The sequence below is a fragment of the Chelonia mydas genome, chromosome 4 (genome assembly GCF_015237465.2).
Source record: "Chelonia mydas isolate rCheMyd1 chromosome 4, rCheMyd1.pri.v2, whole genome shotgun sequence".
NCBI lineage: Eukaryota > Metazoa > Chordata > Testudines > Cheloniidae > Chelonia > Chelonia mydas.
In genome coordinates this window covers 120,567,002-120,639,090 of record NC_057852.1, presented here as the reverse complement: position 1 = coordinate 120,639,090, position 72,089 = coordinate 120,567,002, and positions in this window count along the sequence as shown.

Below are 72,089 nucleotides of genomic sequence, written 5' to 3'. Positions count from 1 at the left end.
GACATCACATGTATAGTGTTTAGCACTAACAGGTTATGTGTGAATGCATCTATGGGCAGAATGTGGAGTTAGTTTTCAAGCTAACAAATGAAGTAGTAGTAGAAAACCACAATTCACTAGATTTGGATAATGGATAAATATGTAATCTTAAGCCACACACAAAGGTACATGAAGTAGAGTTGTTATTATTTAGTATTTGTATTACAGCATCACCTAGTAACTCAATCAAAGATCAGGACCCCATCATGCCAGACACTATTCAGACAATAACAAGAAGCTGCGCTGGTTGGAAAATGGTAAGTATTTTCTGTGAAAGATTCCACAATTTTCTGAAAATTTTGTGGACTTTTGATGGAAAAACTGAAAACTTAAAAAAAAATAAATCAGGTTTTGGGTTTTTTGTTCTTGAACAACTGGAAAATTTTGGAAGAAATGACCATTTTTCACAGCAAGTTTTCATTTTGAAAAAAAGAAGCCATTTTTCAATCAGCAAATGAATATATTTGTTAGCAAGGAGAGAAAACTATCTGCTTTTCTTTACATTTGGTATGATTTTTAACTCCGTTGAGAGACTCTGTTTCATGATAGCACTTAAGCAGGACGTACACTCATTCCTAAAGTTAAACACATGCTTAAGTGCTGCCCTGAACAGAGATGGACTTTAGTACGTGCCTGACCATTTTGCTGGATCAGGGCCCAAATGCACACAGCACAGAAGAACAACATTTGTATGAGCTCCTGCTCACTTACAAGCCTCCTTCTGTTGATTTCAGTGGGAGCTGGATTAGGCCCTTTAACAGCTCACTGCAATATATAGTCAAGAGCATTTTGAACAACAAGAGAGATTTTCAATTCCACCTTAAAAATGCCATCCTGCAAGTAACATAGATGGTGCAGTGGAAATCTTTTAAAGAAAGATGATTTATATTTTTAGTCATCACAAAATTTCCTCATGTAGCCGACCAAGTCACTGAGGATGTAAGCAATATCACACCAGCTTCATAGGTGCTGGAGTGCAGGGTGAGGGGAGTACAGCACCCCCTGACTTAAAGTGGGTTCCATTATATACAGGGTTTATGGTTTGGTTCAATGGCTCTCAGCGCCCTCACTGTAGGATCCCATGACCTCCATGATGGTCAGCGTGGCGCAACTTTCTCCCGCATATGTTTTATCTGCAACGCTAAAATGAACAGCCGCTGCATCCTGCATGCACCTCAGGCTTCTCATCTCATTTTACAGATATTTCTGTACACTGTATTTGACATCAACTTAATAAAGCCCTTGGGAGGATTTTGTCATATGTTGGACTCAATTACAGAAGTGTTTGGCAGCCAGTGCACTGTTCCACAAGAGCCCTGTGATGGGATCATCAACTTGAGTTAGACTGGCTTCTAGTTCTAACTGTGATTCTGACTGCTGAGTTCCTGGCTATAAATCTAACAAGCTCATGTACCATAATTCACTCATATTCCCTTTTAAAAAAATATACTGCATCACACTACCTTATGGTGAGAGAATCAAGAAGCTCAATCTATTTAGTTTATCCAAGAAAAGGTTAAGAGGTGACTTGATTGAACTCTCTAAGTACCTACACAGGAAGATTTCTGACAGTAAGGGCTCTTAAATCTAGCAGAGAAGGGGGACAAACAAAATCTATGGCTGGAAGCTGAAGTTGGACAAGTTCAGACTAGAAATAAGGCTCAATTTTTTAAGAGTTAGGGCAATGAACCATTGGAACAACTTACCTAGGAATAGTGGTTTCTTCTGGACTTAAAATCTATTCATCTTTCGGGATAATGCTATTTTTTTATTCCAATAAAGATCCTGTCCAAAATTAGAAAAAAGCCACATTTTCTGATATTTTTTACCATCAACGTGTGACAAGAGCTGTTAGTTTTGTCATAAACCCCAATGCCAGGGTCATGCAACTACACCAGAATAATTCAGTCTAGGATCACACTAGACTTAGGCTATGTCTACACTATACGGACTATGCCAGTATAGTTAGAGGGTGCAGCTATACCAGTAGAACCCCACAATGTAGACACACATGGAAGGGGTTTTGCTGTTGGTGTAGGAACATCACGTCCCTGAGTGATGGCTGCTAGGTTAAAGGGGACATTCTTCCATCAACCTAGCTGTGTCTACACTCGCCGCAATAGCTACGTTGCTCAGGGGTGTGGATTTTTCACATCCCTGACCTCCCTAGCTTTCAAACTAAGTTTTAAGTGTAGACAAGGCCTAAGAGTTATAAAATGTCCTTCATATGATATTGAGAAACGTACTGTATGGTAGCAAACTTCCTAAATCTGGACCAATGCCCCTTCCAGTCTAGCTCCATTTATTCTTGCCAGGACACTCTAACTCTGTTATTTATTTTTAATATTAGTTTTACAAAAGTACACACAGCTGCAAGTCAAGTCAGACTATTGGTAGAATATGTACTGGAGTATGGATAAATAAGCTAGTTGCATCAGAACAGAAGCTCTTTGAACAAATCTACACTTCACAACATGAAGCAGCTTTAATTTGAAAATTCTGATCTGAGGATATAAGAGGTGAAGAGCTGAGGCTACTGTTATTTATGTAAAGATGAAGAGACAAGGAGGGTTGCTGTTACACGGGGGGATGGGGGGGCTGAACAAGAGTGTACTGGAGATGTTAATACACAAATATGTTGCAGCTGATCATAATACCTCTGTCTCTATGTTTTATTTTCCTCTTTTGCTTTTCTTAAGAAAAATTTGATCATGGCCCCAAAGTTTTAATGGAACATGACTGGTCCATCGAGAATTAAAAAATAGGGCTTAAGCTAACTGTTAACATTAGAGGTTTGGAAAGAAACTTTCCTTGAGTGCAGGTTATCTTAACTACCTGCTTGTACCTTCTCCTGAAACATCTGGTCCTGGCCACTGTCATACAGGGGCACTGGACTAGATGGACCACTGGTATGATCCATATGGCAATTCCTACATTCACTCTCTTTATTCAAATTCTTTCTTAAAATACACATCCTGCAAGACCTATATACATTAACTTATCGAGCATGGAAGTATTGTTATGGTATCAAAACACTCACAAAACTGTCTTGCTGTGTAATAAGTTCATGTTCTGACCTCCTGGATATGCCATGTTTGAATTATATGTACAAGCTTTTTCTGTGTAGGATCTGATCCTGTGAGGTGCAGACCACTCTCAAGTGTCGGGCTCGTATCAAAAGGCTTGCAAATCCTGCACCCCCCAAAATTATCGAAGAGGTTCCCAGCCCTCAAAACTTCTTTAGGTTCACCCATCCCTATGAGTAATTATTACTATTTTAAAATAGTGTTGTAGATCTTGGAATTAACATTTTATGCATTTTATTTATCTTATGTTATACAGAGGCAGCGTGGACCGGTGGACTGCTACTCAGGAGACCTCTTCTCAACTCTACCAATGACCTATTGGATAACCTGGGGCAATTCATTTCTCTCTGTGCCTGCCTCTCTCACTCTTTGTTTGTCTTGTCTATTTAGATTACAAGATCTCTGGGACAGAGACAGACTCTTACTATGTATTACTGTTCATACAGTGCTCAGCAAAATGGGGCTCTGATGTTCGCTGGGGTCTCTAAGCCTTACTGTAATACCAAAAATAAACAAAAATAATATAGTATACAAGGTTTCATTATGTCTAAGTTAATTGTATCTATATAGCATCTATATAAACTGGTGTAAATCCAGAATAACTCATTTGAAGTTCACACTATTTTTTCACTGTTGTAACGGAGATCAAAATTTGGCTCCATAAGTGTATGACATATATACAAACATATGTGTAATCTTCTGTCAGGTGTTGACAGCAGCAAAAAGGGCCATGCTTGGTTTTCTAGGGGTTTCCTTAAAGATTTAACTAATACCAGCTCAAGCTCGAAACTATATCTACCACCCTGGGTGCCTCTGAAGGGCAATACTTCTCCACTTCCAAGCACTGAGTCCGGGTTTAAAAGAAAGAGAAGTGGGGAGGACAATATAATAAACTTGGGGAAATCAGCAATTATTACATCAACAAATTCTATGAGGTAATATTCCCCCACCCCATGGGGCCTTAAGATTAGCTGCAACCTCAGTGCTCCTGAGTGGCTGGTATGGTTCTTCTTCCCCAGTTCTCCACTCACAGTTAACTGTCCCGGGTTAAAGAACTCTAAGGATTCTAGCAGGCCACAGCTACCTAGGTTGTTCTGGGGGCTCTACAACCTGACCCAGCTGGAGTGATTTCAGGTTCCCGTGCCCAGCTGTGCCTGACAGCAATAATGCTCAGTGTGATCCCAGGCATGTCATCATTTTATCTTTGTATTTCACAGCAAGATCAAATGTGTTTTATTGTCCCCGAACTGAAAATTTAACTGTATTTTAACCAAAATGCCCCACATTGTCACATAACTAAAATGTAAATATGCTGTGGCCCATTCACTCTATTCCTGTAGCTCTCCAACACAGGTCACCAGAGAACTCCCTTCCCAGTGGAGCCCCAACTCTTCTGCAGTTCTTAAGCAACTCTGGGCTGCTTTTTCCCATTTCACCAACAGATGACAATAGAGAGCTCTTTACTCTCTAAGGATTCAGACCACAGGGCTTACGGATGTACAGCGCTATATTATTCAGTGTTTGTTAGGGTAGAGTTCAGCTTTATATACTTATTTACTTTACTGACTGGTTTAGTAAATAGCTATGTAAAATGAACAGAGCATCAGTTAATGCTGCCTCTGGACAACAATGACTTATTCTGTGACATTTGCAGAAAACAATCTAACCTTTTCTTTTCAGAAGAGATGTATTTCATCTGCTTGAGAAGAACACATCATCTATCCTCCTTGTCTCCCATTTGGGTTGTGCAGCACTTGAGGGCAAAGCGGCAACATATACGATGATGGGAAGTCATTGAACAGGGAAAACCGTGCAAGCAATTTTGGATGTAATTTCTACCTGTTTCAAATTATTATTTTGGCTACACTGCTTACATAAATACTTAGAGCTGTCACAGAAGGGCCTTTAGCCTTATTTATGACATCCAGTCTAGCTCAAATGGAAATAAATTGTACACCAGTATAAGGTCAATGATAAACTGTGTAATAATATACGCTTCTTCAATGCCAGTTTCACTATAGACAAGAACAGTAAAACACTTCTCTCTTTAGGGACTCCTCCATTTGTGATTTTTTTTTCAAATGACAACTTTCAGCTGCTAACAGCCTCAGCATTGGGATGTCCATGAGATATATGGTAGGCTCATTTCACCTTGGGCCTGTCATGGGATAGTTGTGTCCCAGGGAGAGCATTCACACCTGGGAAAGATAGGCAGTGTTAACTAGCCCCCCCACCAAAGACTGGCAGGGGGATGTGCTGAATTCCCTGGCCATGTGTTCTCATTGATTGATGTTGATAAAATTAACTGCTGGCTGGCTGGCTGCAGTCTGATCTGCTGGTGTTAGGGCAATTCTCCTCCTAACAGCCTTGCCAGTAGGTGGCTTATCCCAACGTTTGAATCAATATCAGACTATGATATTTGCACTTCCACACCATGGATATTCTTTCTTCCTCTCTGACTCACTTTTTAGACCTGTTCTCGCAAGCTTACGTTGCCATCTATATCATTTATAGCAGCGTTAGTTGTGGTGCAATTATTAACATTCCTAGTTAGTTATTGAAGTAGCCATCCCTTTTCCAAAAGTTGCACTGATGACAAAATCTGATTACATACACTAGAAATGTCTGCAGTGGAAATGCTCTCATTTTCTTAACCTCCTTTGTTCCATATATTTAAATTTCTCTATTTATATCTTCTATTTCATTACATTTATGTGAGCAAACACAAAGTCCTGATAATTCCTTGGGCTGATGGAACGCAGATGGGTGCCAGATTGGCAGAGTCTTTGATTGAGGATGGGCCCGGAAGGGGGCTGTTACAACTCCTAGCATTCTACCTACTTCCCCATAGCCAGTGGGAAACCTCTCTAGGAACACAGTGGGCTCAGTGACATGAGTTGGTTTCCACAGCATTACACCCCTAAATGCCATGAGGAATGTGAAGCATAAATCAATGGCCCACTACTCAATGAACTTTCCTCTTTGGGGCAACATGGTTCCTGAAGGAGGGTTTTTCCCCATTTACGAGAGAATACAATCCAAATACATTTTACTTACCACAGTTATCATGCAATATATGAGAAGACACAGTCCACTGTTAAATTCTGGCCGAATGAGGAGTCATAAGCAAAACCTTGGGACTTAAAGCAATGCCTTGTAGGATCTTCTATCTGTTAGAATGTTACAAACAGAACTTTGTAATAAAAATGTTAACAAGCCTTTGATCATTGTTCTGTTTAACTGTAGAACTCAGCAGACAAGCAACTTCACTGACACCAGCTGTGCAATGACTGTACATTTTGAGGGCCAGATTCTCTGCTGGTGTAAACTGGCACAGCTCCATTGATTTCAAAGATGAGAGATGGACAAAGACTAGTCAAACTCATTGAAGTCAATGGAGTTGTACTAATTTACACCAGTTGAAATTTGGCCCTCAGAATTCCCAAGGATTGTCTGAAATGTGACATGTACTGTGTGTGCAATAATATTTTTTTCCAAATAAAAAGAACCACAAGCAAAGCATTCAGCTGTCAATTTATGATGTCCAGTAATTCTGATTCATTGTCCGGTTGATGCAGCATCTGTGGCATTGTGTTTTCTAGCCATTAAGAGCCTGAATTTACAAGCTTGGGAAAGAGGAGGGTCTAGTTCAAATCTATGGTGAACAAATTGTAACAGTGCTAGATGTAACTGCATCTTAAAATGAGCCATCAGGCACTCTGCAAGGGAACTGTCTATGACTCTCTCTGACCATAAACAATGGCCAAAGCAATAAAACCAAACATGAAATACTGCAAAAAATCCACTGCAGTACATAGACAATAATATGGATGAGCATGATATATCCTGAAAATCAAAACTGACTGATGCAGAATTAAAAAAACTGTTTTTGCAGAGACCAATTCTAACGCGAATAAAAAGCATATGCTACAAAGCAATATCAAGCAACAGTGGGTAATAAAATACACAAGACCAGTATATTCCAAACAAGAGAACTATGCAAAGCAAATCAAGGTACAATCAAGAAAGAAATCAGAAGAACTGACGAGAGTAGTGAGATGCTGATATAGACAATAAATGGATGTGACAGCTATAAATGTTATATGTCCGGACCTCATAGTCAAACTTTATTTTATTTTAGCTATAAATATTGAGCATGATTCTGCTATCATTTATTCCCAATTTGGTGTAAAATCAGTGACTATAAATTAAGTTACTCTGAATTTACTCTGATGTAAATGGGAGTAGAATCGGTCATTACATTGTTTAACGCAATCTTTTAAATTAAATTACATGGACTTTTCTGTGTTTCCTTTTCTCATTGCTGATTAAGAATTCCTGAGATCCAAGTCCAAAGAAAGTCATTTTCCTTTCTAATTAGTTAGCTGTTCCTGCCCAGTTCACTCATGGCAGAATCATTTTCAGGGCAGTGGATGATGTGTGTTGTTTCCAGTGTAGAGTCATGGCAAAATCATTTCCAGTGAAGTGACTTGTGATGTTGCAAATAATGCATTAGGATTTCACTAAAATCATGAGGTAGATAGGCATCATTCTCAAAGCAAAGCAAAAATAACTATAAAAATATATAATTTTCTATTTGCACAACGAGTGAGCGTCTTAGGCCCTTACACTTATTTTATGATATGTAGCTCAAGATCATACCGATTAATTAAGACAGCAAACCCAACGTGGATCAACACTCACCCACACAATAAGTCAACTAGAATATTCAGAAACATAGAAATCCCCTACAAATTCAGGCTACTAATCCATCAAGTTTGATATCATGCCCTCCGCAGTTGCCTGTATCTATTGTTTCTGATGATGGTGGAAAGTTTTCATAATGCATCTAAGCAATTATGCATAGACACAGGTGCTTATGGAGCCTTCCTGATCTCACAAGTGATCAACCAATGGCCTCAAGTATGATGGTTGAATTCTCTTAAGTTACCAATATTGGCCATTATGCGATTAGTATTATTAATTATTATAAAACATAAAAATGACCATACTGGATCAAACCTGTAATCCATCTAGCCCAGTATCCTGTCTTCCAACAATGCCCAGTGCCCGGTACTTCAGAGGGAATGAACAGAACAGGGCAATTATTGAGTGATCCAATCCCTGTTGTACAGTCCCAGCTTCTGGCAGTCAGAGGCTTAGGGGACACTCAGAGCATGGGGTTGCATCCCTGGCCATCTTGCCTAATAGCCACTGATGGACCTATCCTCCATAAACTTGTCTAATTATTTTTTGAACCCAGTTATACTTTTGTCCTTCACAACATTCCCTGGAAACATTCCCTGGCAAGTTGACTGTGTTGTGTGAATAAGTAGTTCCTTATGTTTGTTTTAAACCTGCAGCCTAATAATTTCATTGGGTGACCCCTGGTTTGTGTATTGTGTGAAGGGGTGAATACAGTGCTTAATTTGTGCTGGGCCCCGGCAACTCTAGGCTTGGCAGTTCATAGTCCCATCACCTCTGGGCTCCCAGCCAGCTGCCACCCACCTCGGAAGGCCGTGTTGCTGCCAGCAGCAAGGCAGAAGTAAGGGTAGCAATATCATACTATGCCGCCCTTACCTATCCATTCTGCAAGTTCTTTTGTGAGCCTAGGAGATTCAACCAGCAGCAGCCCAACACTCCATCTCCACTCACATGTCATTCAGCTACCAGAGGAATGAGCCTGGAGCATTGCGCTGCTGCTTGCGTGATGCACTAGTGTCAATGCTTCACACAACGACCATCAGTTTTTGGTAGTGACAACAATACCCCCCGCATATTCAAAGCCATAACAAGTTTAAAATTAAATCATTGCTTGAGCCCTGGCACCACTTTCATTGCAAATTTAGCACTGGGTGAATAACACTTCCTTATTCACCTTCTCCACACCATTCATAATTTTATAGACCTCTATCATATCCCCCCCTTAGTGGTCTCTCTTCTAAGATTAACAGTCCCTGGTGATTTATTGTTTAATTTATCAATTTGTTCCAAAATCTCCTCTCTTGACACCCCAATCTGGGACAGTTCCCCAGATTTGTCACCAAAAAGAATAGCTTATATGTGGGAATTTCCCTTACATCCTCCGCAGTGAAGACTGATGCAAAAAAAAAATCATTTCGTTTTTGTGCTATTGCCTTGTCTTCCTTCAGTGCTCCTTTAGCATCTGGATCGCACAGTGGTCCTACTGATTGTTTGGCAGGCTTCCTGCTTCTGATGTACTTCAAAAATTTTGATGTTAGTTTCTGTGTCTTTGCTAGTTACTCTTCATATTCTTTTTGGCTTGTTTAATTATACTTCTACACTTGACTTGACAGAGTTTATGCTCCTTTCTGTTTTCCTTGGTAGGATTTGATTTCCAGTTTTTAAAGGACGTTTTTTGTGTGTGTCTAACTGTCTCTTTCATACTGCTCTTTAGCCATGGTGACATTTTTCTGGTCCTCTTATTGTTTTTTTTATTTGGGGTATACATTTAGTTTGCACCTCTATTATCAATCTCTAGGATAGGTGCTGGAACTAGGGGTGCTGCTGCACCCCCTGACTTGAAGAGGTTTCCATCATATACAGGGTTTATGGTTTGGTTCAATGGATCTCAGCACCTCCACTATACAAATTGCTCCAGCACCCCTGATCTCTAGTATCTCCCACAATGTGTAGGTGCTTTCTAGATTTAAGGGCTCTACCACCCTCTCCCCCAAGGGGGATTCATCACCTTACAGAGGGGAGGCAGTGTGAGCTGGATAGAGCACTCTCACATCATAGAATCATAGAATATCAGGGTTGGAAGGGACCTCAGGAGGTCATCTAGTCCAACCCCCTGCTCAAAGCAGGACCAATCCCCAATTAAATCATCCCAGCCAGGGCTTTGTCAAGCCTGACCTTAAAAACTTCTAAGGAAGGAGATTCTACCACCTCCCTAGGTAACACATTCCAGGGTAACGCACTCCCTAGGTAACGCATCAACACCTAGGGAGAAAGATGGTAAAAAACTGGGCTTATCTGGACTTAAAGTTCTACTCGTCTGCCAGTCTCTAAACTGTGGCCAGTGGGAGCTGTGGGGGAGGTGCTTGCAGGCAGGGGCAGCATGCGGAGACCCCTGCCCTCCTCCCCTGCAGGGACATGCTGGCTGCTTCCATGAGCAGCACGGGGCCAGGGCAGGCAGGGAGCCTGCCTGAGCCCGGCTGCCTACCACCCAGGAGCAGCCCTAGGTAAGTGCTGCCTAGCTGGAGGCTATACCACTCACCCCCTCTTTCACCCCAACCCCATCTCAGAGCCCCCTCCTGCACCCAAACTCCCTCCCAGGGTATGTACCCCGCACCCTCTGCCTCAGCCCTGAGCCCCTTCCTGGAGCCAGCATCCCAAACCCCCTCCCACACTCCAACCCCCTGCCCCAGCCCTGAGCCCCCTCCCACACCCAATCTCCCTCCCAGAGCCTGCACCACCTCCCGCACCCCAAACCCCTGCCCCATCCCTGAGCCCCCTCCTGCAACCCAACCTCCTGCCCCAGCCCAGTGAAAGTGAATGAGGGTGGGGGAGAGTGAGCGATGGAGAGAGGGGGAATGGAGTGAGAAGGGGCGGGTCCTCAGATAAGGGATGGGTCCTCATGGAAGGGGTGTGGCCTCGGGGAAGGGGTGGGGCAAAGGTGTTTGGGTTTGTGTAATTAGACAGTCGGCAACCATACAGTCTACGTTTTGTAAAAGGCCTTGATGTCTGGGCAATTTTTAAGTAGTAATAACTCATAATTTTGGGGTCTTAATTACTACACCAAGGACAGAGGTGATCTCTCAGGTAATCTAGTCCCAGGCCATTTAGGTCTTTATCACTCGCAGACAACATCTTAAACTCCACCTGAGATCAATGGGCAGGCAGTACAGATCCCAGAGCACTACTGTCATGTGATCCCAGTGTGAATGCACTACTCAATAAGCCAGACACTGAATCCTGCATTAGCTTCAATCACTGAATGGTTTTAAAGTGTAGCTCCATGTAGAGTGCAATGCAATAGTCTAATCTTGAGGTGGCAAAGTCTTAGAGTTATTGATAAATCAAAACCACAGGATCTTGCATGCATATGGATCAATGTGCAAACTAACAAAGCTCTGAAGGATGCAGGGATGGGGTTTGTTACAGACCACCAAATCAAGCCAGAGAACAGGATGAATTACTCCTTAAGCACCTAGCTGTAATATGTGGAAAGAAAAATTTTTGTTATGGGGGAACTTCACTTTGGGAGATGTACGATGGAGATCCCATACAGCCAGTAGTAAAACATCACTTGAGTTTCTAAAAATTACAGATGATAATCTAACACAAGAGGTATTGTACCCAACACAAGATAACTATTTTGTATCTCATTGTGATACATAAAGATGGATTAATCACTGGACTGGAAGCTGGTAGTTGCCTAGGGACCAGTGATGGTGACCTGATTGCATTCAATATGGACAGTCAGAAGACAGGCTCAAACAGCAATATATATATTTGCTGCTTCAGAAGAGCTAATTTCCCAAAATTGAGGAGAATTGTGAGCAAAATTGACTGGGAGCAAAAATTGAGACAGAAAAATATGAATGAAAATTGGGAGTTCTTTAAAGAAGTTTTTATTAGATGGCCAAAAAGCCATGATTCCACAATTGAAAAAGAGGACAACTTTGGCTAAAAGGCCACTCTGGTTCAGTGGTGAAGCAATGGCAGCAATTAGAAATAAAAAAACAATATAATTGAAATGGAAGAAAGGGGAAGAGGCAGCAATCTATATAAACTAGAAACTATGAAGTGTAGAAAATGGAAAAGAGAAGTTAAAAGACAGGGAAAAATCCATGACGGGCAGGCTAAGGACGATAGTTTTTACAGTACATTAGGAACAAGTGATCCTAGCAATGGTATGGGCCCATTACAATCTAGAGATGGTAAAACTGTTAATAATGATGCAACAAAGACAGAATTGTTCAATAAATATTTTAGTTCTTCATTTGGAAGAAGCTGGACAATGTGTTGTATCACATGGAATGATAAAATACTTCCCAGTCCGCTAGTAAGCAGGGAGGGTGTTAAACAGTTTGAACAATTTTAAATTATCAGGCTCAGATGACTTGCAATCAAGAATCCTAAAAGAGCTTGCTGAGGAGTTCTCTAGCCACTGACGTTAATTTTTAATAAACCTTCAAATACTGGGGAAATTCCAGAATACTGAAAGCGTGCTAATGTTATAGAATCTTCAAAAAAGGCAAGTGAGGTGACCTGGGTTAGGCTTGCATTAGTCCCATGCAAAATAATAGAAAAGATGATATGGAATTTCAATTAATAAAGAATGAAAGGATAGGAATATAACAGTTAACATGTCAACAAAGTATTTTCTTTACAGAAAATAGATCTTGTTAAACAAACCTGCTTTCATGCTTTGATGAGATTACAAGTTTGGTTGATAAAAGTTGACTGTGTAGCTGTAATAGATTTAGACTTGAAGAGGTTTGCCATGCGGTACTTAGGCATTCTGATTAAAAAATTAGAACTGTACAATATCAATAATCATCATCATGTTGCCTTTATGCCTCTGGTGGTTAGGGCAGTGACAAAGCTCCTCCACTCCTGTCTGTTTCTGGCAAGTCTTTCAATGGTTCCCCAGCTGTGCCCCTGGTTTTTCAGCTCGGCTTCCACAACTCTTCAACATGTTGTTTTCGGGTGGCCTCGTTTTCACTTGCCTTCAGGTGTCCATCTTATTGCTACTCTGGTGATGGAATCAATTTCCATCTGAAGCACATGGCCAGTTCATCTCCAACACCTCCTGGCAATGATGGTGCTCATATCCTCTTGGCTGCACTGTGTCAATGGATCTTGGTTTGAGATTGTTCTGGGCCAAAAGATATGGAGGATTTTTCTGAGGCAGGTTGTATGGAATGAAGACAGTTTGGCCATGTGTCATAAATATAAAGGGAAGGGTAACCACCTTCCTGTATACAATACTATAAAATCCCTCCTGGCCAGAGGCAACATCCTGTTACCTGTAAAGGGTTAAGAAGCTCAGGTAACCTGGCTGGCACCTGACCCAAAGGACCAATAAGGGGACAAGATACTTTCAAATCTTGCGGGGGGAGGGGGGGAGAGGAAAGGCTTTTCTTTGTGCTCTTTGTTTACGTGGTTGTTCTCTCTTGGGACTGAGAGGGGCCAGACAGAAATCCATCTTCTCCAACCCATCCTAATCCACGTTTCCAATATTGCAACCAGTATAGGTAAGCCAGGCAAGGCGAATTAGTTTATCTTTTATGTGAATTCTCCCTGTGTTAAGAGGGAGGTTTATTCCTGTTTTCTGTAACTTTAAGGTTTTGCCCAGAGGGGGATCCTCTGAGTTTTGAATCTGAATACCCTGTAAAGTATTTTCCATCCTGATTTTACAGAGATGATTTTTACCTTTCTTTTAATAAAATCCTTCTTTTAAGAACCTGACTGATTTTTCCATTGTTCCAAGACCCAGGGGTTTGGGTCTGTGATCATGTTGTAACCAATTGGTTGGGATATTATTCTCAAGCCTCCCCTGGAAAGGGGGTGTTTAAGGCTTGGGGGGATATTTTGGGGGAAGATGTCTCCAAGTGGTCTCTTCCCTGATTCTTTGTTAAATCGTTTGGTGGTGGCAGCATACCAGGTTTTAACCTAAGCTGGTAGAACTAAGCTTAGGGGGCTTTCATGCGGGTCCCCACATCTGTACCCGAGAGTTCTGAGTGGGGAAGGAACCCTGACAACATGTCATACTTTTTCATTCCCTAGCATTCTGCACTGTAAAGTAGTGTTGAAAGTACACAGCTCTGATAAATCTTGAGTTTGGTTTTAGTGTTGTATTTTGATGATTTCCAGGCTGTATTTAAGCTCCTGAAGGTGTTCTTGACTTTATTGATTTTGTTCCGGATGTCTTGGCTTGTTCCACCATCCTGGCTAATGGTGCTGCCCAAGTATGTGAATGTTTCTACGTCGGTCAGAACATAATCCTCTACCCATACTGGTGATGGTGAGACAATATTAAAAGTTATGATATCTGTCTTATTAATTTTCAGTCCAATTTTCTGGCTGAATGTGTTGAGTCGAGTTGTTTTTCCTTGTATATGGTGTTGGGTATGTTATAGAAGAGCGAGATCACCTGCAAAGTCCATGTCTTCAAGGGATGAGAATGGTGTCCATTTAATGCCTTTTGGCATGTCTTTAGTTGTACGCTGCATTATCCAGTCGATGGCAATGTTGAAGAGGACTGCAGATATGACACACCCTTGACATACTCCTGTTTTGACTTCAAAACTGAGCTCACTGTGATCAACACTGCATGTAAAGTTGAAATAGAAGCTTTTGATGATGTTGATTATACAGAGAGGGATTCCATATGCCCACGGAGCGTGCCATAGGCTGGTCCTGTGAATGCTATCAAAAGCCTTCTCAAAGCCTATGAAATTTACGTAGAGTTGCCGTTGCCATTCTAAGCACTGTTCTATTATGTTTCATACAGTGAAGATCTGGTCTGTGCATCCACACCCTTTCTGAAAACCGGCTTGCTCTTTTCTGAGAAAGCTATCGATTGCCTGGATATGATATATGCTGGACTATGATCTTACATGATACTTTGCCTGGCACAGATAAAATTGTGATACCACGCCAGTTATTACAATCACTGAGAGTTTCTTTCTTTGGTATCTTCACTATAATCCCATTGGTCCACTCATCTGGCACTTTTTCCCTTTCCCAGACTGATGTAAATAGAGGGGTCAGGATAGATGCTGCTAACTCAGGATTGACCTGGAACAATTCTGCATTCAAGTTATTCTTGCCAGGAGCTTTCGCGTTTTTTAAGGATTTGATGGCTTGAATGATCTCTTCCTTAGTTGGGGTATCTGTGTTGATATCAAGATCTTCTGCCTCCTGGATGTTTGCTTCCTCTTTAGGTGGCTCCCTGTTCAGCAATTCTTTGAAATGCTCTGTCCAGCACATTTCTTGTTCTCTTTCTGTTGTTAGGAGGTGGCCTTGTTTGTCCCTGATGAGAGTGTTTGTTGGTGTCTGCTATTTACCACTGATAAGCCGCAGCATTTTGTAGGCTGTTCCTTGTTCACCACGAGCAGCTACATCCTCTGTTTGTGTTGCCAGATTATCAATAAGATGTTGTTTGTCTGCTCTCAGAAGGCGTTTGACCTCCATGTGTGCCTTGCTATACTGTTTGTGGTATTTGTCCTTTAGCTTCTGGGATTTTTTGTCTGAAACAGTATCAATAAAGCACATGTTAAAGGGATTATCTGACTGATTGGTCATTAATGGGGAATCATCATCAACAAAGGGAAATGTTTACTGTGGGGCTCCACAGGGAGCAGTTCTAGGCCGGCACTATTCAACATTTTCATCAATGATCTTGATGTAAATATAAAATCACTGCTGATAAAATTTGCAGCTGATATGAAGATCGATCTCCTTTCTTGATCACTGTAGACAACACCATTATCCGGCCTGTCACTCAGTCCCATAACCTGGGCATCATCTTCTATTCAGATCTCTCTCTGTGTCCTAACATTCAGATTATTATATCTAAATCTAGCATAACATCACTAAAATAGGACCTTTCCTTTCCAGCCATGCAACTAAAACTCTTGTCCAGGGTCTCATTTCATGCCTCAATTATCACAACATCCTTTTCTCTGTTTTGGCAAATGATATCTTGTCCCACTCATACCTAGGGTGACCAGATAGCAAGTGTGAAAAATGAAAAGATCATTCTCCTGGCCTGTTGCTTTGACCACGTCACCCATTTCTTTGCATCCCTCCTCTGGTCCCCCCCTTCTGTATTGCGTCAAACATAAGATAAAGTCTGCCTATCATTTCTCATTTACCATCAAGATGTTGACTCCTGCTTCCGATCAGCCCATGATGCCGCTTTCCCTCTTGTTCCATCTTCAAACAACCATGCTTCTCCCATGCTCCCACTCTGTTTGGGAGGAGCTCCTTGTAAAAATCCAGTAGCTACCTCATAATTCACCTTCCAATCTCTCCTCAGAACTCTCCTTTGTGGTGATACCTATAAAAAACTGGACAATGGTTAAGCTACTAGTGTGCAGAGACCATGGCCCATCAGGCCGACCAAACCTGTCTAATTTCTTTCTTGTACTCCCCTGTCTGTATCCACTCATTGTGTCTTGTCTTATACTTAGATTATAAACTCTTTGGGGTAGGGACCATCTTCTTTCTCTGTGTTTGTACAGTGCCTGGTGTAATGGGGTCTGGTCCATGACTAGGGCCCTACATTCTAAAATAATACAAATAATAATAGTAGTGTTAGAAGCTGTAGAAACAGAAGACATTTTAGTGAAGGCAGGACATTCTAATCAGAGCACTTTGCTTTGTTTTGGTATTTATGGTCACTTTCAGTTAACTGAATCACTCCAACACGATGCTTTTTTAATCCAATCACTATCTCAGAAATCAAATTATTTGTATTAAAAATAACATCTTTCACCCTTTTTCCAATCAATTCAGATTGCTTTAAAATGGTATGATTGGGTTATTTACTTCTGGCTATAGGAAGTTGCCCTTTAATTAAATAGGAAGAAAAAAAAGTGTGAACGGACTCAAAGAACCACCAGTCGTAGGAACTTCCATGATGAGATTAGTTTATTACAATTAACAGCTGTCTTATTCAGACACTTATTGACATAAGCACATCCTGCCTGTTTCAGCAAAGTAAAAAAAATCAGTGGGGGCCCAATCCTGTTTCTACTGAAATCAATGCCAAAATTCCCACTGACATCAACCGGGGCAGGATCTGACCTATAGACTCATAGAAATTAAGGTCAGAAGGGACCATTATGATCATCTAGTCTGACCTCCTGCACAACGCAGGCCACAGAATCTCACCCACCCACTCCTGCCATAAACCTCTCACCTATGTCTGAGCTACTGAAGTCCTCAGATCATGGTTTAAAGACTTCAAGGTGCAGAGAATCCTCCAGCAAGTGACCCGTGCCCCACGCTGCAGAGGAAGGCAAAAAACCCCCAGGGCCTCTTCCAATCTGCCCTGGAGGAAAATTCCTTCCTGACCCCAGATATGGTGATCAGCTGAACCCTGAGCATGTGGGCAAGATTCACCAGCCAGAGACCCAGGAAAGAATTCTCTGTAGTAACTCAGATCCCACCCCATCTAACATCCCATTACAGGCCATTTGGCCTATTTACCATGAATAGTTAAAGATCAATTAATTGCCAAAATCATGTTATCCCATTATACCATCTCCTCCATAAACTTATCGAGTTTAATCTTGAAGCCAGATAGGTCTTTTGCCCCCACTGCTTCCCTTGGGAGGCTGTTCCAGAACTTCACTCCTCTGATGGTTAGAAACCTTCATCTAATTTCAAGTCTAAACTTCCTGATGGCCAGTTTATATCCATTTGTTCTTGTGTCCACATTGGTACTGAGCTTAAATAATTCCTCTCCCTCTCCATTATTTATCCCTCTGATATATTTATAGAGAGCAATCATATCTCCCCTCAACCTTCTTTTAGTTAGGCTAAACAAGCCAAGCTCCTTGAGTCTCCTTTCATAAGACAGGTTTTCCATTCCTCGGATCATCCTAGTAGCCCTTCTCTGTACCTGTTCCCGTTTGAATTCATCCTTCTTAAACATGGGAGACCAGATTAGTAAGGTGTCTTCAAAGTCATCAGTATCCTGGAATCACCCTCTAAGTTTCTTCTGAGGTAACCAGATGGTCTCCTTTTCCCTGTAGGGCTCTCTCAGGGGTGAATGATTGGCCCCAGGTTTCATCTTCTTTTGGGCTGATTGGCATCTTTTCTGTAAATATCTCTAGTGAACTGAGGCACCTGCTCACTTCCTCATGCCCACTCATGCCCACTTCCTCATAGCAGTGTGATTGGGAAATAATTCTCTGGTCCAGCTGGGGCTATTTCAAATTTGGCTTGGGATATTTCTGAGTATGAGGTGCACTAGGATGTACTACCCACCAAAAGGCATCTTTGGTTGGGGAAGGAGCATGTCCTGGTTTGGTCTAGATGCAGCTTCCAGTTTTTGGCCACCCTAACTATAAGTATTGCTTGGCAAGCTGCGAAACACCTCCAGGTGGCCATATGAATGGCAAGTCTGGCTTATTCCATTCACACTGATAAGAACATTTTCAAAAACAAAATAAATATCTCTATTTATACCGTAAGGTCTTCAGAGCAGGTACCAACTCTCACATGTGTATACACCACTTAGCACAATGGGGCCCTGATCCTGATTGAGACCTCAAGGTGCTACCGTATTACAAATAATAAATAAGAATAAAACAGTACATTGACATACATAATGTATTGAGTCTCTCCTTATACAGTTTAACTTTGCTGCATGTATTGCATTCTTGGTAAATAACACGGAATCGTAGTGTAGGTTGCTCTAGATTAACTTACTTTTTTTTCCCCTGTGATATTTCACTTTGACTTTAGAAAGTGTTGGCCTAAAGTCAAAAGATACAACAAAGCCCTCAGGCAGGACAGACAAAACACTATCCTTTAAAAATCTTCTGTCAAGCAACAACAGTAGCTCTCTTCATGTCCATATGGAGGAATTGTTATTGCTTCCTCACCACAGAAATAACTGAACACAGAGTAGTAAGATTGCTAACTTAGAAGACAAGATTTCTCTACTTAGAATTAAAGGGATATTTCCTACTGGCAGTATTTCCTACCTCCCCGCCCCCGGCACTGTACCATTAAAAAAGGGGACAGGAAAACAAAACAAAAAACCAAACCAAAACAAATGACCCTAAAATAGGAGATTCAAGAAGTTCAGAAAGGGAACAGAGATCAAGAATAATAATGGGTTTCATGAAGAGAAATTAATATTTCAAAACAATAGAAGGATCAGTTGCTACATTTCTGTCCCGAAGTGTTTTCATTGTAGTGGATGGCAGAGTAAGTCCAGTGTACAATATTATAGTGTTTGTACGGCCCTTGGGATTCCTTGGAAACACTAGACAAATGAAGGATATTAATAAACATTTAATATTTTAACACTGGGTCTTTCAGAGCAGGGGCTTATTGTTTCCATTCCTTTTATTAGGCATGCATGATATGACACATGGATCCCAAGAAACAGGATCTGCTCTGTGCTTTCAGTAGCAGCTCTGAACATATTGTTATGTGGGGCCATGCCAAACTGTAACTACCACAATTCCAGGAACTACTCTTAATAGAGGCATTCAGTAGGAACTAGAGGCCATTGTTTTAGCATTGTATGAATGGCTGTTGAGACCATTTCTGTATTCATTTCTATTTGTCTTCTTGCAAAGATGATATTGTAGCTGGAAAGACTGTAAGGTGACCAGAAATGTTCAGGGAGTTGGGGAACACATTCATCTAATAAGGCTGCAGAAATTAGGGGGCTGACTCTGGCCTTACTGATTTCCAATGGCATAAGGAGGGTTGCTACTGAAGTCAGTGGACTTACGCAGGAGAAAGTATCAGAAGAAGCAGGCACTCGGTCTTTATTTTTCAGAAGAGGACAACAGGACATGACCTTTGAAATATGCATACATTGTTCAAAGGAGAACTGAAGGGATACAATATACCACAACCAATAAAGGGGGCATTATCCAATTACCCTGCTGGAGCAGGGTTGAAAACAGGGATCAAGTTATTCCCGCACTTTTTTTAGGAGCTAGTAGTCCAGTACTATCACACTTACATGTGAGTGATAGTACCAGAAGCAAGTTCTGGCACTCTTAGGACTAGTACTGGTATTTGGAATGAGAGTGTAAACTGGGGGTTTGCACCAAGTCAGCATCAGTGGACAAGCCTTGATGTTCGACCCTTTCCATTTCTATAATTATAGTTGCATTTTACAAATGGATTGGAATTCTGATCCTTAAAAATAAAAATATAAACTTTACTCTTTTCACTAATCTGACAAAGATCATTTCTGAAGCAGCATAAAGCCGAACCATAGGACTGGTGCAAAAATAAAACCAGCTTTCTGCACAGCCATTCAATTGTGCCCCTTAAATAACACATGGTACCATACACACAAAGGTTTAGCAGGCCCAGGAGGTGCACGCAGGCCCACAGACACACACAGGGTCCCATTCCCCCCAAACCTGCTAAACCTTCTTTCCTATATTATGGCATGTTGTATAATAGAGAGAATCTCTGTTGCTTTGTAATTCTAATAAGCAGCTTTTGAGATTGGATAAACTCTGTGGCTTTGTTTTGGCCATTTTAATCAATCCCAGTAACTGTTTCTAACACTGTATAATACAAAGCAGTAGTGATGATGTTTTAAACCCACAAGCTTTTAAGACAAAAGAGGGAGGACCCTCTTTTCCAGCTATCATTGCAGTAAATATTGCTCAGTCAGAGAGTCTTTAGGTTTCAAATACCTAGCCAATTGCATGCTTTTAAGTAAATCAATACACGAATGTCAGGATTGAACAGAATTGCAAACACTGATAGCATAAATAAGGCAATTGTAGTGCCTTATACATGGTAATCTCACTAGAAAGTGGTATTTGTGGTAATCTGCGGTAATCTCATTACACTGCTGTTCCCTCTCACTGCTAGTATGTAAAATATGTCCGGAGTCACTTCCAGGTGAGCCTAGTTCTACACAGCTTGTGGGCAAGTTCACCTGGTGGAGCTGCTACCTTTGGGTTATAAGGATCACCGATCAAATCTCTGCTGCCGTAACGTGCAGGGGGAAATGTGCACAGCCAGTTGATGGGGGCTCTGCTAACCAGATGCTTGTTCTATTTTCTAGCCTTCAACTGAGAGACTCTAGCAGTGATGAAGAAAAGCGTGCCCTCAGGATAGCTGCAAGGATGGAAGGATTGATTAATATTTTTAAAGGATTAATAGTATAATGATTATTTAATATTTGTAAAGGCAAAAAGCGTAGGAATGTAAAAGTCATCATTTGTCTATTTCTTCCAGGAATATGAGCCCCTGGGTCCTGATAGGGACAGCATGCACAGGCTTTCCATTACACTGAAGCTCCTGTCACTTGTACTTGCTGACTTTGTTGAATCATCAGAGAGTGGTAAAATGCTTACTAGCTCAATCAGAATTAACTTCTGGATGGACTTGCATGGCAAACCTCACAATGGATCTGAGAGAACTGGATTGGAGTCTTTTGTTCTCAAAAAATCCAATAAAATAAAGCAAAATCTTGATTTGAGACAGACATTTGAGAGATCATGTAAGATTATTTATGCTCTCAAATATATTGAGGTGCTTTATAAGTAGGACACAAGAGAAGAAAGGGTTACGTTTTCTAAATGCATTAGCTTTGGGTATGGATAATGATATTAATTACATCAGGTATGTCAACAAAACTTGCCAGACTATGTCCCAGCACTGACAAGCACTGGAAACTGGAAATCTAGTATACTGCCAATAATTTAAAACCTTCTTGCTGAGGATCATTTCTGATGTCTCACATGATGCACTGCCTATCTAAGAGATATTACTGCAGATGGTTTTGTACAAATATTTCAATAAATTACTTTAGGAATTATTGAACAGAATTAATGAGCCATGATCTTCCCTGGAAAATGTGGATCTGGTTTCCTCACTCACTGGATTAGACATAAGAACTCCGCAGATGCAGGACCACATTGGTGGGCTCCACAGTGACCTCTGAAGAGAACAAGCCTACGGTAGACAGCTTAGGTTAATGAAGTTTTCCACCTCTATGAACTAGTTATATTATTCACTAGAGCCTGAAATTGCCTCCTATAGTTTCATCCACATTCCCAGTTGTAAGTTTATTTTTATTTTTGGTGTTGTCAATTCAGCCAAAAGCGACATTTAGTATTTTTTGTCATCTAAAATACACCACCCTCTAGTTATTTGGCTAGCTACTAAAATACTGAAGATGATTTAATTTAATTATATTATTGCCTTCTATGCCTATGCCCATGAAGATGTAACACTTTTTCAGATTTCACATTTTAGCATGAAATATTGGATCACATCCCTCCAGGGAGTAACCACATTTTCTCCAGTAGAGGAAAAATTCGGCTCATTATTCCATGGGGCTCAGTGTAGCTGGTCAGTTGGTGCTACTATTGTCAGTTATCTAAGGAGACATCTCCTTTCGGGATGGACAACAGTGAACTCTATCGTGCATGTGCACTGTAAACCCTTATCACATTAACACTTTCCTATACATGGCCATCTGGGGAAGTTTCATGAGTCTGTGAAAGATGGGAGCAGAAAATCAGAGGCTATTTTGTTTCTTGACTCAGTTTAAGCTCAGTGGGTGACAAGCCTTAGAAGCTTGTGGACCATCCTTAGATGGCACCCCTGGAAATAAGATTTATGTTGGAAAGAACCCTCATTGATTAAGAAATATATTCCACTGTAATTTTTTCTTGATAAGTGATGTAAGTTATTGAAAATTAGGAAACAAAATAGTTTGTACAGTCTTTAATTATAAGATCACATACTACTCTTTCCTCACAAAACCCCTGCCTCATTCAGTCAATGCATATGTGGTCAGTTTTGTAGTTTGGTCCTGCTCCTGAGAAGGTTCTGTTTCCTGTGGTCAATGGTTTTGTTCCAGAGAAACTTAGCCTTTGTTTAAAAACATGGTCATGGAAACAGTGTGTCTTTCAGATAGCTAGGGCCAATGGCATGGAGGGCTTGGAATATCAGGACTGTAGCCTCAAACCAGTTCCTGATCCCGTGTTTAATGTGGAGTCAATCGCAAATTGGGGTTATGTGTTCCCAGTAGCCTATCTTGCTGAACAGTTGGGCTGCTACATTAAGAAGCAGATGGAGATTCTGCAAGGCAGGAGGTTTCATTCCTTCGTTCCAGATTGCTGTCCACCTGTATCCAATCTTATCTTCTGGCTATGTTTAGGGGAAAGTTGGTGTTTTCTATTGCTGTGGCTATGTGGCTGCACAGAACAAAAAAAACTATCTGAGGGAAAAGACCTTCATGTATGGGATTATTAGGGTGGAGAAGAGTTAGTAGGGTGGACATTGAGAATGTCAGGAGTTGGAGCTGTTTATGTTTAATGTAAAGGAGATGTACAGTTGGGTGTTGTCTACTTGTAGCACTTCAGCCTGTGTCATCTCACCTGCTCTTCCAATAGCTGTAATACAGATGTTGAGTAATATGGATATTCTGGGTGGTGGACAGCCTACGTGAATCCAGGCTGCCTCCACTCAGGGAAAAAAAATGGATTACTGCTTACTGTGAGGCATCCTCTATATATTGCATGGACAAAAACTGATTAGATTCAGAGCAGATTGGAAAAATCAAATACAATTTCTTCTCTGGCTGTGCTTTGATCTGTCCCCTCACCTAAACCACAATTCCCAGGCTTTGCTCCGACTGCAGGATCAGGGTCCTCATTTCTGGAAGTGCTGTGGGAGCTTTGGGATGCTACTTGCAAGTTGAACCCATACCATTCATGGCTGTATAAGATCTAATGGGTGGGTAGACCAATTATTAGTTATAAACATTAATGCCTCCCACTGGAAAGGGCCACATGCCAGCTTCCCTTAGACAACCAGATGTTAAGCTTTTGCTCAAGAAATGATTTCTTGGCATGTTGGTATCTCTGTCTACTGGATGTCCAAGGCTGGAGTGACAAAAGTTTATCTGCTAATTTCAAGTAAAGAAGTCTTGGAGGAGGACATATCACTCTTGGCTCTTCTCTGTTATCTGCTGAATACCTCTGATGACCTGTCAGTGTGCTCATTTTTCACTGATATTAAAGCAAGACATTGCTAGTCTGCTGTGGCATTTTAAGTGAATCATGGCTTGGACACGATGACAACAAATGTAAGATAATGATCATTTTCCTTATTCAAGTGACCTGGCAAAGTTCACATTTCACTTTGAGTAGATTTGAAATCTTTCCCAATTTCTGCAGCTGGCCATACAGACCTTTATATTTTGAAACTTTAATAATGGCTTTTTTCCCCCTGCTCCTATTCTTCAGTGGCTGACTTGACTGTCAGATGCTATACCTATTTTATTACCAGAATGGAACATGGACAATTGTCCTGAAGAATTTTAAATTGTCTTTCCTTCATCCTCCTCCTCAGTTATGATCTCCCTTTATATTGAATGTACTGCAGGAAAACAGAGCCCAACTGCCTGGACTGTAAACCGACATTCTCTAGTCATAGAACTGGTAACTCAGACAATGGTAACATTTGGCAGTATGGTCTTGGATAGGGCACTAGACTGGGGAGTCTGAAGACCTGGCTTCTCTTCCCAGTCACTGGCCTGCTGCGTGACCTTTGGTAAGTCACTTTGCCTCTCTATGTCTGTTTTGCCTCCCACATGCCGCAGATCTTCTCTGTTTATACTGTGAGTTTTTTTGGGCAGGGAACAGTCTTACTATGTATTAGTACAGGGCTTAGCAATGGAGGCTCCAACCAACATAGGAGTTGCCAACACGGTTGTAATATGCTGAAAATATAATATAATTTTCCATGCACTACCCTGAGAATGTGTTTCAGCCAAAACCATAAGAAGTGGGTGGGTCTTGACCCCAGATGGGATATTGCTCATGGTCACCCTCAGTATTTGCCTAACCATTCTTGAAATTCAGAGTCCTAAATTTAACATCTTTTGTAGCTCTATATATACACTAGAGCAAGTTGAATGATGAAAAAGTTATTTGACTATATGAGAAATTCTGTGAGGTTCAGCAATAGTCAAAACATATTTGCTCAGCTTTTTATCCTCTTTTTTCATCCTCTTTGCCAGAGGATGTTGTGAGGGCCAAGACTATAACAGGATTCAAAAAAGAGGTAGATAAGTTCATGGAGGATAGGTCCATCAATGGCTTAGCCAGGATGGGCAGGGATGGTGTCCCTAGGCTCTGTTTGCCTGAAGCTGGGAATGGGCAACAGGGGATGGATCACTTGATGATTACCTGTTCTGTTCATTCGCTCTGGGGCACCTGGCATTGGCCACTGTCAGAAGACAGGATACTGGGCTAGATAGACCTTTGGTCTGACCCAGTATGGCCATTCTTATGTTCTTAAACTGGACATAGTGAAAGAAAAAATTTATTTTTATAAATGCAAAGCAGGAGCAACTGCATTAAGAAAAATCTGCCATTATTGATATAAGAGAAGAATCAGGTCCCTTACGCCCAGGAGTAAAAATACACACACTGGAGTTGTCATTCTTAATCATTCTATTAGCAACCAATATCCAGCATGTTTGTTCACTAAAAAAAAATAGTCAAGTTTATTTTTGCAAAACTCTTCCCAACCACTTCAAACAAGCTACTTTACTGGAATCATCAGATATAAAAATGTATAGTTATTTCTCAAGAAGGAAAGCCATTTTTGCCTATAGTATAATGTAACCAACAATCATTCATTTTTCAATCCTCTACAGTACCTACGCTTATTAAATCTCCATAGTTTGTTTCCCTCTTAAATATGTCTATACAGCTGTTCATTAAAGTGAGATGACCAATGTGGTAGTTCAGGGTATTCCCACTGCAGTCTTACTTTTAAGATAATTGAGCACTGATAAATTAGAAAATACACGTCAAAGGAGTGTTAAGTAAATTGCTTTATAATTACAGCTGTGCTGAGCTGTTTGACAGAATCTAATGCATGCGTGCACGCACCCCCCCCCCCTAAAACTTACTACCATAGTGGGTCAAAAATCTTGATACTGAGCTGCTGAAGAGCCAGACCATTTAAAGTTGATCCTCATGTGTGAGCCAGTGACCTTGCAGAGAATATCAGGTAAGGACAGAATGAGTTTATGCACCATGATCTCACTCTGAATGTAATTATGGCTGAGATATATGTGAACCAAGATGTGAATCACAATAAGACCAAGTGAGGGAGATGTGAATGGGGAATTGAGTGTCAAAAGATCTTGTAAGTGCTTTTTCTTCTTGACAGAAAGTGATTGAGTTAGAATGGCATTCTGGCTTCTCCACAACAGCCTTGAGGATGATCTGGCTCATGCTTGAAATAGAGCACTATCAAGGCCAGCTGTGAGTCTGAGCTCTAAGAACCATCCCTAGGCAAGGGCTGGAGGCTGCGGCTGATGACCCATGCTCTGGAGACCATTATGGAGTGTGGGAAGCCAAAAGAAAGTGACAAGCAGACTTGCTACGCACACTGCAAAACCATCCCCAGAAAAAAGATTTGGAAAGAGGATCAATCATATGAACCCAACGACAGAAGAGGATCCGCACTGCTCTCTGGGATCTCATCCCTGATGATCAGGCAGGAGCACATAGTCAGCTATGGGATGGGTGGGGGATTGTTAGCCTTGTAACACTGCTGGTAACATGATTAGTAGCAATAAGTGAATATCAAATGGTTTCCTTCAGATAAGCACCCTGCAGTTTCTCTCATTCATCAGGGATGAAACCAATAATGTTTTATAGATTCTTAATAAAGGTTTGAGAGGGATCATTCCAGAGATTGCTAGACTTTAATGTAAAACTATTTCCATTCTAGTAGTTTTAAGCCTTCTTATAGAATAGGATAGAGATGATATAACCCTAAAAGCAACAGAAAGATTATCTGTTGCTGATACAATTCTCCATTAAGTTCTATACGGAAATTTCATCAGGGTGGGGGTGCACCCAGGGCCTCCATTTATTTTGATGGAGCTAGGGCTCCAGATACTGTTATTGCAGCCAAGCTACATTTCAGTTTTCTTTTTTCACAGGTTGGAGTGAAGATGGGAGAGTCCACCAATATTCCTCCCTGAAAAGCCCTTTCTGGAAAACGGGTGTCACACGATATGGAAAGACATGCCCGGAGGCTGGAGCAGGAATCAGGCCTAATGGTCAGGGCAGGAGTTACTAGCCAGGAATCAGGGTCAGAACGAGAGTCAGGGATTACATGCCAGAGCCAGCATCAGAGGTCAGGACTCAAGTTACCTACAGTGAGGCAATGCAGGGACAGGTCTGGGTCCAAGGCAGGAGTTCTTACAGCTGGGGGCAAATACTTTGAATAGCAATGAATTGCTGCTGCTGGGCCTAAGAGCTGGTCTCCTGATTCCTCCAACCAGTGTAGTCAATCAGGCAGCCTACTACAGACCAGCTGTGCTCATTAGATTGCCTGGAGACTAACTCTGCTGCACAGCCTGATTCCTGACAGCAGGAGGAAAATAGACATCCTTACACACTTCTCCGACTAACCTCCCCTATTTTTTGGAAATGGCTTCTTATTAGAGCTAATTAGGAATTCTGTGATAGAACCTTTTCTGTTGGAAAATGTGGATTTGTCAAAGCCAAAACTTTTCTTGAGAAGGTTCCAGTTACGATAAGACTTTAATCAGGGAAGGTTTCTCGGGTTCAGGACCCGGGGTCTGCCATTTCCTAGGCTCAAGTGCCATGACCACCAGGCACTAGAGTCTCTGGCCCAAAGGATATTTCATTATTTATACAAAGTGGAACAGCTCCAACAGAAGAAACTGAGAGCTCCCCCATGCCAGAATAGCCCTTAGCCAGGTGATTAGGGTCCTTACATGGGATGCGGAAGACCCATGTTCAAATCCCTGCTCTGCATAACACAGAGTAGGGACTTGAGGGCTGGTCTCCCACAACCCAGCTCACTACCCAAACCACCAGGCTACTGGCTATTCTCAAGTAGGCATGCTTTCATGAAAAAGGTCAAAAGGCCTTGGTTTCATCCTGCTGCAGAACAGGAACAATATTTGAAATCTTTGAAATGTTTCGCAGGACAGGAAAATCGTTTAATATGCAGTTCTACTACTTAATATTTTCGTTGAGGCCTGTTCAGTTGAGTCTTAGGTGCACTTGCAATAACTGTCGCCTTAGTTATCACCAGGGAATGAATGTCAGGCCTCTGTAGCTAAAGCACAGGATGTTACAGATTGAGCCATAGACTAAATACACCAGCTAGTATCAGTAGCAGACTCATATTTCTGTGGTCCAACCACGAGCAGGGAATACATAACACACACTGAAAAATAGCTCCCTGGTGTCCATAGCTTATAGTTCTTTTGTGAGGACTATTTCTAGCGAGGTCCCTGTCTTTTTTTCACCCTCCTTGCTTCTCTGGAGGCCTCATCTCTCTCCCTGGAACCTTCAGTTGGGTAACTTATCTTCTGACCAGATGGACATCTCCCTCTGCCTGCATTTTAAGGATGAGCTCCCTGGTGGCAAATATCTTTGGACTGCACTTTCTCATTCTGCTCTGGAACTTCTCTATCTGAGCCACAATAATCACTGAAAAATAGTGACCCAGTCAGCTACTTGTCCTGCCATGGCTAAGTTGAGTCCTGTGACCAAAGTAAACCTTATGTTACGGTTTCTTTCTGTCCTGCACTCTCCATGTCAAAAGTGGGGCTTTGGCTTTGTAAAAGTCTCCCACTCAAGGCACAAAGCTCTTAGTCCTCTTGCAAAGAGTCAGGGCTGTACAGTTCTCAGAGCATTTAATTTACCATAATTATTGTGTCATTCTATCACCAGCATACGAACTGCTAGGGCAGTATTCCGATGGAATACACAAATTATCCTTGCATAAATAAAGTCATTTGCTATTAATTAATCTGCACAACTCACTGGAAAAAATGTATCTGCCTAACAAGGTAATTCCCTGAGAACAAATGCCTCATTAATCTTTTCAGCATGTGTAATAATTAAGGTCTGGTAGAATAATGACTGGCAATGCAGGGAACACCACTGATCACATATTCACCGACGAAAATTCATTAACCCATGAGGTATTTGTAATAACTGACATCATTAGTATTTCCTGTTTATACTGGGGACTCTACTAGTTCTGCACACAGCTCAATGGTGTAAAAAATGTTCCCATCAGTATTATCCAAGTCCTGCCTAGATTAGTTTGCTGAAGCCATTTGTGTCTCATCTGAGACTGTAAACTGTTTGGGGCAGGGACTGTCTGTTGGTGTGTATCTGGCTAGTGCTCAGCCCAATGAGGACCAGATCCTAACAATAATAATGCTGCATGGTTCTGGCTGCATTTAATGCAGAGAGGAAAGAAGAAGGGGAGATAGGATGGGAATAAAAAATGAAGGGCCAAAATCCCAGTAGTACGTATGTAAGATCTTGACTACAGTGTCTGTTAAAAAAAAATCTCTCTCACAGGCCCAAACTTCATGGCCTGGGGTGAGGCATGAGGCCTGGCTAACAATGGACAATATATGGCTAAGGGAAAGCTGGGTGAACAGAAGACAACCTTGTTTTGTTTCAACTAGATAAGCGGAGTCAGCATAATTCCAGACGGGGAGAAGTAATTGGGAGTCCTTATCATGACTTACAGGCACACAATGCACTGAGAGGAGCCTCAAAGTCTACTCCCCGGTGCAGGAAGGAGATGCGGACACACTCCTGAAATGCCAACCAGAGTCCAGGGAGAGGCCTAACATGTCAGTATGAGATATGACACCCTCCCTTCCACAGATGTAGCGTCCCTCACAGATGCCACTTCTCGTTCTCAGAAACACAATGGTGAATCCTAAAACAACTGATATTGCTGTGTACTTTTCACTGTTTTTTTGCTTTAAACCCCCAGGAATGTACCTGGTGGCCAACCGGAAGTGCTACCTCATTCCTATGGATCCAAAAATCAGGATTTAACCTACACATTGCAAAAGGAACAGTTTGAGGGAAAACACCCGTGTATTAGCAACATGTTTACATAATGGCTCCGCCCATAGCTCAGGTTATCTTTTAGACCATTGGCTTATTGTGCTAATCTTGTCTTGCTGCTAGAACCTATCCAGGGGCTCTGGAACTCCCACCCCATCGCTTCTCTCCGCCCATTGGCACCCTATATAATCTATTGTAATCAATTGTTTAGCAGTGTCTCACTGAGCCTAATAAGCAAAGTGACACTCCGCCAGCACTTTGCGTAATAAACCCTCGTGCTTGACTCTTCATGGTGTCCATTTCTGTTCCTTCAGAAAACATCAGTGAGAATAAGCATGAGAGAAGATTTATAAAGACCCTGATGTTGCTCCCATTGATTTCAGTGGGAGTTTTTCCTTCACTTAGTGGGAGTAGGATCATGCTCAAAGAGAGAGCTAAGGAGATGATGATACAAAACAACATGAGTATAGAATGACAGCGATATAAAGAAACTGAACCCCAGGTTGTTGGGCTACACACAAGAATCATTAGTAATATTCTATGGCCTGTGCAGTGCTGGAGAATTGATTAGATAAATCATAGCCACATTGCTCTCTCTCTCTCTCAATCTCAAACTTATTTTATTCCTACTCAGAGTTTTTTCATTATCATGACCCTCAAGAAGGAACCAAACAATGGGCATATGATCTTGAGATTAAAAGCCATGAAGATGATGGATGGACATGACATTTAGCATTGCCCTCCTTGCCAAATGGAAAATCTTCAGACACAGTATCACCAGGAAACCAAAACACAGCATGAATACAAAGCCATCATGCAAAGCAACAGTCGCCTCTCAGATTGCCCAGCCAAGGGGTTTGCAAACTCTGCGTGTTTAGCTTAGATCCCATGAAGCAGAACGCTAATCGGTACTGATCTATTTAGTGTAGGTCCCTTAAAAATGAACTAAACATTGGGTTTGTATTTAATAATTCATATCCCCAAAGACCCTTATATGTCAGATTTGAACATTGAAAATGAAATCGCAGCATATCATATTCCTCTTTAAACCTAATAAAGTGATGAAATTGGCAGGTGAGGGGTCCAAAAGAAAGTGAAATAGTCATAGAATCAGACATGCAGGGCTCTAGAGGTCATTAAGTCCAGCCCTCTGGTCTGAAGCAGGATTGAGTAAATCTAGGCCATCCCTGACATTTTTTTTTGTCCAACCTGTTCTTAAAAACCTCCAGTGATGGAGATTCCACATCCTTCCTTGGATGCCTATTCCAGATCTTAATTATCCTTATGGTTAGAAAGTTTTTCCTAATATCTAACCTAAAACTTCCCTTGCTGCAGATTAAGTCCCTTACTTCTTCTCTTACCTTCAGTGGACATGGAGAATAAGTCATCACCATCCGCTTTATAACAGTCCTTAATATATTTGAAGACTTATCAGGTCCTCTCTCAGTCTTCTCAAGATAAACATGCCCACTTTTTTGACCTTTCCTCATGAGTCAGGTTTTCTAAAACCTTTTATCATTTTTGTTGCTGTCCTCTGAACTCTCTCTAATTTGCCCACCTCTTTCCTTAAGTGTGGTAGCCAGAATTGGACACAGTACTCCAGCTAAGGCCTCACCAGTGCTGAGTAGAGTGTTGTGTTTTAATAGTGTTTACAAAGTTTAAATGAAGAATACATATAACATGGGATGTGAAAAATGTAGATGTAATGAATGAAATCACATCAGATCTAAGTATTATTCAATTCTATACAGTTCTGAGGAGATGATTTTGATGTGAAGCTGGAACTGTTGATCATAATAAAGGTCCTTATTAACTTGCTGATCAAGCTTTCTATGCCAGTGAAAAATATGACAGCTCAGCTGAAAGTAACTCTAAAGTTAAAAATGTAGACATTCAAACAACTACTAAAATGTCAATAAAATTTAAAATTGCCTTTTCAGATAATGTTAATCCATGGCCAAGCCTTTTCCTTTCACAGACATGCAAATATCACACACAGTATTATACACTCTGGTATACACTCTTATTTTCCCTAGCAATTCACGTGGGGCCATAAGCAGGTCTCCTTTTGGTTTGGCTGAGCAACTCACCTTGCCTCTTGTGAGGAGAGCTTCTTCTCCTGTTTTAATCTACTTTGACTACTGGCTGTAACCACAGGTAATCTGTAACCAAAGGCTGGTTTATTGTTAGGTTCTGGACTATCCTAACTATGTGTTTAAACAAAGTTAAATGCTTTAGTATATAATACAGTAATTCCACCTTCTGTGAATTTGCTGTCAGTTTTGCTTAACATCACAATTCATGCATTATCTAAAGATGATAGGCTGAAATTGCTCTAGGTGTGCACGGTTTCACTCATATCGTGGTTCTCTGCCTGCAAAACACTTTCCTGTTAAAGTAGGGTTATGCCGCATAGTATAACAAATTTTCTAGTGTCAACCTTCCTAACCATTTATTTATTTCTAGACTGCTATGTTGAAACGTGTTAGTGAAACACAAATTCCAATTATAGTTTTAAGTTGTTTATAGGCTCCCTTATTTAGCTACAAACACTCTGGGAAGTATTTAACTTAGAATAACCAGAATGTTACTTGGTTAGAAGGAAATGCATGTATAAGTCATTGTCACTTATCAAGAGAAACAGATATATAGCTAAATTGTTCAGTTCAGCTTGTCAGTCCACACTGATTAGCCTTTCAAGAGAGAGAGAAAGTTCAGCTCAATTCAAGGTAAGTTTAGTTCAAAGTGGTATTTCAAACTATTTGGCCACTGATGAATACCTGTAGTCTGAGCATTTTTCTAGGGTCTTGTGTTTTGCCATATGTAGCTCTGCAGGCTTTGGAAACTTCCATGAGGTACTCTGTTCCATGGTGTAACCTCCTTGGGTAACTTTGCTTGACTTTGCCCCATTCTTTTCTGAAACTGAGTCACCCTTTTGAAGTTTTCTAGACTTTATAAACGTCTCTGCATTCTTTGCTATTTTTTGAAACATATTTAATCAGTCCATCAGTCAAATAGAGTCACTTGAACCATCCATTCTCCAGCAGCCTTACCTTGGTACAGCTGCATAAATCTTTCCCCTTTCCCTATATATCAGTACCTGTTTATTCTCTCTAATTATTCTTATTTCACTTATGCTGGTATCACTCCTTTGACTTTGCAATCAAGCAGTAAACAAGTCTCTGTGGCCATTTAGTTGTTATGAGACACTTTGGCAGGGTTTGTCTTGAACACTTTTATTTAAATTGTTTTATTTAATACAGTCTTTGCTATTATAACAAACACCTTTTTTCATCAAGAGCTAGATTCTATTCTAGGACACAGCCTTTAGTATAATAGTGCTGGCCCAGGAGCAGCTCTGGGAGTCATGATTCTCTCACTGCTGCTAAGGTGGGGAGTGGGTAGAAATTTTATTGCTTGCCTATTACCACCTCTGGTATTACCATCAGCTGGTGGATTGGGTGGGGTAGTGCCCAGGCTCGATCCATTACCCACTCCAGGAGGAAGTAAGGCTGCATGCAGGTTCCCCTTACCCTTGTGTGCTTGGACCCAAGGATTGGGTAGCCCAGGTAGAGCAGTAAGGAGTGGTTGTGCTCCTAGTTATTCCCCTGTAAGATTGTGCAGACCAGGTGAAAATGTAGCACAGTCTGGTGAGTAGGTTCACTGTCAACATCTCTTATTTAAAACAGAAGACTACATGTTATCATGACACTCCATGGCTTCAGTCTCCTAGCAACGCAACTTCCACTTAAGATGACCCTTGTCATTTCAGATGGTCTGTGTCCAGAATCTTTAAACAGCCTTGGCCTGCTGTATAGTTATACTGAAACTGACTGAGCCCCTTTCTTTACGCAAGCCTTATTTTCTACAAAGTGAGTTTTACTTGCATATAAAATCCAACCATTTTGCTATGTTTCAGTGCAAATCTGATTATCAAAAGGTAAATGGGAAATTCTTTTTACATAAATGCTGTTGGAGTTAAAAGGTCAGTTGTTCTTCAGTCTGAACACATCCTCCATGAAGCATACAAAACAGCCTTTGTTAGCTGCATTGGGGGTTCAGGACTATAATCCCATTGACATACATTGCATTATTATTACTATCATAACATATCACAATGTGCGGATACTGTTGTCAAGGTTCCTTCCCCACTTTGAACTCCAGGGTACAGAGTGGGGACCTGCATGAAAACCCCCCTAAGCTTATTTTTACCAGCTTAGGTTAAAACTTCCCCAAGGTACAAACTATTTTACCTTTTGTCCCTGGACTTTATTGCTGCCACCACCAAGCGTCTAACAAATATAACAGGGAAAGAGCCCATTTGGAAACCTCTTTCACCCCAAAATCCCCCCAAGCCCTACACCCCCTTTCCTGGGGAAGGCCTGATAAAAATCCTCACCATTTTGCATAGGTGAACACAGACCCAAACCCTTGGATCTTAAGAACAATGAAAAAGCAATCAGGTTCTTAAAAGAAGAATTTTAATTGAAGAAAAAGTAAAAGAATCACCTCTGTAAAATCAGGATGATAAATACCTTACAGGGTAATCAGATTCAAAACATAGAGAATCCCTCTAGGCAAAACCTTAAGTTACAAAAAGTCACAAAAACAGGAACAAACATCCCATTCAGCACAACTTATTTTATCAGCCTTTTAAACAAAACAGAATCTAACTAGATTGCTTACTGACTTTTTACAGGAGTTCTGACTTGCATTCCTGCTTTGCTCCTGGCAAAAACAACACACAGACACAGAGAACCCTTTGTTTCCCCCCCACCCCTCCAGCTTTGAAAGTATCTTGTCTCCTCATTGGTCATTTTGGTCAGGTGCCAGCGAGGTTGTGTTAGGTTCTTAACCCTTTATAGGTGAAAGCGTTTTTCCTCTGGCCAGGAGGGATTTAAAGGTGTTTACCCTTCCCTTTATATTGATGACACGCCCCCGAAATCACAGATAGGGTGAAACGCTGGCTGTGATTTCTTCCTGGAGCTCTAGGAGAAAACAGAGTTAATAAGACACATGCACCTCTAAATATACTACCAAGTATATAAAGACTAACAATATTTTTCACATTTCAAGGACGATTTTAACCAGTTGATTCTGGGAAGCTTTCACGGGAGAGTGCATCAGCCACTTGGTTAGAAGCTCCTGAGATGCATTGGATGTCGAAATCAAAATCTTGGAGAGCTAAACTCCACCGAATAAGTTTTTTGTTATTTCCCGTGGTGGTATGAAGCCACTGTAGCGCAGCATGGTCGGTTTGCAGGTGGAAACACCGTCGCGAAACATATGGGCATAGCTTTTCCAGAGCGTAGACAATGGCGTAACGTTCTTTTTCACTGACTGACCAGTTGCTTTCCCTCTCAGACAGCTTCTTGCTGAGAAACTCTACAGGGTGGAATTCTTGATCTGGTCCTTCCTGCATTAAAACTGCTCCCACACCACGCTCGGATGCATATGTGGTTACTAGGAATAGTTTGTCAAAGTCTGGGGCCCATAGCACAGGGTCAGACATGAATGTTGCTTTAAGCTGGTTAAAGGCCTTTGACACTCTTTGGTCCACTGAATGGCAATTGGCTGTTTCTTTTTGGTTAGGTCTGTCAGTGGGGCGGTGATTTGGCTGTATTGCGGTACAAATCGCCTGTAATATCCAGCCAAGCCTAAGAAAGATTGGACCTGTTTCTTTGACTTTGGGACAGGCCACTTTTGGATAGCATCCACTTTGGCCTGTAGGGGGTTGATAGTTCCTTGACCCACCTGGTGTCCAAGGTAAGTCACTCTGTATAGGTCTATTTGACACTTCTTAGCCTTAACAGTTAGTCCTGCCTCCCTTATGCGCTTGAAGACTTTTTGTAGATGTTCCAGGTGTTCTGCCCAGGAATCTGAAAATATGGCCACATCGTCAAGGTAGGCGAATGCATATTCTCCTAATCCCGCTAGGAGACCATCTACAAGTCTTTGGAAGTGGCAGGTGCATTCCGCAGCCCGAATGTAGGTGAAAGGGTTTTTCCTCTGGCCAAGAGGGATTTAAAGGTGTTTACCCTTCCCTTTGTATTCATGACAACTGTTAATCAGCAAAACAAAATACTGTGTATGTGTGTAATATCACTTTGAAGCTTCAAAAATTATTTCAAACTCTTTTTCCCCAAAATTTTGCAAAGCTCACCTTTATAATTCAGGAATACATATAGTCTAAGCCTGAAGTTTCAAATCAATCCTACCTTTGAGTTTTCTGGAAGGACACAAAAATGAAAATAAAGGAAAGAAAAAATTTTTAAATCTCCTTAAACATGCATTATTTTTAATATGCACATTATGCAACAACTGCTGAAGTTATATTTATTCTGACATTTTCCCACCAGAATAATTTTTAGGGCTAAACTAAGCATAAGAAAGTTTGACCCCAAAGGAAAAAATCTGGAAAAAAAAGTTTGACATCCATGAAAAGAAGGGATCATTAGGTCATCTAGTCTAGTCCTGTATAACACAGGCCATAGAATTTTACCCGGTTAGCCCAGCACTGAGCCCAATGACCTGTGTTTGACTGCAGCATATCTTCCAGAAAGGCATCCACTCTTAATCTGAAGACATCAAGAGATTGAGAATCCACCATTTCCCTTGATAGTTTGTCCCAATGGTCAATCATCCTCACTGTTAAAAATCTGTGCCTTATTTCTGATTAGAATTGGTCTGACTTCCAGCCAGCCATTGGTTTTTGCTATGCCTTCTCTGCTAGATTAAAGGGCTCTATTGCTCCTGCTATTTTCTCTCTGGGAAGATACTTAAATACCACAATCAACTCACTCCATGCCACTAATTTGTCATTACAACACACAAGTGCACCTGGGGATGAACATAGATTAATGACATCATTACGCTCCTGACAGTAACATTTTGCATGCTTGGTTTTTTGTATATTTCTGGCTTGTCAGCAATACACTTAGTTGCTGCATGAGATAGCAAATTTGCAAATAAACTTTATAGAGCTACTAAAGTAGTTTAATATTATAAGTGCAGGTAGGGACCTAAAAATACCTCACAGCACCAGCTTGGATGCAGTGGAGAAGATCAGCTGCAGGGAGTTGGTGCAGCTCTCTGGCCACCATGGTGGAAATTAGGAGTATCTTCCACAACTGGTTCTGATGGACAATTAGGTATATCAAAATTCCAAAACTGAAAGCAGTTTTGTTAAAGGGACATGGTGGTGCATGGCTGCTATTATTAGGGTCCCTGGGTCATCTTCCCTTTATGCCCTTCCCTTGAAATGTCCCTGATATTCCCTTTGCAAGAGGGAATTTTAAGGGGGATTTTGTGCCTACTCCCTGTGGCGCATGATGGCCTTAGCAGACTGGAGAATCTGGATCTCTGTGCATCACTGTTTACATTTTGCAATTTTCTATTATTTGTATTCCAGTTCATCATTAAGGCTACAAGACACAAACAAAAAGTTACCAATCATTGATCAAGGTCAGATGTGCCCATTTCCTTTTCAAATCCTTCCATGGACTTGTTCCAGGCTACTTTGCGGACTGTGTGTCTTGAGCTGCTTCCTCTCCACTTGGCTAGTACTGGCTTGCACTCTGCACCTCAATACAACCTTATCAGCCTTGGTTTGTGAACTATTTTCACTGTAGCACCCACCACACACAGCCTTCCTGTTTTTCTCACTACCTCCTCAACCTTCCACCATTTTATTATTATTCATCTGAAAATATTGCATACATCTCCTTTCTTACTCTCTGTGTTATGATGCTTTATATATCTCTGTCATTGTACTTGGATAGAATGTCAGGTTCTAGCACCCTATATTGTAGGGCAGAGCTTTTCACTGACTCACTCTGGCAACCAGATGATGTATGCCTTATTAGCTCCAACCTAAGAGTGTGTGTAATGGGATGGACAAGGCCAAGAGGTTCCCTGCTAGAAGCCTCAGGGTCCATCCACAGCCATCTCGGGAAAGGAGCAATGGATCTAAGTCCAATCAGAGGGAGCTGCAAGGAGCTAGCCAATCAGGGGATTGCAGGCTAATATAAAAGGAATTGCAGAGCTAGCACCAGTCAGTTCCTTGCTAGAACCAGAAGAATGCAGATGGTGCTCCTGGCTGGCCAAATAAAACTGCAGCACCATGGAGAGCTCAGTGCTGGCAGGGACGAGAGAAGCAAAAGAGCTCCTGGATGGCTGCTGGGCCTGAACATAAAAGAGCCCTGATGTAAGGGTGAAGCTTTGGTGAAGGGTGGGGCTGTGGAGAAGTGGCCCAGGGAACTGAAAGCAGTTTTATTAAAGGGACATGGTGGTGCATGGCTGCTATTCTTAGCCCTGGTCTACACTAGGAGTTGAGGTCGAATTTAACAGGGTTAAATTAATTTAACCCTGCACCCATCCACACGACGAAGCCCCTTTTTTTCGACTTAAAGGGCTCTTAAAATTGAATTCCTTACTCCACCCCCGACAAGGGTATTAGTGCTGAAATCGGCCTTGCTGGGTCGAATGTGAGGTACTGTGGATGCAATTAGATGTTATTGGCCTCCGAGAGCTATCCTAGAGTGCTCCATTGTGACCGCTCTGGACAGCACTCTCAACTCAGATGCACTGGCCAGGTAGACAGGAAAAGAACCGCGAACTTTTGAATTTCATTTCCTGTTTGCCAGAGTGGCAAGCTGCAGGTGAGTGCAGAGTTCATCAGCAGAGGTGACCATGATGGAGTCCCAGAATCGCAAAAGAGCTCCAGCATGAACTGAACAGGAGGTACGGGATCTGATCGCTGTATGGGGAGAGGAATCCGTGCTATCAGAACTACGTTCCAGTTTTCGAAATGCCAAAACATTTGTCAAAATCTCCCGGGGCATGAAGGACAGAGGCCATAACAGGGACCCGAAGCAGTGCCACATGAAACTTAAGGAGCTTAGGCAATCCTACAAGAAAACCAGAGAGGCAAACGGCCGCTCCGGGTCAGAGTCCAAAACATGCCGCTTCTATGATGAGCTGCATGCCATGTTAGGGGGTTCAGTGACCATTACCCCAACCATGTTGTTTGACTCCTTCAATGGAGATGGAGGCAACACGGAAGCAGGTTTTGGGGATGAGGAAGATGATGATGATGAGGTTGTAGATAGCTCACAGCAAGCAAGCAGAGAAACCGGTTTTCCCAACAGCCAGGAACTGTTTCTCACCCTGGATCTGGAGCCAGTACCACCTGAACCCACCCAAGGCTGCCTCCCAGACCCGCCAGGCGGAGAAGGGACCTCTGGTGAGTGTACCTTTTAAAATAGTATACATGGTTTAAAAGCAAGCATGTTAAATGATTAATTTGCCCTGGCATTCACGGTTCTCCTGGATGTACTCCCAAAGCCTTTGCAAAAGGTTTCTGGGGAGGGCAGCCTTATTCCATCCACCATGGTAGGACACTTTACCACTCCAGGCCAGTAGCACATACTCAGGAATCATTGTAGAACAAAGCATTGCAGTGTATGTTTGCTGGCGTTCAAACAACTTCCGTTCTTTATCTCTCTGTGTTATCCTCAGGAGAGTGATATCATTCTTGGTCACCTGGTTGAAATAGGGTGCTTTTCGTAAGGGGACATTCAGAGGTATCCGTTCCTGCTGGGCTGTTTGCCTGTGGCTGAACAGAAACGTTCCCCGCTGTTAGTCATGGGGAGGGGGGAGGAGTGAGGGGGTAGCCACGCGGTGGGGGGAGGCAAAATGCAACCTTGTAACGAAAGCACATGTGCTATGTATGTAACATTAACAGCAAGGTTTACTGTGAAAGAGTGTACCCATTGTTCTATAAAATGTGTCTTTTTAAATACCACTGTCCCTTTTGTTTTCTCCACCAGCTGCATGTGTTTCAAGGATCACAGGATCTTCTCCTTCCCAGAGGCTAGTGAAGATTAGAAGGCGAAAAAAACTCACTTGCAATGAAATGTTCTCTGAGCTCATGCTGTCCTCCCACACTGACAAAGCTCAAATGAATGCGTGGATTCAGACAATGTCAGAGTGCAGAAAAGCACAAAATGACTGGGAGGAGAGGTGGCAGGCTGAAGAGAGTAAGTGGTGGGCTGAAGAGAGGGCTGAAGCTGAAAGGTGGCGGCAGCATGTGAGAGGAGGCATGATGCAATGCTGAGGCTGCTGGAGGATCAAACTAATAAGCTCCAGCTTATGGCTGAGCTGCAGGAAAGGCAGCAGAAGCACAGACCGCTGCTACAGCCCCTGTGTAACTAACCACCCTCCTCCCCAAGTTCCATAGCCTCCTCACCCAGATGCCCAAGAATGCAGTGGGGGGGGGGCGGGGCTCCAACCACTCCACTCCAGAGGATTGCCCAAGCAACAGAAGGCTGGCATTCAATAAGTTTTAAAGTTTTAAACTTTTAAAGTGCTGTGTGGCCTTGTCGTTCCCTCCTCCACCACCCCTCCTGGGCTACCTTGGCAGTTATCCCCCTAATTGTGTGATGAATTAATAAAGAAAGCATGAATGTGAAGCAACAATGACTTTATTGCCTCTGCCAGTGGTGATCGAAGGGAGGAGGGGAGGGTGGTTAGCTTACAGGGAAGTAGAGTGAACCAAGGGGGCGGGGGGAGGTTTCGTCAAGGAGAAACAAACAGAACTTTCACACCGTAGCCTGTCCAGTCATGAAACTGGTTTTCAAAGCTTCTCTGATGCACACCACACCCTCCTGTGCTCTTCTAACCGCCCTGGTGTCTGGCTGCATGTGACCAGCGGCCAGGTGATTTGCCTCAATCTCCCACCCTGCCATAAATGTCTCCCCCTTACTCTCACAGATATTGTGGAGTGCACAGCAAGCAGTAATAACAGTGGGAATATTGGTTTTGCTGAGATCTAACTGAGTCAGTAAACTGCGCCAGCGCACTTTTAAACGTCCAAATGCACATTCTACCACCATTCTGCACTTGCTTAGCCTTTAGTTGAACAGCTCCTGACTACTGTCCAGGCTGCCTGTGTATGGCTTCAGGAGCCATGGCATTAAGGGGTAGGCTGATTCCCCAAGGATAACTATAGGCATTTCAACATCCCCAACTGTTATTTTCTGGTCTGGGAAGAAAGTCCCTTCCTGCAGCTTTTGAAAGAGACCAGAGTTCCTGAAGATGCGAGCGTCATGTACCTTTCCCGGCCATCCCACGCTGATGTTGGTGAAATGTCCCTTGTGATCCACCAGTGCTTGCAGCACTATTGAAAAGTACCCCTTGCGATTTATGTACTCGCCGGCTTGGTGCTCCAGTGCCAAGATAGGAATATGGGTTCCGTCTATGGTCCCACCACAGTTAGGGAATCCCACTGCAGCAAAGCCATCCACTATGACCTGCACATTTCCCAGGGTCACTACCCTTGATATCAGCAGATCTTTGATTGCGTTGGCTACTTGCATCACAGCAGCCCTCACAGTAGATTTGCCCACTCCAAATTGATTCCCGACTGACCGGTAGCTGTCTGGCGTTGCAAGCTTCCGCAGGGCTATTGCCACTCGCTTCTCAACTGTGAGGGCTGCTCTCATCTTGGTATTCTTGTGCCTCAGGGCAGGGGAAAGCAAGTCACAAAGTTCCATGAAAGTGCCCTTACGCCCAAAAGTTTCGCAGCCACTGGGAATCGTCCCAGACCTGCAACACTATGTGGTCCCACCAGTCTGTGCTTGTTTCCCGGGCCCAGAATCTGCGTTCCACCACATGAACCTGCCCCATTAGCACCATGGTGCCCACATTGCCAGGGCCCGTGCTTTGAGAGAAGTCTGTGTCCATGTCCTCATCACTCTCATCACCACGCTGATGTCGCCTACTCGCCCGGTTTCACTTTGTCAGGTTCTGGTGCTGCATATACTGCTGGATAATGCGTGTGGTGTTTAATGTGCTCCTCATTGCCAAAGTGATCTGAGCAGGCTCCATGCTTGCCATGGTACGGTGTCTGCACAGAAAAAAGGTGCGCAACGATTGTCTGCTGTTGGTCTGACGGAGGGACGGGCGACTGACGACGTGGCTTATAGGGTTGGCTTACAGGGAATTAAAATCAACAAAGGGGGTGGCTTTACATCAAGGAGAAACAAAAAACAACTGTCACACAGAATGGCCCCCTCAAAGATCGAACTCAAAACCCTGGGTTTAGCAGGCCAATGCTCAACCCAATGCTCAACCCACTGAGCTATCCCTCCCCCGGATATTTCAGGCAGGACTGAATCTCCATTAAACTTTTCAAGGTGCCCCTGACAGACCTCACCCAAATGATTGTCGGCCATTGATTTCACGGAGGGAGGGAGCGGGGAGCAAATGAATACAAAACAAATCTGGTCTATTTCTTGTTTTGATCCACTCCATCTATCTTTTACATCTTTGGCTGGCAGCAGACAGTGCAGTAGGACTGCTAGCCATCCACATCTCCTGGCTGCTCGGCAGAAGATGGTGCAATAGGACTGCTGGCAGGACTAAAGAGAATGACCTGGTCGAGTCACTCCTAATTTAGTCCCTGCATCCATGTCTGTCCAGGCGCTCCTGACCGACGTTACCGAGGCGGCCAGGAGCACCTCGGACACGATGATGATGGTTATCAGCCCTATTGTACCGTCTGCTGCCACAAGGCAATGGGTTGCTGCTGCTGTGTAGCAATGCAGTACCATGTCTGCCAGCATCCAGGAGACGTACGGTGACAGTGAGCTGAGCGGGCTCCATGCTCGCCATGGTATGGCATCTGCACAGGTAACTCAGGAAAAAAGGCGCAAAACGATTGTCTGCCGTTGCTTTCACGGAGGGAGGGAGGGATGGAGGGCCTGATGACATGTACCCAGAACCACCCACAACAATGTTTTTTGCCCCATCAGGCATTGGGATCTCAACCCAGAATTCCAATGGGTGGCAGAGACTGCGGGAACTGTGGGATAGCTACCCACAGTGCAACACTCCAGAAGCCGATGCTAGCCTCGGTACTGTGGAAGCACTCCCCTGAGTTAATGCACTTAATGCACTTAGAGCATTTTGTGTGGGGACACACAATCGACTATATAAAACCGATTTCTAAAAAAACGACTTCTATAAATTCGACCTAATTTCATAGTGTAGACATACCCTTAGGGTCCCTGAGTAGGACCAGGAATAGTGGATGGGCCAGGATCCCCTCATAAGCCACTGGGGAAGTGTCCTATAACTGGACAGCGATTCACCCCCAGAAGAGGGATCTAAACTAATTAGTGGCTGAGTTAGGGCCAGAAGGGCCCAGAGAGGACAAAATCAATGCCCTGGGGATACGGCCTCGTACCAGGACTAGGATTGTTTAAAGACTGCAGCTGTACCTGACCAGAAAGGGTGCTCATGAGAGGTGGGTGCCACCCTGTTAACAGTATACAACAGAAAGTATGACTGAGACAAGAAAAAAAAGGAGGAAAGGAGAACTGTCCACAGGAAGAAGTCCTAGCAACAGCCATGCTCAGTTTGAGAGAAACCTGACAATTTCATATTTGGTATTACATTTAACTGTAAAATAAATCTCAGGAAGAGGATAAATTCAGACTATATCTACAGTGTGTGTGTTTGGAATAGATTGGGAGTGCTATTGCCTTACAGAACTATTTAATAATGTGACGTGTTTTTGGGCTACAGAATTGTTATGGGTTGGGTTACCCCTCCTTTGAAACCAAGGGGTATAACCATCACTCTTCATTTAATGCAGTGATGTTGTAGCTGTATTGGTCCCAGGATATTAGAGAGACAGGGTGGGTGAGGTAATATCTCTTATTGGACCAACACCTGCCGGTGAAAGAGACAAGCTTTCAAGCTTCACAGAGGAGTTCTTCAGGTCTGGGAAACTTTAGACATTAAAAATCATGGACTGAAGAAAGACACTGGATTTATGGTTTATTACAACAATCTAACACACTAACAAATGCCCCCCCAACCTGCTTTTCCCCCTGCTTTCCTTTCCCCTCTATGACTGGAGGGGTGTTAACATGCCACTGCTGTAGCCCATGAAAGCTCATGCTCAAATAAATTTGTTAGTCTCTAAGGTGCCACAGGTACTCCTGTTCTTTTTGCGGATACAGACTAACATGGCTGCTACTCTGAAACCTTCACCTTGAATGGTCTCTTGAATTGTGTTAACTACTTATGCTAAATAATCTGTTCCACCTTGTATTTAGCTGTGTTACTGAGTGCATTTCCCATACCTGAAGAGGATTGGTTGGCTTTTCAGAGGAGCCATGGTTTGGGACATTCCCAGTTACCAGAACAACCCAAATCCAGTTAACAGGAAGTCTTGGTTAACTGATGCTGTACTTTGGGAAGGAATGCTCTCTGGATTTTGATTTGTTTTAATCCACGTTAAAAAAATAACACTTTCCATGCTTTCTTGTTAGACCATCCCCAGTCCCCCCCCCAATTCACTCTCCCCCTCCACCAGTGTGAGCTCTTCTGAAAGCTGTTTGGCTATGTCATTGATGATACCTGCGCTTAAAGTAGCAAATTAAGAGAAACATGCCAATTCAGACCTTTTAATTAGGAGGTACTGAACTGATTACATGTTATTATAATTAAATATCCACAGTAACACTGTGGCAAGTTTTCCAAAATGAAAAATTAAAAACTTGATAGGAAAAGACAATTTATTTTCAAGCTTCTGAGAAAGCACGACAAGAGTGAAGAATAAAATTTTAAACTGTTTTAAAATAGGTGATATTTTTCAGAAGGGCACAACATAGATATAAATTGCACATAGATATTGCACACAGTGCATTTATCATTGCTGTGTCTATGACAGATAAAAGCTCATAGATGCCATATAACTTTTGGAAAAACAACACCCACAATGGAACTAGAATATACAACACCAAGGTACAATTCTTATCTCTATTCCACACTGGGGAGGTTACTCATGTTGGGCCGTATCCTGCATCATGGAGCTCAGTGACCCCTGACCTGCATCATTGTGCAAAGACACATCATAAAACTAGGAATAAACAGATAGATAAAAGCAAACAGAGGCCATTTAAAGATCTGGGTCAAGATTTTCAGAAGCAACTGTTGCCCAACTTGAAACATCTTGAATGGATGTGATTTTCAGAAAGTGCTGACCATCAAGCCCATTTTAAGGGGTTCCATGTTGGGCACCCCAAAATATCAAAATTATTAGTTCTTTTGAAAATCTTGGTCTATGAAAATAACTCAACTAATGGAACAAAGGTAATAATTCCTCTCTACTCCATAGTGTAGATTTTATATCCATCCTCAGTTTCATATACTGCACCCCATCCATGAGAGAGAGTTTCACTGAACTTTAGAGCGAGACAAATTCCACATACTAGCACTAAAGAGTCCTTTACATTCATATCAGTGTATTCATTTATCCTGGCAGCTAATATCTGTGTGGGTATTACAGCTGGTGAAAAAGAAAAGGACAATTTTTTTTTAAATGAGAAATTTCAGACCATCTCTCATGGGAATAATGTAATTGAATAATTAGTACTAGGTTGAGTTTAAATATTCGTTTGATCCCATAGCCACTCATCTCATTACAGTTTATAACAATTGGAGCTGGAGCCTTTTATAAATCAGTGAGACTGTCTTTCTAGGTTTCCTAGACCATCTCACCTGGATAACAAAAGAACATTAGCTTCAACAAATAAATCTGGACATCTTTAGCTCCATCAAAGGAAACAAAGGAAGTGCCACTAACAAAAGGTCAACAAGAACCTTAAGAATTGGAATGTATAAGGGAGGTGTAACTGGATTGATATGTAAGATATCACATGGCTATTGCAACTGCATTTAAAAAAAACAACTATATTGGCTGCTGGGTCAGCATTTTGAAGTATGGTCACAAAAGTTGCACTGGCACCAAAAAAATTGCACATTCGTTGCAAACACAAAAAACAGCAATAACCCAGACTCCTCCAAAAGAAGCACAAACCCCAAAGAAATTCTGGCACCCATAAGCTAGGTGATTTGTGCAGAGGCAGATAAAGATTTATTGGGACCCTGAGCACAAAGAACATTGTCCCCCACCACCATGGGACCCTGCCCCGTGTTCTTACCCTTCCCCTCATGGCCCTCCCTCCTGGCCTGGCTGGAAGTTGGGCCATGGTAAGAGCTGCCCAGGGAGCCTGGGCTGCTCTGGGGAGTCCTGGACCCTCCACCTGTCTTGGATGGCGTGCCCTGGGGGGCAGGGACATGGGTTGAGGGCTGCTCTCAGGCAACCTGGCTCCTCGCCCAGGGCAGGTGGAGGGACCGGGGCTCCCTACAGCTGCCCGGGCAGCTCTTACTACAGTCTAAGGTGACCATATGTCCCGTTTTGGCCAGGACACTCCGTTTTTGAAGCCCTGCCCCAGACATCCCAACTTTTTTGGTAAAACTGAGCATTTGTCTCTCATCAGCTGACAAGAGCAAATGGGACAAATGCCCAGTTTTGCTAAAAAGGGACTGGGGCAGGGGTTGTGGGGGAGGAGCAGCTCAGGGGGGCCCCTAGAAGGGAAGGTCTGTTTACAAATACAGGGAGCAAAGGAGCAGTATGTATATATATCTAAAAGAGGGGGAATTTTGGCTGTCTAAAAGGCCCATTCAAATAGGGAAGGAAAGAAGGAATCTGAGTGAAGGTGAGAGGAAAAACCATGATAGCTTATATATAAGGTACTGGGCTGCCTGGAAAAGTATTTTTTAAAAAACCAGCTATTTATTGACAACAACAAAGGAATCATGTATAATTGCTGCACTTTATTTTACTGCCTTTATTTTTTTAAATGCATTAGAACTGCCTATCTTATTCCAACTGGTTTAATAAAGGAAAACATGTAATGATTTAAAATACTTCAATTATTCCTGTTTAACATAGACATGATATGTAATTTTTCCTTTTTAAGTGGTTTGAGAAGCCAGAAAAATGAGTTCTCTTCCTCGCTAGGTGATCTTTGCTTATTGCATAACTTTGTATTGTCTGAGTTTCCACGTCATAACATGATTTTTATGTAGTTACCGCCCAGCTGGGATTGAGGATTAATTATTTAGCTTTTACGAAGCAGCTTGAAGTTTAAAAACACTAAATGTAAGCTACATATTTATTGAAAAAATACTGGATTGTAAGCTGCTTAGGGTGGGTGCCTTGTCTCTTTACATGTCAAAGAATCAAACACTAATATAAAATAGGCAGCATAGACATAAATATGAATTCAAATAATGGTTCAATGCGCTACAGATTTTATCTTAAGGTTATCTTGTCAATAAATTGTTTGGTTTTGAATTAATAACCCTGCAGATACTTGTGACAGTTTTGGAACCTGTAGTTTCAGGTGAGTGAGCGTGGATGGCTGCAACTGTCTGTACACATCATACAGCATTATGCTAGAGAACTCTGCCTAAGTGCCAAATATTGTAATAAGTGAGACATGAGGTATTTTTATTAAAACAATACCTATTGGTAAGTGTTGGAGACTGGGAGTCAGTACTCTTGAGTTCTCTAACTAGCAGTTGATACGTGACTCACTTTGTGCTTGACTGTAGGCAATTCACGTAACTTCTGTGTGTTTCACTGTACCCATGTGTAAAATGCGGGAGAAGGAGAGGGATAGAGGGGGGTAGCTCCATGTGGGAGGGAGGGGGAAAGGAGAACGGCTTGGGGGTGGGGCAGCTCCGCACAGGGGGAATATGCTCAGTGTTCAGCCTACCACAACACCTGTGTCCATCCATCCTGGCCAGAGGGCAGGGCCCGGGGGAGAAAGAGAAGAAGGAGGGGGTGGGGCTGGAGTTCCGGCCCGGGGGGCAATTGGCTGGAGTCCCTGGACACAGGCCCTGTGGGCCCATACTGTAATCCGCTACTGGATTTGTGCCCTTTTTGGGTTCAGTTACCACATTTGTATTTGTTAACGTGTGTGCCGTGCATGTGTAACCCATGCTTCTACGGCTGCTCCTATCAACAGTAGTTGCCTCTTTGCTCACAGGTGCTGAGAATGGATTTATGTTTCGGACATGAAACCATGTTAAACTTTTGGCTGAGTACCTTTGCAATTCGTTTGAACATGAAATTGAAAGTGCCAGGGCTTATTTTAGAGGAAGGAAACTTGCACCACTGCCACTACAGCACAGCAGTGCCATGTAACACCAATCCCTGTCGCAGACACATAATAGTGAATCCCAGGCTCAGTCACACCCCAGCAAGCCCAGTTTTACCCTGGTACAACATGTCTGCATAAGTGGTTTGCAATGATGCAGTGACACCAGCACAAGTTTCCCGATCTAGACGACTCCCAAGGGAGTGTGAATCGAGGTGAATCTAAACTAAACTGCTGAACCCTTTACTAGACAGTGGTTAGTCACATTCTTTCATGTGTAGCTGGAAGGCACTTAGATACCATGGTGATGGGCGTGGTATAAGAACACAGACCGATGGCTGGGCTTCACACAGTGTTGTTTGTTCATTTAAGACAGTTCCACTCTAACCACCACCACCAATATACCCGTTTAAAAGCCAATGTGCTTTCCGTTCCCTGCTAATATTTTCCTTTCTGTTGCAGATCCAATAACGAATGCAAGCAGCAATACACAATTAATCTTTATTTTTAAAATTTGTCTCAACTCACTCCTCAGGCTATTACTGTTTATCCAGTTTCCTGGGAAGTCTCATGAATACATTTCTGAGGTGTTCTCGTGATCACGCCAATAACTGAGTTGAGAATTCTGCTTCAAGGAGAAACAGTGACTGCAGCATTACAGGAGAGAAGCTGGGAATTTGATGTGGCAGGGGAAAAAAATCATTGTTCATAGACAAAGCCTTAAATCAAAGAGTGGGCTGGGCAGCACTAACCTGAGTGGCTGGATGTTTGGGGGAGTTGAATTTTGTGAGAGAAGGGGCAGTGTGGTTCAGTGGTGAGGGAATTACACTGGGCGCTCAGGAGAGTCAGGTGTTGATCTGCAATGTGACCTGGAGCAAGTCACTCAGTTCCCTTCCTTGCTTTGTCTATTTACACTGTAAGCTCTTCAGGGCAAGGGGTGTGTGTGTGTGTGTGTGTGTGTGTGTGGCTTTGTCTATTTACACTGTAAGCTCTTCAGGGCAAGGGGTGTGTGTGTGTGTGTGTGGCTTTGTCTATTTACACTGTAAGCTCTTCAGGGCAAGGGGTGTGTGTGTGTGTGTGTGTGTGTGTGTGTCTAAAAACTGACCTGAACATGGGGAGCTAAAATACAGAAAGATTAAAGAGAGAAGAAGAATGAAGAGAAATAGAAGGAGGGAAAGTACATGGGGTTCTGAGCGGCAAACAGATCAAACAAAAGAGTGCAAAGGGCTTAGATCAAAGGTTTAAGACACAAAGTACTAAGTTAGGCAACTAAAAAAGAATTGAAGAGGCTAAAATCCTTTCTGAAGATTACAAACAAATGTAGAATATTGGAAAACTTCTGAGTAGGGAATAAGGGCTATTCCAGTCAGTCTCCCCATTTCTGATAAATCCTTACCATTATCTTTCTAAAGTGCTTCATGGTCAAATATAAGTGTGAAGTAGAAAGTAGGGTTAATATTTTATGATAGTGGGCTGGGAACCACAAATTCCTTAGTTTTATACCTCGCTCAGCCAGTGATTTACTGTGCAACTTTGGCCCAGGCACTTAGGCAACACTTTCAAATTTGGGTGCCTGAAGTGAGACTCCTAACTCCATATTAAGGCAGTTAACTAACTGGCCTGATTTCCAGAGGTATCTAAGCACCAGCAATTCCCTTATCCAAGAGGAGTGGCAGTTATCATCATCAACACAGAAAGGACAAGTGACCTTGGATTATAAAACATGTTTAGCATGATGCAATTCATTTTGTTAAGAAGAATACATATAAAGAATCAGACCAGTTTCAGTCAAACTCAGAAATCATGAGAGTTGACAACACTGGTGAAGTCAAGCCCATAAGAACCTAAGAATGGCTATGCTGGGTCAGATCAATAGTCCATCTAGCCCAGTATCCTGTTTTTTGACAGTGGCCAATGCCAGATAATTCAAAGGGAACAAACAGAACAGGGCAATGATCAAATGATCCATCCCCTATTGTCCAGTCCCAGCATCTGGCAGTCAGAGGCTAGGGACATCAAGAGCATGGGAGTCCATCCCTGACACTCTTGACTAATAGTCATTGATGGACCTATCCTCAATGAACTTATCTAATTCTTTTTTTTTTAAACCCAGTTATAGTTTTGGCCTTTACAACATCCCCTGGCAACGAATTTCACAGGTTGACTGTGAAAAGTGTGAAGAAGTACTTCCTTTTGTTTGATTTAAACCTACTGCTGATTAAGAACCAGGGATCACCTGATGAAATTGTGTTATGTGAGTGTGTAAAGAACACTTCCTTATTCACTTTCTCCAAACTATTCATGATTTTATGGACCTCTATCATATGCTTCCTTAGTCATCTCTTTTCCAAGCTGACTAGTCCCAGTCTCTTTAAGCTCTCCTCGTATGCAAACTGTTCCATACCCATAATAATTTTTGTTGCCCTTCTCTGTACCTTTTCCATGTCCAATATATATTTTTTTTGAGATGGGGCAACCAGAACTGCATGCGGTATTCAAGGTGTGGGCGTACCATGGATTTATAGAGTGGCATTATGATATTTACTGTCTTATTATTTACCCCTTTCCTGACAGTTCCTAACACTGTTAGCATTTTTGACTGCCACTGCACATTCAGCGGATGTTTCCAGAGAACTGTCCACAAGCTCTTGAGTGGTAACAGCTAATTTAGACCCCATCATTTTTTATGTATAGTTAGGATTATGTTTTACAATGTACATTTTTCTTTACATTTCTCAACATTGAATTTCATCTGTTGCCCAGTCACTCAGTTTTGTGAGATTGCTTTGTAACTCTTCGCAGTCTGCTTTGTACTTGAATAATTGTGTAAAATCTACAAACTTTGCCACCTAACTGTTTACCCCATGTCAAGGTTCCTTCCCCACTCTGAAATCTAGGGTACAGATGCGGGGACCTGCATGAAAAACCCCTAAGCTTATTTCTACCAGCTTAGGTTAAAACTTCCCCCCAAGGCACAAAGTCTTTGCCCTTGGATTAGGTAAAACGCTGTCACCACCAAAGTGCTTTAACAAAGAACCAGGGAAAAGGACCACTGGAGTTCCTATTTCCCCAAAATATCCCCCCAAGCCCTTACGCCCCCTTTCCTTGGCTTGATAATAATATCCTCACCAACTGATACAGGTGAACACAGACCCAAATCCTTGGATCTTAAGAACAATGAAAAAGCAATCAGGTTCTTAAAAAGAAGAATTTTATTTAAAGAAAAGGTGTAAGAATCACCTCTGTAAAATCAGGATGGTAAATATTTTACAGGGTAATCAGATTCAAAACAGAGAATCCCTCCATGCAAAACCTTAAGTTACAAAGACACAAAAACAGGAATATACATTCCCCCCAGCACAGCGAATTTACAAGCCAAAACACAAAGAAAACCTAACGCATTTTGTAGCTAGATTACTTACTAACTTTACAGGAGTTGGAGAGCTTGCATCCTTGATCTGTTCCCGGCAAAGGTATCACACAGACAGACAAAAAACTTTTCCCCCGCTCCAGATTTGAAAGTATCTTGTCCCCTCATTGGTCATTTTGTGTGTTGCCAGCAAGGTTACCTGAGCTTCTTAACCCTTTACAGGTGAAAGGATTTTGCCTCTGGCCAGGAGGGATTTTATAGCACTGTATACAGAAAGGTGGTTAGCCTTCCCTTTATATTTATGACACCCCATATTTCAGATCACCTACAAATTTGTTGAACAGTACTGGTGCCATTACAGATCCCTGGGAGATTACCTCTCTCCATTATGAAAACTTTTTTTTCATTCTGTTCAGGAGGACTGCTGCTAATACTTTTCCTGTGACAGACAGAAGTGTTACTCCCCTCCAATCTGAACAATTGAATGAAAAGAAAGATGGATACCGTCCTATGTGAACAACAGTCTGGATTTAGACAAGGGAGATTGTACACAGACATTTTCACTGTGAGATAGATTATTGAGAACACAGTTGAATTCCAAGGCAGTCTTGCCATCAGTTTTGTGGACTTTCAAAAGGCATTCAATAGTGTAAACAAAAACAATGTGGAAAATTGTGGAACAATATGGAATTCCAACAAAATTAACATTATGAAAGCATTCTATGCCTACTCAAAATACTGCATTAAAATGGAAAATGGATTGAGTAAGCCATTCAGCATCAAGACAGGTATAAGGCCGGGGTGCGTCCTGTCTCCTTTTTTGTTTATGCTAGTCATCGACTATGGATTAAAACAATGTGACAGTGATACATATGGCCTAAAATGGAACAATTCAAGGCTATTTGATCTAGACTTTGCTGACGACATCACTCTGATCAGTGAAGATGCCAATGGACTACAAAAATGCACAAACCAAGTAAAAAAAGTAATGGAGAAGATAGGTTTGAGATACAATGCAAAGAAATGTAAAGTCATGTTAATGGGGACTATAGGGACAGAAATCAAAATTGAAGAGGAGAAACTGGAGAAGGTAGACAATTTTATGTATATTGGAAGTACCATTTGCCAAGAGGGTACTAGTGCCGAGGAAATAAGAAGAATCGGGAAGGCAAACGCTGCATTTGGGAGACTCAGAAACATCTGGGAACTCAAAAACATCTCCTTCAAGACAAAACTGAATGTGTACAAAGCAATTGTTATCGCCATCACAACATATAGCAGTGAGACACAGCAACTTACCAAGAAAGATATGCAAAAGCTGGATGCATTTCATCACAAATGTCTGAGAAGAATATTGGGAATAACATGTAGAGATAGGAAGACAAATGAAGAAGTCAGAAAAATTACTGGACAAGGTACCCTCTCACAAATAATCTAGAAAAGAAGACATCAGTAGCTGGGACATGTGCTGAGAATGAAAAAAGAATGCTTACCAAATACCGCCCTTGAATGGAAGCCAGAAAATGCAAGAAGAAAGAGAGGAAGACTGCGAATAACATGGAAATGAACAGTTCTGAACGACATCAAGCACCTCAACATGAAATGGGAAGATTTGGAGAGAAGGGCAGTTGACAGGGAAGGATGGCAAATGTGGGTAGCCCAATGTGCAGCAAAGCATGGGATGGACTAAGGTGTAAGGTAATTATGAAAACTGATCATTTATTCCTACCCTTTGTTTCCTAGGTTTTAACCAGTTAGGGATCCACGAGAGGACCTTCCCTCTTATCTTATGACTGCTTATACATATTGAAGTATTTATAGGATCCAGACCACTATTTGTAAAATTTGCAAAAGTCCTAATGTGGCCACTCTTTACTGTATTGCAATATTAGGATTTTACTTTGTAAGAGGCAGATTGGTTTTAGTTTTACACACGTATGCTTTAAAAATGAAACACTATTATAAAATGTTGAATTTTAACCAGCTGTGTTTTTACATTATTGTAGTTTGCAATCATAATATCCTAGCAAACAAAATGCAAAAGACAGAAGGATGACTTCCTGTGAAATTAATCTTAATACTTGTAGGTAGGTTGTTTGGCTCAGTTATGATCACTGGCTTTTGCCTGTTTGTTTACAGAATTCAAAAATTAATGAGAAACCATAGCCTAATGAGTTGGAGCATGAAAATGTTTGCAGAGATACATAAGCATGTATTTCAAAACAAATGTTTTATTTTTTGAATAATTCTAAAAAAAACATTACATAAAGTGTATTTTTAAACATCAGGCCATACACAGTTTTTGGAAAGATATTACAAATAGTCTGTGTGTATAGTGGACTGCAATATATAAATATACACACACACCCTTTCTTTTTTGGGAGGAGGAAAAAAAAAAGCCTCTTAGACCAGAGGTTCTCAAATGGGGGGCACAGAATGTATTTTTGGGGGGCATGAGAAGCTTTGGGGCGGGGAGGGAAGCAGCAACTAACTGTGAATGTTCAGAGCTGGGTGGCCAGAGAGCGGTGGCGGCTGCTGGCTGGGCACCCAGCTCTGAAGGAAGTGGTGCCACCAGCAGTCGCACAGAAGTAAGGGTTGCATGGTACGGCATTGCCACCCTTATTTCTCTGCAGCTGCTGAAGGCGGCACTGATCTTCAGAGCTGGGCGGTTGGAGAGCAATGGCTCCTGGCTGGGTCCCTGGGGTGGCATAAATAACCACAGATACAAAGAAGGGAGGGGGCACGATCAAATACGTTTGAGAACCACTGTCATAGACAATGTGCTAATGAAATCTGCTTTTCAATTGATACCCATGTAAACAACTACCTTAAGACATTCTGTATGACTCGAAGAAGAAACACGTGACAGTATTTTTCATATGCCATTACGTTTGGGTTCTGAGTACAGTTTACAGAAAGAAAGTCAGGACATAGCATATAAAATTACTAAAAATATCTGACAATGTTACTCTATATGCATGATATGTTTTATCTACATGTAATTGGACCATATCCTATAATTCACTGAATTAGGAGTTTACATATTGTTTAATCAGCAACTATAGCTAAGTCTCAGCTTCCTGTAATATATTAGTATTTGATGACTGAGTTTTAGTTGTTCCAGTATAGAACTGTGGACCACATGTGGAGGGACACACATGCAGTGGGGAGGGACCTGGCTTCAGGAAAGCAAAGACTCTCCATCCCTCATGCAGCGAATGGAAGGTGCACCTCTTGGAGGGTTTCTTCTATTTGAAGCTCAGGTCCTTTCTTTGTTAAATATACTGAACAATAAACTTTGCCATTGGTTTCCATGGGAGCAACTTCAAATGTGTAACATTTTCTTGTTATACATCTTCAAGGTGTTGACACTGGAAACTCAAGTACTAAGCCTGTAGTTGTCCCTGGTACATCATGATAAAATGCTCAATCCCTGAGTGAGAAGTATGTCATAAAATAGATTAGCAGAGTCTACCATTCATTACTATTACTTATGATTTGTATTGCAGCAGCACCTACAACTTCTGATCACATAGGATAGGTCCAAGATGGTCAGGGGTGCAACCCTATGCTCTGGGTGTCCCCAAGCCTCTGACTGCCAGATGCTGGGACTGGATGACAAAAGATGGATCACTTGATGATAGACCTGTTCTGTTTGCTTCAATCTAAAATATCTAGCATTGGCAACTGTTGGAAGACATGATACTGGGCTACATGGGCCATTGGTCTGACCCAGTATGGCCATTCTTGTGTTCTTACGTTCCTGATCAGGGTTCCATTGTACAAACACATAAGACCTTGTCCCTGCTGAAACATTGCTTACTATCTGATTATCACAATACCTTTGAAGTAGGCCAGTAGGTATTATCCTCATTTTATGGGTGGGGAAATTAAGATATTAATAGTAAAAGTGTTTTCCCTGGTCTCTCAGATTACGGATCATAACTACTTAAGAATTCCCCTTGTTTGCAGTCTTTTCTTCAGATGCTGCCGTTTGATATGTAAAAAAGCAGCTTTTTTTGGTACAATTCCTCCTATGTTGAATGTTCTGATTCAAACCTTTCTTGCAGTTCTGTTGGCACATTTGCTATGCAATTGTTCAGCTCAGCAATATGTTTCCCCTAGAGCTCACTCAGGGCTAGAGTGGACTTGGTCCTTTTATAATACATAAAGGTGCAGTGGGGCAGGGCAGAAGGAGCCTCTTTTTCATCTTGAACTGCTTGTGCAAGGGTCAGATACAGTCACAAGAGCTTCCCTGAGCAAATAGCCTGTTTTCTGCTAACACCTAGTCATACTAGCTGCACCAAAGAGGATGTGGAGGAGATAGGGACATGCTCTCCATCAATCAGCGGAAGCCTGATTAAACATTCACACTCATCCTTCATTTACTGAAGCACAGTCCCATCTGGAGCTTCCCCTCACGTATTTTGGGTCTGTTACAACTTGCCATCTTCTCAGCAATACAAAAGGGTAACAGACACTACCTGAAAGAAGAAAATACACAGCTAGCAGCTTCTGGCCACAAAATGGCCCCTTTTGGGCTCAGTAAAGGGCCAACTCCTGAAATGCATGCTGGAAAATGAGTTCTTATAAAAGGAGAACCCTTCACTGGGTTAGTATTAGCCAGGAAGTCACTAAGGAAGGTACTGCTAGAGGAGGGGCTTCTTTGGTGACATGTCTATTTTTTTTTTAGATCACAGATTCTGTGCTGTCCCTTTTTCAGGGCTGTACCGCAATGATATGAATGAGCTTTTAACTTTTGCTGTTCTAAGAATCCCATTATGACTAGAGATCAACTCACCTCTGATGTTTAGATTTTGGTGGTATCTTCACCAAAATCTGGTAGAAGAGATGAGGGGGCAAGGTTGGATGTGCCTGTTTGGGCTGATCAATATACCCTAGCAGTGATATTCAGGAAGATATAGAGCTTTGCTGCTACATGGTAACATGCTCTATCATTTCTGTGCACAAAGTAGTTCTTGTCTTCATATTGGAGTCTATCATAAATTAGAAAATCTGTATTTTTCAAATGGGCTTATTACCCGAGGACAAAAATAAATCTGTCAGTGTTTATGTTAGAAGCTGTAAAATGCCATGTTGCTATTTCCTTACCAGCACACAAGTTAGGCTACACTTTCGGCACTTTCTTGGTTGATACAAGACCTATGCTAACAGTATTGCCTCAGTAAGACCATGTAGCAATTCTGTTGTCATGACTCATTCTTGTCCTAGAACATAAAATGGGGCTTCGCTTCAGCTCTGGTACCCTGTAAGCTATTTATTTCCTTTGACTTTAAAGTTCTAGACTCCACTTGCATCTACCTGCTAATAAAAGGAGTCCCAAATGGAAAAACAACAACAACAACAACCAAAAAGTAATGACTGACAAAGGCACAGCATCAAGGTCAGGATAAAGATGACTTTTGTCACCACCTCTTTAGTCCAATGAAACAATGGTTTAGTTCTTCTGTTTTGCTCCAGATATCCTTTATATCAGCATTCTGTTTCCAACAACCTTCAAAAAAGTACAAAAGAGAAGGGCAGGGCGAGGGGAGGGGGACCCACACACAAAAAACTCTGCCCGACCTTTGCTGACAATGGCAACAAACTCAGCAATTATTCAGTTTTGCCTGGATGAAAGAAACTGTCTCGGGTCACATTCTGCAGTAACTTACATGCTGTGTAACTCCACAGAAGACAGCTGGATGGAATGAGGTGAAAGTGCAGAATCCGAACCCAGCTGTAGTTATATACTGTATACTTATTATACAGCCCTGTTCGAAACATCTAGTGTATTAAGCATTTTGACTTAGATAGGTTTTCAAAACAGAACTCTGCCTATCAATGAAATGAAGGGAACTATGTTTTGTGCTCAGTCTCTCACTAATGATGTTTACTGTTGCCAGAAAATCTACACTGCCCTAGATGACAGGGATCTGGCCATACAAGCAATGTGAAAAAAGAACACAGAACCATCCTGTTCACAATAAAGGAGTCACACTAGCTCATTCCCTTCTTCTGTTGAGATAATTGGAATAAAAGAGACAAGGGTATTATTTATAGGGTGCCATAAACGTGCATGGTTTCACAGTAACATGAGAGATAGATTGTTGGCAAGGCAGACACAAGGACCCCAGATTCAGCCTAGCTTTTGTGTTGGTACATTACTGGGGGGTGGATGCAAGAAATCTTCTCTTTGTGTGGCTCATATGGGGGCCAGGCAGAACTTAAGCCTTTACACCCTGAGAAGTGCAGGAGCTGAGGGCCGGATTAAGGCATAAACTAACTAAGCTACAGCTTAGGGACTCGCAGTATGAGGGGCCTCTACACAAGAAAAAACTGACTCCATTTCAAATTTTATCAAAATTGGTTGATAGAGGAGACATGGGAAAAAGACGATTCTCTCTAAATACAGACATTTTTGTTCAAATATGACAAATATACACATCTGGCTACACAAATACCCTTACCCTACCCTTACCTTCACTAATTGTTCATTATTGACAGACGGGAGGCCCGGGGCTGAGAAAAAAAACGATAATTGCACTTGTAAAATTAATATTTCTATGAGTAAGTCTGCTATTAATCTCCTAAGGCACCATTTTTTTGGCCAGCTACTACTGGTAAAATTCTGACTGTGCCTTTATAACGGGAAATATGTGAGGTCAGAGATGGCAGTGTCATGAAGCAATACTGCCAAGTTCCTACTTGTATGGCACTTGTCCAAGGAGTGACATCATCTATAGTATCCCCCTTGGCTGGTAATAGCCGAAAGGCCGCCATCTTTTGTTTATGGTCCAGCACGCTCAGTTGTATAGTGCCTTCGCTCCTGTTTTTCCTTCATTTTCTTAAGCATTAGTGTGTTCTTTCTTCTTTTGATCGTACATACGGACAATTGTGTATTTCAGTGCACACATCGCTTTCTGCTTCATGCACTATCCATACTTCACATGATTGAGTTTGCCCATGATCATCTTATGAACTTGGGTGGAATGGATCTTGAGGAGGATAAATTTGTGTTGGCTTCCCTCCATCAGTTTCAAGAACCTTCACAGTAAATACCAGAGAGTGCTGACGAAAGGATAAATAGAGGGTTTTGAAAGAAGTGAAGGAAGATATACATATATATCAAAATATTCTGAGTACTTGGTGAGCAAATTATTTCAAACTATATGCATGTATGATTTATAGGCTATTAAAGCCTTTAATATTCATTATATTTACTTGAATATAGGCTGGTTTTTCTCACTCTCTCAATGCCTCTGTAGAGATTACCAGTCTTTTTTTCTGGTAAATTCTCTCTTTTTCATGCATATAGCTTGTTGTCACTCTGTCTCCCAGGTGTTTACTCAAGATTAATTAGTGGTCCTGGGGGAGACAGAAAATAGAGAAGCGAACACAAAGAGAGACGTCTGCCTAGAAAATGCTTCAAGAAAAGCTATCTGCTCTAAGCATTCTGTGCATCGAAAGTGACAAACTCTGTAGTTTATCATTTGAGAACATCAATGACTTTGCTCTCCAAAAATCAGGAAAGAAAACGTTTTAAAGTTTAGTGTTAAAATCAACATGATGTGCATACAGACATACTGCAGGTCTGTGTAACTGCAACTGCTTTTGTGTTCCTGTAGGTATAAAATTTTCATATCTACTAATTAAGAAATCATAGATGACATATGTTAATTTGAAACTATTTTATAATGCAAACAAACATATTGCAAGATGTGTTTTAGTTAGATGATTATTCTATTTTTACAACTTTGCCTTTGTATATATGCAAATATAAAGCTTTCATGTTTATATATATTCAATGTCCTTTCTGTGGAAAGGATAAATTATTTTTGTTATGGTATGGGGCCTCTTACACATGACATAGTTTAGGGCCTGCAGGAGCTGCTCCATCCCTGCTCATCAAAGGGAGTCCATGTCAGAGCTGGAAATAGATGACTCTGGCTGTTAATCCCATGATTAGTCAATGGGACCAAGCTGCCTTTCCCACCGTTAAGCTTATACCCTTTGATAGCCAGAGCCTACTCTGGAGGCTCAGTTGCAGGAAACCAGTTGGGAGGAAATTTACAGCAGCCTTTGAATCATCATCGGATGGGGCAGCACTGCCTCTTTTCTCCACAACCTGCACTTGGTCTGCACTTCAGCGGCCGCTGAGGGATTCTTGTCGGATATGCAGTGCAAACAGTTTCTAAAGTGTTTTGAGGTCCATTTAGATGAAAAATGCTCTTTAAATGTAAGGCTATTTTCATCCACAGTGATGTTGCATACAGTAAGTCCTTGCTTAAAGTTGTAGTTATGTTCCTGAAAAATGCAACTTTAAGCAAAACAATGCTAAGCAAATCCAATTTCCCCATAAGAATTAATGTAAATAGGGGGGTTGGTTCCAGGGAAATTTTTTTCACCAGACAAAAGATTATATATTTGTTTAAGTTTTAAACAAAAAGTTAATACTACACACAGCAATGATAATTGTGAAGCTTGGTTGAGGTGGTGAAGTCAGAGGATGGAAGAGGGTGGGATATTTCCTAGGGGATGCCTTACTGCTAAATGATGAACTAGCACTCGGTTGAGCCCTCAAGGGTTAACTCATTGTTGTTAATGCAGCCTCACACTCTACAAGGCAGCACAAATGGAGGGAGGGGAGACAGCATGGCAGACAGAGACAGAGACACACCGTGTGTGTGTGTGTGTGTCTGTGTGTGTGTGTGAGAGAGAGAGATGCGCCTTGCCCCTTTAAGTATGCTGAACCCACTCTATGTACATTGCCTTTTTAAGTAGATCAGCAAGTTGAGACAGCAGCTGCTGCCAGCAAGCTCCCCCTGTCCTGAGCCCTGTTATGTCCCCCCCCTGCTCTATAGAGATGGGGTAAGTGGGGGGCAGGAGCAAGGGGGAGGGGGACACTCTGCCATTAACCCCCCTCTTCCCTCCACCCCCTAGCACAGCAAGCGGGAGGCTCCGGGGAGCAGCTCCAAGGCAGAGGGCAGAAGCAGCACATGGCAGTGGGGGGAGGGACAGCTGAACTGCTGGCAATCAGTAGCCTGCTGGGTGGCTGCCACACAGGGAGCTTAGGGGAGTGGGTAGCTGATACGGGGGCTGCCGGTCCACCCTGGTTTCAAGCCCACACCAGCTAGCTGCGAAGGGCTGCTCTTTCTGCAAGCAGTGGACAAAGCAGGCGGCTGCCAAACAATGTTATTAGGGAGCATTGCACAACTTTAAACGAGCATGTTCTCTAATTGATCAGCAACGTAACAACGAAACAACATTAACCGGGACAACTTTAAGTGAGGAGTTACTGTATTTTTGAAAAAAAAAAAAAAAAAAAAGAGATATTGTTCATTTTGTTGCTGCACATTCTGCTATAATGGAAGAGGCCCCTGCACTGCTAGGACGCATAGCGGCATAAATCAATTGAGACAGATACCATTGCTAACGTATGTACTAGACTTCACCTAATGATTTGGTACCATGTGTCTAGGTTGACAGAGTGAGGGGAGGACCCTAGGATTTGCAGTTTACAACAACTAAAATAGTAACAGATCTCCAAACATGTAAAGATTAGGGAATCTAACTGTGCAAGAGGATAGCATCCAGAGATTTAAATGAGGCATTTTCATTCTGAAAAGACAATACATTGATCAAAGTGAACTCTTTGCCTTCAAGGAGAACCAAAAGGAAAAACGGAACTAAATAGAAAATTGGAAGGGGGAAAAAAAGGGTTCTCTCAATGCATCTACCTGTATGTGAAGTGCAGCACACATTATGGATTTTCAAAACTGTTTACAAGACCTAAATGTATTTCTGAACAAACAGAAGGAATAGTAAACAGTGAAAACGTCAAATGGACCTAAAGAAAGAGCCGTGTGTTCAACACAAGTCTAATGTTATCAATATTTTAAGAGCTTATTTTACTTTCTAACTTCTCTCAGCTGATTAATATTTGATGGCAGTGATTTTAACAGTCTGGATCTGATTTAACTTATCTTGAGTATGATGTGAATCATCCATCAGTTTCTTCACGAAGAGTAAAGACTAACTGAATATGGACGACTTTACTCATTATTTACAAACAGCATGAGAAGATTCGTTTGACTTTTAAGTGTTTATATTTTATTTTTTTGTGGCTGAACCCCTTATAAAGCTACAAGGCCTTTGTACCAAATGACTAGAGGGTAGCTAAATAACACCAATTTTTAAAAAGGACTCCAGAGGTGATCCTGGGAGTTACAGGCTAGTGAGTCTAACTTCGGTACCAGGCAAATCGGTAGAAATTATAGTAAAGAACAGAATGATCACACACACAATTTTTTGGGGAAGAGACAACACGGCTTGTTTAAAGGGAGTCATGCCTCACCAATCTATTTAAATGCTTTGAGGGAGTCAATAAGCATGTGGATAAGGGTGATCCAGTCAATATAGTATACAGTCGGGCCTTGATTTACATGGTGGTTACATTCTTGAAAAAAACCACTGTGCAAACAGAAATCACGTAAAAAGACAGCAAGGGTGTATGGGAAATAAGGGTGTTCCAGGCTCACAAGAATGGCCTCCCTAATTTATCTAATACACCTTCACCCTTAGTGAGCCTATTCAACATTTCCACTTTCTGTACTAAAGTCAAACACTTTTTTCTGCTTCTTCACAGGTGACATATCACTTTTTGAGCCACTTGCTCTCAATTTTGTCTTTGAGCTCATGGTAAACACTTATTAAGGGCAATAAATAGTGGTAAAAGCAAGCGGACCATGTAATGTTTACGAGACTGTGACGGGTTCGATCACAGAAACCTTCCTGGGACTGCCACCTGATGTGATTAGACTGCCTCTGAGCCCGTTTTCCCTGCCAGCATGGGACTTCAGCACCTTGCCTTGTTTGAGCCAGACATGCTTGTCTGCTGCAAACACAGATCCAAATCTGAACCAAGTCCCCCACAAGCTGCAGGCTTAATTGAAAACAGTTTAAGAAGTGTTGCTGTCTCCAGCACTCAGATACCAGCTCCCAATGGGGTCCAAACCCCAAATAAATCCATTTTACCCCGTATAAAGCTTATACAGGGTTAACTCATCAATTGTTCACCCTCTATAACACTGATAGCAGTGCATCTCTCTCTGTTTGCTCCCCCAGGAATTAATACTTGCTCTGGGTTAATTAATAAGTAAAAAGTGATTTTATTAAATATAAAATGTTGGATTTAAGTGGTTCCAAGTAATAACAGACAGAACAAAGTAAATTACCAAGCAAAATAAAATAGGCAAGTCTAAGCCTAATACAATAGAAAACTGAATACAGATCAAATCTGACCCTCAGAGATGATTCAGTAAGCTTCTTTCACAGACTGGATGGCTTTCTAGTCTTGGCACAGTCCTTTCCCCTGGTACAGCCCTTGTTCCAGCTCAGGTGGTAGCTAGGGGATTTCTCATTACTGCAGCACCCTTTGTTCTGTTCCACCCCCTTTTATAGCTTTGGCACAAGGCGGGAATCTTTTGTCTCTTTGGTTCCCACCCCTTCTTCTAAATGGAAAAGCCCCAGGTTTAAGCTGTATTCCAGTACCAGGTGACATGGTCACATGTCCTGAGACCCCAAACCTTCATTCTTCCCAGCCTGACTCACAGGAAGGCCTGCAAGCAAACAGAGCCATCCACAGTCAGTTGTCCTAGTTGATGGGAGCCATCAAGATTCCAAACCACCACTAATGGCCCACACTTTGCATAATTACAATATTTCATATTTCTAGTTTCAGATACAAGAGTGATACATTTATACAAATAGGATGACCATACTCAGATTATAAGCTTTGTAATGATACCTTACAAGAGACCTTTTGCATGAAGCACATTCCAGTTACATTATATTCACACTTATTAGCATATTTTCATAAAATCATATGGAGTGCAATGTCACGGAGACAATATCTGATCACACACAGAGAACAACATGGGGGGGAAGGAGGGGGAGAATGACAATCTTATTCTAGATGCATCTGCACCAGGGGCATAGCCAGGGCCACACCCCCAGCCCCGCCTCTGCTCCAGCCCTAGAGCTCACCCCACTCTGCCCACCCGCTCAGCGCTCCTAAATGGGGGCAGGGTCGGAGGCTTGCCCCTTTTCACCCACCCAGTGCTCCTACTGGGGAGTGGGTCAGGGTGCAGGGGCTAACCCCACTCCACCCACCCGGCATATGAGCCAAGGTGTGGGCAAGCCCCCGTGCCCCGACCCTGCTCCCCAGCTGGAGTGCTAGGCTGGTGGGCAGAGTGCGGCAAGCCCCCGACTCTGCTCCCTGGCTGGAGTGCTGGGCGGGCAGAGCGGGGCAAGACCCTGCGTCCCGACCCCACTCCCCAAGTTTGCAACTGGGGACCCCAGGGGGGGTGGGGGTGGGGGTCTGGCCAGAGTGTCCATTGCCCCTCACAAGGCCAGCTGGAGGAGGTGATGGGAGGAGTCCCAATCCCTCATGTCCCATCCCTCCTGCCTCCCTTCCCCGCCCCCATCATTGCCCACCCACCCAAAGTCAGGGCTCACCCAAATGTCCCGTCCTGGCTACGCCACTGACCTGCGCATCTTGGTGACTGTGTGGCACCATGTAAAAGTGAATCCATACCATGTACAAAAATAAGGGGTCACAATTTTTTGACTGTGCATAACTGAAACTGTGCAAAAAATACCATGTAAGTTGAGGCCCGACTGTACTGGGATTTACGGAAAGCCTTTTACAAGGTCCCTCATGAAAGGCTCATAAGGAAACTAAGTAGCCATGGGATAAGAGGGAAGGTTTTCTCATGGATCAGTACCTGGGTAGGAATAATTGGTCAGTTTTCACAATGGAGAGAGGTAAACAGCGGGGCATCCTAAGGATCTGTACTGGGACCTGTTCTGTTCAACATCTTCATGAATAATCTGGAAAAGGGGATGAACACTGAAGTGCTTTAAGTCCAAAGCAGAGTGCGAGGAGTTACAGATGGATCTCACAAAACTGGCTGACTGGGCAACAAAATGGCAGATGAAAGTCAACACTGATAAGTGCAAAGTAATGCACACCGGAAAAAATAATCCTTTGACACCCTGTACGCCGTGTTTACCACTTTTATAAGATGATGATATATTTTGTACAAAGTATGCCTTGAGGTATTGTGTGAAAACTCAATCTGCTGATTATCCTCCCACTGAAATGTGTGTAACATCACTGCATGTAAAATTATGAGATTTTGCTCTATGCTTGTTACTGAAATATGTTGTAGTTCTGGGTAGCACCCATTTTTTCAGAGACAAAACCACCAGCATGCAAACAAGGTGCCAAAGGGTGATTATCTGCTTAATTGGCCATCCACCAGCATGGGGGAAGATATACACAAAGACTTTCCATTTCATCCCAGAAATGTTTCAAACCTTGGATACACAGGAGTCTCTTTGAGGCTTACCCCTCATGGGGTGCAGACAAAGAGAGGAATAGGATACAAAAATGGGAGGCCATGACCTCCACCTCCCCTCTCCACCTTCCATGTCTCTGCTCCTGAGAGCAATGAATATCTGAAGAACACTGATCAAAGGGGGAGGAGTCCCAGGCTGGAAAGAGACACAGCCTGTGGAATGTACTGCAGCTTATAGTGAGAAAACTCTTATTTTTGCTTTCAAACCTATTAGCCTTGGTAAAGTGTAGGAATTAGCTTGTGTATTTATCCTTTTCTTTCTTTTGTAACCAAATCTAACTTTTATGCCTTATCCCTTGTAATCACTTAAAATCCATCTCTCTCTAGTAGTTAAACTTGTTTTAGCTAAACCAATGCATTTTGATTGAAATATTTGGGAATCTTTACTTAGGTCAATAAGGTTGGTGCATAATCATTACCCAGTGTTGGAATGACAAACTATGAGCTTGTACTGTCCAGAGGGCTACTGAGCAGTGCAAGATGCATATTTCTGGAGAGCAAGGCTGGGACTGGGGATATACAGGTGTCATCTTGTATATAATTCATGAAAGGCTGGGCACAGCATTTTTGTATTTAGATGGGAGTGATTTTACATGTTAGTGGCTGTGTGTGAGCAGAGCCTGGAGGAATTGCTGTTGACCAGCAAAGCAGCGTAAAAGGCACCACAGGCTGGAGAGCTATGGGGACATAGCAGGCCAGCGCATGCACCCTGGAGAACGTCGCAAATCCCAACTATACATATGCAAAGATGGATTCTAACATGGCTGTTACCACCCAAGAAAGATCTTAGAGTCACCATGAATAGTTCTATGAAAATTTCAGCTCAATGCATGGCAGCGGTCAAAAAGGCTAACTGTATGTTAACAACTATTAGGAAGACAGAAAAAGAAGACAGAAAATATCATAATGCAACTATATAAATCCATGGTACAGCTATACCTTGAATAGTATCCAGTTCTGGTCACCCCATCTCAAAAAGGATATAGTGGAACTGGACAAAGTTCAGAGAAGGGCAACAAAGATGATCAAGTGGATGGAATGGCTTCCATGCTTGGAGAACCAAAAAAGATTAGGGCTGTTCATCTAAGAAAAGAAACAACCCGGGGGGGGAGGGGAATGTGACAGGTCTATAAAATCATGAATGGTGGGGAAAAAGTGAACAGGAAAATCTTATTTTCTCTTTCATACAATACAAAAACAGGGTCACCTGAAGAAATTAATATGGAGCAGGTCTAATACAAACAAGAGGAAGTACTTTTCCACACAATGAACAACTCCCTGTGGAACTTTTTGCCATGGTATGTTGTGATAGTCAAAAGTAACTTTGTTCAATAAAGAACTGGATAAGGTCATGGAGGATAGCACCTTCAATGGCTATTAGCCAAGATGGTCAGGGGGGCAACCCAATGCTTAGGGCGACCCAACCTCTGACTACCAGAAGCTGGGAGTGGAATATAGGGGTGGATCACTTCATACTTGCCCTGTTCTGTACATTCTTCTGAATCTGTTACAGGCCACTTAGAGTCAGGACACTGGGCAAGATGGACCGTGCCTGACCCAGTATGACAGTCTTATCTATGCAGGTCTCACACACACACACACACCCACCCACCCCTTTAATGTACTAGATTCATTAAATTACCAGTTTGCTAAAAATGCCCAACTCTGGGAGTTCAATGGGAATACTCTCATCAGAAAGCTTTCCCAAAGCATTGGAATTTTGCTGGTGCACATTCTCCTGTCCTCAGTATGTCCAAAATATAATAGCTAAAAAGTTCTATTTATTAGTTTGAAACACATTTTTTAAAATGTGAGTTACTTTATAGTAAGAAAACATGTAAAACATTTAAAGATTTAAATTGAAACCAAAGGTTTCAAAATTAGCAAAACGTTTAGATTTACCTTATTTGAAGAGCATCAGTTAGTCAAAATCTCCAATTTTCACATTCTCCCTGTTTAGGATGGGAAAAATCTTTTCAAATTCTTGAAAATTCTCATGGGATGGAAAGCCATTTCCCAACCAGCTATAACTGCAACCTATATAATTCAATAATACTTCTTACCATAGCATGGAGCACAAACACTTCTGGTCATAATGGAAAGAACCTTTGCCAGTGTGTTGCAAACACTGACAGAGGATGGGCACTTCAGATGTCAGATTACACTCATTTATTAGACAGACACTTCCTCAAATTTAGAAGCTTGTCAGATCCCCTTCAGCTATTTTTTCTGGCTCTGATCCCCTACAAAAACAACAAGATGATCAAAAAACCCATGTTACTAGTTGATTCTGGCCATTACTCTAAACAAGTCAGACCTGTACTTCTCAGTAGGATGACAGGCAGTGTGGATCATCCTTTTGCTTGAGGAGGGGTGATCAGAGGCTCACTGGTCTTGGCTCCAGATCACACAATCGTTAGAGCCCTGCAAATCTGTGGATATCCGAGGATAATTTTTGCGGATCGGATGCGGACACACATTTTTTAATCTGTGCAGGGCCCTAATAATTGTCTCAATCTCCATGCACACTTCCCTTCTCCCTGCAGAGATTGCCAGACCCACAGCCCATCACCTGTTCTGTCACCAAGAAACTGAGTCTTTGCATTTTGTTTAACAAAAATAAGTCAGAAAATGTAACTGCCCTTTTTACAAAGAGCGTCCCTCTGCCACATGTGCTATCCTGAGCCCCCCACATGCCACTGTTCTTATATTAGTGTAACAGGTACTGTGGCTGCCAGAAACAATGTCTTAATGGCTTCCTTTTAACAAGCCACAGCTGAAAGCCCTAACTGCCAGCCTGGCAGCTAATGCAGTCCAAATACCCAGGGACAAGGTTTCTTTCACTCCAATGAAAGGATTTAACTCCTTCACTGCTAACTGGGTATGATTTTGCCAGTCTCAAATGGGTATTAGCGAACAAGCTTTGGATTTGTCTCTTGACAGGTCGAGTAAGCCATGTGTTGGGAAAGGAGAATTAATCCATGTGTTTGGAATTAAAATAAATGAAATCTAAAGGATTCTTCAGAGGCAGGGTTAAAATGAATGAAGGACAACAAGGCAGTCTTGCAGACCTACCCTAAATGTTTCTCCTTTCATAGAGCCACAAAGGCTTGCCTGACAAAGGAATTCTCACCAGCTGAGCCCAACCTCATTCTTTCCTTGAAAGATGGCAGATACCTGTGGTAGACGCTTTGCTCATGGAAAGGGATACAGGTTAGCCTTCACCCCCTATGTCCTCTTGTATTCCACCAACGGGCTCAGAGACCATGTCCACACTAATTTAGATATGAACCTTTTGGGTGGCTGGCTTCCCTCACCTCTTCTAGTTACTGTTAGTCAGCAAATGCGACAACAGAGCAGAAGTTGGGTCAGTGCAATGTGTCTGTCTCGCAACTCGGTTAGTAAGGAATAATTTAGAGGGATATCATGCAAATCCCCAGAATCCATACGCACCAAGTACTAATCCTATGGTAGACTTGAATGTAGTTCTGTTAAACACAAAGAGCTGTGTTCAAATAGTATTAACGTTGCTCCAGGACCCAACAAAAGCAAGGATATTCATCGTTAACTTCTCCTATTGTGTTTGGATATTGCAGCAGATGTTAATACTGTAGGATCAGGCATCTGCAAAGCCATGGCAGAATGAGGTGCACTGAAGACAGTGACAAGAAATTGGGGATGAAGTGGTGAATGTGATCCTCCTTACACAGTGTGTTTTCCAAAGCCCTGCTAATCCATGTTCTCAAAGCTCCTTAAATGCAGATTGTTAAACTGATTCTGTACATATGTACTTAAAATTCTTTGGTTTAGTATGAAAGTGCATATTAGGTATTTTTAAGAGACTGGAAATTAAGCTTGTTTGATAGGTGTTATATTTTGTCCTGGATCAGCACCTAAAAGCCTTACTAGGACCAAGAAAATTTTTAAAGGAATTATAACCTCCCAAATCCTCTGCTTCCTGCCCTTTCATTCTGCTCCTGACCATCGGCGACCACTCCTGGCTCTGACCCCCAGCTCTGACTTTTGAACCTGGCTTACCCCTTGGCTCTGGCATTTGGTGTCTGACCCCGGCTCCAATCTTCAGCTCTGATTCCTAGTCCTGACTCTGGTTCTGGTACTTAGCAGTTGACTCAGGCTCTGACCCCGCTTCCGTTCCCTGACCAGAAATATCTGCTCTGCCCATTAGGCAAGACTGCCTACATCCTCATTCCAGCAATTTGCTTGGATGCTTTCTCCCCCCCACCCCTTCTTGCATACTGGAATGGAGGAGGTTGGCTTGCTGCTACCCATTGGTTTCCCCTTGGTACTAGAACTGCAGGAACAAATTAACCAACTCCAGCAGTGCAGACTCAAGTGGCTCAGCTGAAGTGAGGTCCCTCCACAAATAATTGGCTCACTCCCAGGGGGAAGTGGCCATACTCCAGCCTCACTGGGGACCTCCCTCATCCGAGCAGGCTCCTCCCATCCCCTACACCTACATTAACACTTTGACAGCAATCACTGAATATTTAGGGAATTTTTGAACCAGTGCCATTTGCTCTTCTTATTCAGTCCTTGTACTTACCTCAGAAACTAGGCAAAGGTGGGCTGGGTGGTGAGCCTACAATCAGGGGAAGCATTGGACTGGGCCTCACCTGTCCTGGAGCAGGGCAGCCCCATCTTGACCAACTGAGAAGCATTCTTACAAGCCTTCTCTACTATATTCAATGACCTTCATCGAGTCCGTACCACTGAAGGGGCACTGTGGAAGCTTCGGCAGGGACAGGGACCCACCACCACATATGCTGCTCGCTTTCAGTGACTGGCAGTGGATGTGGAATGGAATGAGGAGGCCCTATTACACCAGTTCCAGGAGGGCCTGAGCAAAGAGGTGAGGGACAAGCTAGCCTGCTTTGACAGTCCCTCCCAACTAGACACTTGCAACTTAACTCTCTGCATTGATACCCAACTACAAGAGAGAAAGGAGGAGAAGGCGGCTGAAGCCAAGCCCTCTGTACCAACCCTACAGCCAATGCAGATTGTCCTAAGCGGCTGCCTGACCCCAGAGGAAAGAGGACAATGACACTGAGAAAATGTATGGGCTCCCAAATACACCCTCACTTTCTGCCCAGTCAGAAAACTGCCAGAAAACTAAGGGGCCTATGCATGGTAAGGGGAGCAGGATGGGCACTATTCGTTTTCCCCACCTCCACCTCCGCCTCCTGACCTACTACCAGGCACATACTGTGATCCAAGGGGCTGCCCCACATTTCCAATACAGATATGCACCCTGAATCCAGCCATGCCTATCCCCCTCCAATGGACTGTAATTGGCTCTGGGGCTGCAGACAGTTTTATTGATGTCAAGGTAGACCATGTCTTGCACATTCCTCTCCACCAGCCCAAGAGAACACTGGATCTTGTTGAAACCATCAATGGATCCCTCCGGTCTTCAGGTCTGGTGATCGATATTCTTAGAGGTCATTCTTCAGGGGCACCAGGATGTTATGCAACTTAATGCAATCCATTCATCATACTTATTCTTGGTATTACTTGGATAGTGACACATGACCTCATTATTTCCTGGTGGGAGAGGACAACCAACTTTTCCTCCAAGTACTATCAAAGGTTTTGCCTGCAGCCCACTGAGCCCCATTCCTCAGCCCCAGGTCTGGGGCTCTAGCCTGGGATTATGACACTTGGGGAAGATGACCAGTCCTCAGGGGCCATCAGAAAGGGTACCCCAGCTCTCTAGGCTATGGAGGCTATATCAAGGCTATGCAGGCATCTTCAAAATTAAACACGCAGACATCTTACCCCCACATCAGGATTATGATGGCCTGATAGACCTCCAACCTAGGGTCAAGGTTCCCTGCAGGTGGGTATCTCTATGTCAGAACCAGAGCTGAAAGCCCTTCAGGCCTACATCAAAGAAAACCTGGCAAAGCCTTTCTATGGAAATTCACCTCCCCAGCAGGGGACCTGGTCCTTTATGTAAAAAAGAAGATGGGACACTGTGTGTCTGTATAGATCATCAAGCTTTGAACCAGGTAGCCATCCAAAACTGTTACCCCCTGCCTTTAATCGCAAAGCTATTGAACTGAGTGTGATCTTCACTAAATTAGATTTTAGTGTGAAATATAATTTGGTGCAGATTCAGGTGGGAGGCGAATGAATGACTGCTTTGTAAATGGTGTATTCAGAGACATCCTCAATCAATTTGTAATCATCTACCTTGATGATATATTAATATTTTCCAAGAATCACAATCAACATAAAGACCATTTCTGGTTGATCCTGGAAAGACTACAGAAGTATGAACTGTATATCAAGCTAGAAGAAGGCACATTTGCCCAGCCATCCACTGAGTTCTTGGGGTATATTATCTCCCCACGGGGTATCCAAATGGACCCTCGTAAGGTTGAAGCAATTCATAACTGGCAGCACCCTGTCCCACACCCAGGAGTTGCAGTGTTTTCTGGAATTTGCAAACTTTTATCAAAGATTCATTTCAAATTTATTGGAGCAAATCACTCCTTTGAACTGCCTTCTCTGCAAGTCTGTCAAGTTTGTCTTGTACCCCAAGGCACAGCAAGCCTTTCATCACCTCAAGATCATCTTTGCAACCACCCCCCATTGGCCCACTCAGACCCCACTCAGCCATTCATGGTAGAGGCAGATGCTTCTCATGAGGCTCTTGGAGCTGTCCTGTCCCAAAAGTTCAGGACTCAATTGATACAACACCCTTGTGTGTATTGTTTATATAAGCTCACACCTGTGGAGAGGAATTATAAGATACTACAGAAAACTGCTTACCAATCAGCTTTTGAGGAGTAGGAACACTATTTGGAAGTGGCCCCACACCCAATAAAGATCTTCATTGACCATAAAATCTTGACTATCCTCAGAAGGCTCAGACACTAAGCCAAAGACAGCTCAGGAGGGCACTATTTCATCTCCTGATTCATCTCCTACTGTCAGGGGACCAGAAATGGAAAGGCCTTGTCATGCAAAGGAGAGTATTACTAGGGAACAAGAAGCCCAACCTGGAATCACCCAGTGTTCTGAAACATCACAACTTCATTAAAACTGTGACCTGCCTAGACTTGATGACCCTTCTTCAGACAGCCAATCAGAAAGGTACCTCTTCCAGGGAGTCTCCACCTGAGAAGGGAATGACTAAGATGCAACAGTCCATATGGGATGAGATAATGAACATCAGTGGGTGCATATAAGTTCTGCAGAGGTATGCACAGTTAGAAATATTACATTTATACCATGATGGCCCGTTCATGGGTCACTTTGGTCACCTTAAGCCTTTTTGTATTATCACCCATTTTTCTGGTGGCCTGGTATGTATGCTGAAGTCTGGACTTGTGTAAACTCCTGTCCCATCACTGTGTTCACATTAAGATGCCTTGTGTGAAGCCCCTGGTTATCCTAATAGTCCTGGAGACTCTGGCCAGGCCCTGGATCTCAATCACTCTGGACTTCACTGTGGAACTCCCAAGTTGTGAGGGCCACACCTTAGCGTTCACAGTTATAGACCAACTAACTTAAAATGTCCCATT